Source organism: Plutella xylostella, chromosome 19, assembly GCF_932276165.1.
Source record: "Plutella xylostella chromosome 19, ilPluXylo3.1, whole genome shotgun sequence".
NCBI classification, from domain to species: Eukaryota; Metazoa; Arthropoda; class Insecta; order Lepidoptera; family Plutellidae; genus Plutella; species Plutella xylostella.
This window is the reverse complement of record NC_063999.1, coordinates 1,610,500-1,667,930: the sequence shown is the minus strand read 5'-3', so window position 1 is coordinate 1,667,930 and position 57,431 is coordinate 1,610,500. Positions and strand designations below refer to the sequence as shown.

Here is a 57,431-nt window from a genome sequence, read left to right as displayed (position 1 = left end):
AAAAACATTGTTTCTCATTGCAGTTGACTATTTTATAGAAATTATAAGAACTAAGAGGTTTAAGAGAAATAATTTCCTAGTGAATAAACTTTCAGGGGTTATGCTAAGTTTGTCTGAAAAGCTAGCAGTATCTACCTCCTATCTCGATTTTGTGTTCTATGTATGTTTTTTGTAAAATTGAATTTGTATCGCCTAGGTATGTTATAATGAAGCCATGAACAGTTGCTAGTCAATGACTACGCACACTCGTAGGTTTGGTATAAAATTGGTTAATGGGCCGTGGCTAAATAGTTTGATTTGTGTAGCCATTAAATATATTCTTCACGTGTTTTTTTAAGGAAGTGTTGAAGGTACGTCATGTTTGATTTAGTTAACCATAAAATGCTTACGTCAGGAAATTCTGTTGCTATGGGAAATATGGTCGGATTCAAACTGAACCCTTAATTGGACGAAATGATTGACTTATTCGCATTGAGGACGAAAACCAATGAAATTTGAAGTAATCATTCCCTATCATCGGGATCACCTTCAGAGGCTTAGCAGACCACAAACAGGTAAATGCAGCGACGGAACCCCGCTATTCTCCTGTAGCGATAATAATAAATAATAAATAAATTATAAATAAATTCTTTATTCACAAAAACAAGTGGTACATTACAGGGTTTGGGACTCTCCAGTTAAGTATAAACCTGTATTTGAAGAGGCCCGCTCTTTTTGTCCAATATTACATTCTTGTTTACTTATGAAGTTAAAATTATGCATGTAACAATATTTTAGGTATGATAACTCATTATATTTAATTTAGTTACAGTGAAAAGTAGCTATATATGTATATAATTATTATAAACTCACGTGCAAAGAGACAGTTCCACTTAGAAAATTTAGAATTTGATCACAATATTGACGTTTTTAGTTGGTAATATTCTGGCGACTCACTGAGTCAGCTTTTTCCGTTTAGGAGCAATTTGCTGCTTTTTCTCACTGGAACCCTCTCACTGCCGTGAGTGTATTATCAAAGAAGTTAAAATTTTAAATAAACATAAGGTTGGTATTGTAGGTACAAAGTATGAATTTACGTTAATAATTTCATGATTTAGCAAAGTATGAATTTAGTTATGTAGTTAAAATTATATAAACAAAAGGCTTATTGTTACTTTTAACAGTAGGTATTTAGGTTTCATAACAATAAATTTAATGATGTAACTGTTACTTAGGTTCGTGATTTTAGAGATTCAATATTATTCTGAATAATATACCTAAGTTATGTTTTATTATACATTATTAGATAAAGTTAATTTTATAATAAGTACTAGTATGTAGGTTCATAATTATGTTAGGTACAATGGTTCAAGATAATAAATTTTCTATTTCTTCATAAGTTAAGGATTTCAACCAGATCGTTAAAGTTCTTTTACATTCACGGTATGTTAGGGAATAAATGTTTAGAATTCTATTTACTTTATTATACAGGTTTACAGATTGAGCTGAGAATTGTTTGGATGCAAAATTTGTTCTTACTGTTTTAGGTTTAATTACACTATATGCGTTTCGTTTTTGAAGAATATTTAAATCAATTGTTGTATTTTTGTGGGTTATAAGGAGGCACTGTAAAATATATAATTTTCTCACAGTTAACACATCGGCGTCATGATACAAATGTGCCGTTCTGTATCTTCTGTTCTTTTTGAGCATGACTTTTAAAATAGTTCTCTGTGCCCGTTCGATACTTATAAAGTTAGTTTTAAAAGTGCCTCCCCAGATGACTATACAATAAAGCAGGATAGACTGAACAAGGGTTGTGTAAATATATGTAATTAGTTGCTTGTCGGATATTTTGCGAAGGTATTTAAAAAGCCAAATCAATTTTCTTGCTCTATTAGCGACGGCATCTAGTTGTGGATACCAGGATAAATTTCTATCAATAATTACGCCCAAATATTTCGTTGAAGCAACTCGCTCAATTTTAGGACAGCTACATTGTTGATTTGGGTTATACAAACAATTATGGGATGTTAATGTTAGGTGAGCATCGGGCTGCATAGAATCATAAATGGAAAAGGTAATGTAGTTAGTTTTACTAGTATTTAAGGCGAGACTATTTGTGTTTAGCCATGTATTAACTACACGCAGTCCGCGTTCAGCTTTATCGAATACTCTTGGCCAATCAATATCCTGAAATAATAACGCAGTATCGTCTGCATAAGAGATAACTTGTCCGTTGGCTAGTTTAAGATCTGTTAAGTCGTTAATGTAAATAAGAAACAGGGTAGGTCCGAGGACACTACCCTGCGGAACACCGTAGCCTGTTGAAAGTATGTCACTACTAAAAGTATTTTGGTCTAGTTTAACCCGCTGTGAGCGATTATTAAGATAGTCGGCAATTAAATTGAAGAATGATCCTCTTATGCCCACCTTTTCCAATTTGCGAAGGAGAATGGGGACAGAGACGGTATCAAAGGCTTTTTTTAGATCTAAAAAGATGCAAAGAGTTTTCCGTTTGTTATCAATAGAATTAGTTATATTTTTAGTGAGCTCTAAAATAGCATCCTCAGTGCTTTTTCCCTGCCGAAAGCCATATTGAGAATTAGAAAGAATATTAAAAGCGTTAAGATAATTTATTATTCGGTTGTTGATTAATTTTTCCATAATTTTGGATATAACTGGGAGCACCGAGATTGGCCTATAATTGCTTATATCGTCTCTATCCCCACTCTTATAGATTGGGTGGATTATTGACCTTTTAAGGAGCTGTGGGAAGATTCCTTGTTGAAAAACTAGAGTAGAAAGACGTGTAAGTATGGGAATTACTTCATTAATAGACATTTTGAGGAATTTGGTTGGTATGTTATCCCACCCAGCTGCTGATTCCGACTTCAGTCCAACGATGATAGCCGCGATTTCAGCAGGTTCTGGTTCAATTATTCCAATAGAGTTCGGTAAAGAGGGTAACATAGTGAAATAGTCATCTATAATATTTGGATCCATGCTAGTGTCTTCAGCTAATTTTTTACCTATACTATTAAAATACCTGTTAACATGTTCCGCTGAATCTGTAGGATTATGTTTTAGATTTATAAGTTCTTTATTGATAGTTTTTTGTTTTTTAAGATTAGTTATATTTTTTATACAGTTCCATAACGTTTTATTATTTGTTTTACTTTTATCTAATAGATCACTTTCATATTTATTCTTAAGTTTTTTTATCAGTTTATTACAGAAGTTTCTATATCTGCGGTATGTAATTCTTAGAATATCATTTGATGAGTCTATACTTAATTGTTTTTGTAATTTGTTTCTGTTTTTTATGCACTTTAAAATTCCAGGTGTAATCCATGGTTTTATTATTCTCTTAGAGTTAGGAATTTTTATAACTGTTGTGTTTTCATTTAATGAATCATTTATTTTGGTAATTAGTTCATAGGTTAAGGAATCTGGGTCGTCTATTGTAATTAAGTTTTCATTAATATTTTTATCTTTTAAGGTGTTTAGAGCCTCTGAATATTTTATAATTGTTTTTGTTTTATGTGCTTTATATATTTTTTTATTATCGTAGATATGAATACTTACCATTTTATGGTCAGTTATTGTTGTATTTAATACTGCTATGGTAGCAGAAAATTTAGTGGGATTTAGGTTAGTTATGATATGGTCCAGACAGCTATTTATTCTTGTGTCAAATCTATGTCCTGGCAGTAAATTGTGCTCAGCCAGCATGTCCAGATAGATAGATCCGTAGTTATCACAATTCCCTTCAATTATGTTTATATTTATATCTCCCAATATTATTATGTTTTTATTTTTAAGGTGAGGTGAATTAAGATGCGTTTCAAGAGATTTTATAAAATTATCTGGGTTTTTTTCAGATGGAGAACGATATATACAAATTATGCTGTAGGTAAATATTGAAATTTCTAAACAAGAAGCACCAGAAAGATTTATTTCTTTGACCGAATGTTCAATTGAGTTTTTTATAAAAATTACCACACCATCATTTTGGTTAACCTTTAGTGTTGTATTATGTGTAACGTAATTGGGCTTGTTCGGTAGTGGTTTTTTTGGATCTATACGGCATTCAGTTAAGACTAAAACGTCTATGTTTTTTTCCAATAGGTCGAGATTTATTTCTAAATCGTCAATATTAGAATTTTTATGGATACTTCTAATGTTCTGTGTAATGATTGATAAGTTTGGAGAACCTGGAGGTAAGTAGTTAGATAAGTCTTCTATGTTACATGTAAGTGCATTAATGTTTGTGGAGTCTAATTCTTGTATAAGATGATCTTCTCTAACCATTTGAGGTGTAAATAAACGTGTGGGGGTTGATTACAATATAACTGTATATTTGTTTTTTAATGTGACTAATTTTAAAGGTATTTTCTAATAAAAACTTGGTAGTTAGAAATGTTAGTGTAAGAGTACATATTTCATACATTATAGAGTTTTGATTATAAGTTGATTTATCTAACATATTACGTGAATGTGTGAAGCTGTTTTGAATTATAGATATTAAGGCGATTAAGTCGCATTTATTGTAAAAATCGTGAACCATTATATTGTAGTTTAGGTATGAAAACACATTATAGCATAGTAAAAACATGAAAACTATACTTATCTTAAATAAGGATAGTCACTTATTAAGCAATTGATGTACTTGTGATTCACTTGTAATAGTTATGATGGGGGAGTTATCGTCCAGCCGTATATAAACTTTGCCGTAGTTTGTCCAGCAATATTTATAGTTCTTCGTGTTTTGTAGGTCTCGGGCCAAGAAGTAAAGTCGCGCTGACTTAGGTGTGAGGTTCTCTGAGATGTAGATTGGTACATCAGGATTATATTGTAAACCCAGGTGCTTTGCACTTAGTTTGTTTGTTTTATTTTTTATATTATAATTTTTAGCACACTTCAGGATGTCCGTTCTTATGAAGGTGTTCGTGAATTCCACTATTATAGTACTTTTGGTGTTCTCTTTCTTTTTAATTTTTATAATGTCCTTAACTTCTGGTTTGACAAGCTTCAGGTTAATGTTTTCGGATAGCTTCACTATCATTTCAAGCAAGTCTTTTTTTGTCTCTTCACCTTTCAATGGTACATTTTTTATTTCTATGCTGGTTTTTCTTTGAGATTTTTGCATGTCTTCCAGTTTATTTTCAAGAATAACTATCTCCTCTTTATCCTTCTTAGATTCCATTTGCATCTGTTCTATTTTTCGTTTGAGTTCCAAGTTTTCTTCACATAAAAAAGTAACTGTATTCTCAATATTGGAGCTAGTTTGCTTTAGATCATTAAGAGAAGTTAATATTGTGTTTACTTGCTCACTTTGAGTCTGGGCAAATTGCTTGAATAACTCCTTTATCTCATTTTTAAAATCGCTTGTCATTTCCTGCTGGGGGAGGGCAAATAAATCAGCCGGCTTTCTCCTCTTACGTGATAATGCTTGGCCTGGTTGATCCAGAGCCGTGATATCCGGGACGGAGTTTGATTTCTCTGGAGTGCGCATCATGGATAACCAACAGGGTAAATTGCAGGATTATGTTTTTATTGAGTAGTTAACCCGCTAATGTACCACTAATTAAGCAGGAAAGCTCAGCAAAAATTAGGTAGCAGTTTAAATTTGGCGCAATAAGCCGATAAGTTAGCTCACAGAAAATATAATGTTCAATCTTACTAAGCAGTAGCAGTAGGTATCGACGAAACGTAGAACTCAATTAACTTGTATCAGTGAGGCGGCGGCGCGCACGCCGCGGCGGAGTCTCGATGTCGTCTCGTAGCGTTCGTAGCAGCGACTCGTAGCGACTCGTAGCGGTCCGAGGTAGGTGGTGGGGGGATGTCGTCACTCGGGGCCGGTTCTCGTAGGAGCGCCGCACGGCGCGCAGCGTGTGAGTGGGATGGCAATTATGTCAACCGTCTCTTTTACCCGAGGTGGAGTGCGGGGCAGGGAACGGCAAGTTTGTAGCTGCGGTCGCGGTCACTTTTGGTTATTGAAATGATCTAAGTTAAAATTATTAGAGGAAACAATAATGGCTCTTTATACTTCGCAATAGGTATCACTTTGCAACAACCGTATTTTTTGTTTTCGAATTTAAACAGTAAACACGTCTGCTCGGAATGAGTTTTGGGCGAAATAGTTAGAGTAGAGTGTTAGTTACTACTAAGTAATTATTGTTGAAAAAGTAAGGTCCTAATTTTTGTGAGATCTGGTGCCCATTGGAAGATAGCTTTACTACAGTAATCCTTTATCTTGTTAGTGTATCGATGAAAAACACAAGATCTGCACGATATTTTCTAATATTTGTATAGTTGCTTAAAATTTGATATAATCAAGTTAATTAGATCATATCGGAGGCCAAGACTTATATTGGATCGCGAAGCCAACGGAGTGTAGGTAAGTTAATTAAAACAACCCACATTATTCTAAGAATACGTCATTATAATCTCAAATATACATATTTATAGTTTCAAACAAATTTCTCTCTACTACATTATAGACTAATAGTGGTATCCAGTCTCCTCATCGAAAGCTTGCTGGGGGATGTTGTCGAAACTGCTGGTGGTCTTTGGGACCAAGTATTGGCGTCCAGCGGCACCAAGAGACGGGGCGTTGGGTCCAAACTGTCCTGGAGCATTGTATTGGGCAGGTTGGCCATACTGTTGGCTCAAACCGCTGCTAGCTTGGCCGTATTGTTGGCTCTGTCCATTGCTGGCTTGGCCGTACTGTTGGTTTCCACTGCTGGCTTGGCCGTACTGTAGGTTTCCACTGCTGGCTTGTCCATACTGCTGGTTCAAACCACTGCTAGCTTGGCCGTACTGGTTCCCGTTGGGAGACTGCCCGAATTGGCCAGTGGGCTGAGCACCGAATGGGGTCTGTTCTTCAGGGGTGGATGCCGGGAACTGCTGGGCACCTCGGTATTGCTGGTTCTGGGATGATGCTCCGAAATTTGATCCTGGCATGGAAATTCGTATGAATAATTTTAGAGATTTCATTAAATTAAATAGCCTCATAGACTTAAACCGTGTCTGGAGTTTTTTTTTTGCCAACATCACAACGCTTATATTTTTGGTCAGGGACTGTTGAAAATATATAGCATAAAAGGTGGTTGCATTTTTCAGGCCATAATAGTTTTCTTTGCCTTCAATGTAACAATCTTCAAATACCTTGATTTAAGTACTAGGTGCTACGATGATAATGATATACAGTGTATACAGTGTGTACAATAGTCAAGACAATTATAATATTATACAGGTTACTGCCACTTTGTTCCAGAACACATAATTATATCAGGAGTAATTTTAAACCTTTACGACAGCATCAAGACTATCAAAGTCTCGAACAAAGCATACAAAGTAGATACAAAACTCAAAACTTACGGCTTCCCAATCCGAATCCATTTCCGTTTCCACCGGACGGGCCGTGGTCAGGAGGCAGGTACTGCTTCAAAGCCTTCGCACTCAAAGGAGACCCAGAGTTGAACGCCGGCGCTGACGCTCCACCGAACGAGGAAGCTCCACCAAAGGAACCTCCAGAAGAACCTCCAAAAGATGCCCTCGAAGCAAACAATGATGGACCAGCAGAGGACGGGTTTCCAAATGACGATGGTCCACCGAAGGATGAAAGACCATTAATGGAGTTAGGTCCATGGTCCGGGGGCAGGTAGCCTCGCTCCAGGTGCTCCAGACGAGCCGCTGAGCAGGCGCCGATGATCATTGCCGTGATGAACTGGAAATCAAAGATGGCGGTCAATAGCTGGATAAGAGAGGATAGACTTGTGTGGTTAAGGCACAGTGTACTGTTACAAAGATATACGATAAAATATTTATTTGAAAAGGCAGTGACAAATTGACTGTAATTTTGAAAAGGGAAGATAAATTAGTAGGTTGGCTGGTAGAAAATGCTCTTAGCATTAAGCCCACCTTTTGTACATTTATTAATATAAATATTTGTGCAATAAAGAATTAAATAAATAAATCTAGGTTGATAAAAGTACGTAACGTTCTTTCCAAGTTCAGAGATGACAAATAACGGCCTCAAAAAAAGATGTGCGACAGACTACAAAAATGGTAGCATGGTAGGGTCACCACAAATAAAACTAAGTTACGGCAACAATAGGATCTTAACTATGATCGGTGGACGAAAGCACCAAGTTTAGCTAGTACATGGTTGCAAAATCATGTTAAATGTCTAGATTCACAGATGTTTCCGCGAATTATCAAGATGTACTTGACATGCAGGACGGTCACGTCTTCACGTAAAATATTACATTTTTGGGGACTTTGTGACTCGCTACAAATGAATAGCATAATAAGGTATAGAATTGAAAAAAGTCCTCGCAATTAACAAAGCTCTTGTTAACCCGAAACTCCTCCAATGAGCCACAAAGCTCGAAAAGTCAGAATTTTTCACCGAAATCGTTGTTAACAAGGATAGCAAATATAATAATTTATAAAATTTACCAGTTTCATTTTTCCTAATTCGTCTATTCGACCACAAACTATGAAATCCAAAGCCCGAACACCGACTGTGATGCCCCAAAACGAATTGACCCATTATATACCAGCCTCATCCGCATCGCCCTCTCCTGGCTAACACACGCACCCAGCTCATGACGTAATGTTTTATGTTGGTGGTAATAAAATTAGGCATAAGTATCCATGCACAAGTAATTAGTTTATTTAACTTTTTTGTCTGAGGGTACGGCCATGCCTGTCATAGAGCTTAATGGACTTTTGTCTTCAATCAATGGGCAGCCTCAAGGATACCTTTTTAGCACCCACTCAGCAGCAAAGATATTGGCAAGTAATAGATGTTTGATTGATTTTTTAATAGTTTTTTTGCTGGTTGTCGGCCGAGTGAATTAATTAATGGATTTCGGCTGCCACTTTAAATTGAGCTTCCTATTTTTGTAACTAGGATTTCATTTTTATATTATAGAAAATACCTTATGAGAAAAGCAATTCAAAATGACGAGCTCTAGTTAGGAAAGTATCTTATTCTCGGTTTAAACAATGGATCGCTTTTGTGATACAAATGAAAGGGTCATCATTATCACAACCCATCACATACCCACTACTGGGGCACGGGGCTCCTTCCAATGAAAGAAGGGCTGGCATTGGCAATGGAAGGGTAGGTACATACCTAATTCGATATACCTACCGAGAACTTTTGAGATCTTCCTTCCAAATTGGACTGAAAATATTTAACTATTTAAGTTAACGAAGCTTCTCGAAAAGCCTTGGAGAGTGCATAAGTAACTAAATAAATCAAGAAAGGATTATGAACTCGGGAAGCAAATTCCGGTCACCTGCATAAAATGTTTTATATTAGGTCACACACAAAATTTACCGACGTAGCGGTCTTTAGAACCTGCTGCAGCCACTGCACGGGATCGTTATCGTCGTAGATAAAATTGGCAATTGGTTCCACCAATCATAGCGCCGCTGCCGCCGGCAGCGGCGCTATGATTGGTGGAACCAGGTGAAACGCTCATCCTCACATTCCAGAGGCCGTGAGTTAAATCTTGGCATGTACACTTTAATAAATAAAATAAAAATAAAATATAAATAATTTGTTAAGATAAAAAATAAGTATAGCTATACCACGCTACGTGCTCCTTAAGTGAAGGAAAATATTGAGAAGAAACCTGCCCATCTAATGATTTAGCAAATCGGGATGTATGCACATTGCACAAATGTTCCAATCGAGTGAGCAGGTGTAGATAGGTACTTACACCATTACGTATAATTATGTATATAATAGGTATGTGTGGGTTTGTGTGTGTGTGTGTAGGTACATACATAACACACCTATGGGTGTGTTAGTACACATGTGTGATATCATCAGAAGAGCCGGAACAATAAACGAAACTGAATCGTTATCGTGCACAATTCATAAAAGAGTATCTGTTAATTGATTGTTTTTTTACAATTTGCCTACCATTTTTAATGATTAGTTTCATTACCTAAGTTGATTTTGAATGGCGATCATAGAAGCTGGGGGTCATTCTTTATGATGATAAACTAAGTTTCAGAGCGCTGCTGCGCGAGTCGACTCTTATTTCGTTGTATTAAACGTGCTGATTGCACGACAGCGTTAGTTCGTTCGTATTTCGTCAGTATAGAGTAACCCTCCTGATTTTAGTGATGTATTCTGTTGGTATATAAACAGCTGTGTTTATTTAAGAATTTTATTATAATAGTGGATGACTGGCAATAAATACAGTTTAAGGCAGTTTTAACAACATGCGGATTTCATCACGTCTGTGGATTGTGCGCCATTTTCCCGCGTGTCGCGTACATATTCCACACGTTATACAATAACTAATTGTATGAACGCGTGCGGGGTAATCCCGCGTGCGTGATCAAATCCGCATGCTGTTAACATCAACCTAAGGCGGTTCTCATACTGCCCCGCATTGCCTACCCCGCCTGCGTTTTGCGTGAGTTGTATAACGCACGCATCTGCGTTTTCTGCGTTGTACTGTGTGCATTCTTAAACAAACCTAGTTACTTACAAGCAAAGCTCGGATGCGTGGCAGTGTATGAGCAGCCTAAAACACATCGATAAAATTAGTATTTATTTAATTTATTATTTAGTACTCAGTCAGTAAACACTGACGGTAGGACTGGTACACCGATTTAATGTTGCTCAGCGTGCTATGGAGAGAGCTATGCTTGGGGTTTCTCTGATGGATCGTATCAGAAATGAGGTTATCCGTCAGAGGACAAAATACGCAAGCTGAAGTGGCAGTGGGCTGGGCCCCAAGTCTGCTAAAGAATGGCGGCACAGTTGTGTGTCGGCAGCATGTGATTCGCACTGTAGGTATTCATTATCTGCGTTTTAGGAAACATTAATTGCATCTTTTTTAAAGAACTAACGTTAATAAACAGTAATAAGTGTTCAGTGTTTCATATTGCACTACTGGGACTCACTAACCGAGAGAAAACAGATACCTAAAGTCGGAAAACCATTCAGACGACACAGCATTGAGCCGCCATTCATTAGCAGACTTGAGGCCCTGGTCATATCTGCCGAAAAACCGATAACCGTTGGGGTAGACGAGTTCTCGAGTGGAGCACGAGTCCACGAGCAGGCAAACGCAGCGTGGGACGCCCTCCTGCCCGCTGGACTGACGACCTTAGGCGGGAAGCCGGTAGTGGTTGGATGAGGAAGCCCGAAGACCGAGTGTTGTAGCGCTGCTTGGGAGAGATCTAAGTCCAGCAGTGGATGATTATTGGCTGATGATGACGATGATTTAATTTATTGTTGTGTCTGATAGATCTTTTTTAAATGGGATCTCCATTGTCCCTAATGTGGAACAAACATCTCTTTGGGATGTGAGTATCAATCACAAAGTTATATTTAGAATAATTCATTTTAATTTTCACCTTGCTAAACTTAAAATGCCTTCAGAATTACCGCCAATGTAAGCTTTAAAACAAACTTCCGGTTTATTTATGTCTCCATGAACTCACTCCTAAATGATGCAGCACAGTAACTTAATAAATCTTATTTAGACTAGGTGAAGAAACGCAAGTTGAACTATAATTACAGGTCCTTGACAGTCGTTGTCTCGCAGACCAAATCGAATTAATGTAAAAAGTGTCTGCAAACATTTGGAGCGAAATCATTTTCATGACTATAGTTTTGTTATTCATTATGGGTATTACATAAACACTCACGGCTTGTTAGCGTTAGCGTAACCAGTAGGCAAACTGTTTGAAAGAAACATTTATTTGACACAACAACAACAAAATACAATAAAAAACAAACAAAGCAATCAAAACAAACAAAGGTCTGCTGTCTACAGCGTCAAAAAGGCACCTGGGCCCCAAGTCTACTAAACGCATTAGAGTAAAATTGGATGTCGATTGTATGTCGACAGCATGTCGACAGCGAAAAATGACACATTTGGCAGTCTTGTATTTTTTAAGACCATAGTGTCAGCTTGATGGAACTTGGATGGAAGCCACCATGAAGCCACTCATATTACATTGAACAAAACGCTAGTCCACTGACAAGTGCCACACCGATATCGTCTCTCGGGTGACAATTTGCGTAGTCCACTATTTATTAACGTTTCCGTCAATGGCTTCATTATGGTTTATCTGTCAAAAATCACCTTTGTGAGGCCATTGAACAGATACACCTAAGATACACGTTTTATTCAGATGTTGTCAACATGAATTGGAATATTCATTTCAATTTGCGGTGGGAAATGCTATTATTAGCAGACAGAGTGGATAGAGGTTGTCGGGAGTTGAAGGAACGGCGTCGAAATCGCGCCTTCATGAGGCGGAATGTCGATCCTTTCCTGAGTTTGCCGGACTCGGAGTTTGTGAAGACATTTCGCCTCAGTAAGGATGTGGTGAAGGAGATTGCCACGGATTTAACTACACTGATAGCCAAAGATAAATAGCTAGATGGTATATCTGTTATGATTAAAGTTTGGAACCGTCTATAATTTGGCAAAATATAGCTGTACTGGATGGTAGAAGATCTAATACTTATACATATATGTTTCATATACTCATTGCATTGCATTCTTTTAGCCATGTTTTATAACCGACTTCGAAAAAAGGAGGAGGTTCTCAATTCGCCTGTATCTTTTTTTTTTAATCCTCAACTAACAGACAAAACCAAAACAAAACCTCAGAAAAAGGAACCCTGTTGGTCAGAGAACAAAACGATAAATTGTTAAAATGTACTCTGTGTTGTTGACATAAGAAATGCAACATATCGACACGACGAGTTTTTTTTTTGCCTGTGGTCTTAATTATACAGCCAGTTTAATACATATATGAAAAATATATTTAAATGCCATAACACGTCAATTATTGAATTTTTAAAAACATCGAATAAGATAAAACACTAATACTTTAAAATAAATAGTGTGGAAAATCTTCAAATTAAGCCCAAGTCGAACGATCCGTGTATGGTGGCTTTACAAATTTGACAAAACCGGCAACACTGATAATATTCCAAGATGACGTCACGATCACCCAGAAGTCATTCTGTGTCAATAGCATTTATATTTTATCGAGACTGTGTAATGTTCCATCAATGCCGAAACATTAACTATTACGCAAATAATGAATTTAAACTACGACTGGATGTTCCGTGGGATTTGTTGCGCTTTGGAAGGGTTTTCCCGTGGGACTTTTTGAAAAGTAGTCTATGAAATCATTCAGGGTGTCGGCTAACTTCGTGCCAAGCTCTGTTGTACCGATTTCGATTCACAGAATAATCAAGATAATTATTCTGAGTGTAGGTGAGCGTTAATATTGATATCGGCGAGTTGAGGGTAGAGGATAAGATCCACGTAAGCGAGGAGCGCGTGGGCACTTTTTGACTTTTGTGTGAGCAGCCGTGGTGAGCAGACGGTCAGATGGAGGGAGTGATCGGTGCCGTGGGAGCTTGAGGACCAGGCGCGTGGAGCCGAGGCGGAACACCGTGTGCGAAGCTAAGTCACCTTTCTACTCGTATTTACTTTTTGTCTCTCGTATATGATTGAGAAGTTATACCTACACTTTATTTCTTGAAGGACGCTAACCCACGGCTGCAATTTCCATCACACTGGTATAGGGATTAGATAGGTACACTAAAGGTCTTCTACCTCGCTCATTCAGTATTTAGCTAGCTAGAGAAAAACCTACACATTACACATTCCCTTATTTTAGCTTTGGTTCAACTTATTTTAGTTTAGAATAGGGACTTCTGGATAGATACAAATAGGCAGAAGCGGGCTGATGATGATGATGATGATGATGATGATGATGATTTTCAAATAACTAAAACCTGACAATGGATCTCACTTCAAAAATAATAAATTCTTATCAAATAAAAAATATACACCTACCTTCAAATTTGTTCTATGGTTCTTTGTTCAAATTATTGATTTTTCATTAGGTAAATAAATACTTCTATAGAATCTATGCTATAGTAATTATTCAAAGAATAAAGTAGATACATACTTAAATAAACTTTTCAAAGATGATTTATTGTAGTATCTATATGGCAGAGAAGATTATTTGACTTTGAGTTTAAAAACAAGTAACAGCGCAGGGAAAGAATTGATTGACGGAGAAATTTACTCTAATAAGTGTCAAGATATCACAAATAAGGGTCCTAGATACTTAAACTAAATCATTTCTGGTCCTATATTGCTCAATAAATACAAATGGCTTGAAGGTAGATCAGATTCCTGTCCAATTTGCATATTTTCAGAAAGTTATGTAAATTCTTACCCATAGAAGTGTTTGTTTCCTTGTTAAATCAATAAATTCTAATGTAAATAAAGATAGCAAGGATATAGTGGAAATAAAGTTAGCTAGGATATATTTATTACAACTATTTATAATATATTTGAATAAGATTACCTAATATTCACTATTTCATAACAATTATCCTATATTCCAATAAGATCAAAGAATATTCACTATTTCATATTATATATTTAATCTTTTAAAATAATACCTAAATCACTTCCCACTTGGCTACAAAATTAGAGTCATATTATTATATTTTCAAATACTTATCTATTATGAAATTCATGATTTAATAAAGTTACTATACTGTAAATTATTGAACTATTCTAGTTTCAGTTAATTTATGATTATAAATAAAATTGTCCCCTTTAGCTTTGACAACATGTATTCATGTTTATTTATTTACATGAAATAAATATAAAACATGTAAATATATAAGGTTAGGAGCAAGGGAAGTGATTAATAAGTTGGTCGGAGGAATGTCCAAGTCAATGGTTGTGTTCCACGAGGGCTCCGATTGAATATTTGCTATTATTTATGTATTTTAGAGTCTTATATATTGATTCAATCGGGTGTAGTGATCAAGGCCTACAAAGCGTATGGAGGGGCTTCCCTTATTAACCAACACCAAAAAACATTATTATCTATATTATTATCTTTATGTACTTACCTGTAAATATGTATTTATCGTACAAATAAAAGTTATACATCAAAGTTGTAGTATATAGGTCAATAATTATAGGCAGGTAGGAAGTATGTAATCAGTTCTAGGTCATAGTTTTATTTAATTCACTATCTTTCGTTTATTGGGTTACAACACAACGTAGGGTTTCCCTGGATGTTTCATGGCCAATTCAAAGCAGTATTTGTTTCACTCTTATTTCACTCAAGTAAGTTTAGTTAGGTGTTTTCAAATATCTTCCAAGTAAATAGTGTAGGAGGTAGGGCGAAACGTTACAATTTGGTACCGAAAGACCAGGATATTTCATCTCTTCATTTTAGGTGTCAGGCAGCTAGTTTTCTGTTCTTTTATCTGAAATTTTACAAGTAAATTTGATTAACATAGTAGTTACTTATTTACAAATAAATCACAATATTGAACACTCTTTTGCATAGTAAGTATATAGGTAACTTACGTTTGTCTCGAAAAAACATTAAGTTTTGTTGTTTGCCTTTGCGATTAGTAAGTAAATATTTACTTGTTATGGGGGTTTTTACATAAAGGCATTTCTTTTAATGTTATGGCTAGAAGAAAGTTTCAAAAGTTTGTTTTGAAAAAACTTTATGCAGCATTGCACCACAAACAATAAAAGACAAAAGGTTATTTTTTTAAACAGAGTAACTTTTATTGCGTCACAGACAAGTATAATATTTGGCAGTGTGCTGTGTGCATTATTTTACATTACATGAAAATCACTGCAAGTTATAATTTTTTACTTTACTCGTACTAATACTCTCAATATGTTTACGTTATGATAAGTCTCTTGTTCGTAATGATTTGTTACATACTAGGGGTAGGAAAGTGATTATATCCTTGATATAATCACAATTTGTTGCCGTGGAGTGATCGAACTTATAAACGAAAGAATTATTTATCATGAAATAGGAATAGGAAGCGCAAGAGGCTAGGTTTTGTATTGGAACGGAGCGTAATTAGGGAAGCATTTGATAGATAGGTAGGTAGTTGATAAAGTTAGAAAGAGGATTTGGATATTGAAATTAATCCATTTATTAAAATTTACTTAATAAGTAGGGGTTGTAGTAATGTTATGTAGCTCATTTAAAATTACAAAAGAGCAGGGGTTGTATATGTATTTAAGATATGCTCCTCGTGGAGTAAGGGGAAATAATCATTATCATCATCAGGGGTTGTTTGTGTATAAGACTATGTTTCTCGTGGAGTTAGAGGATATAATCATCAGAAGTTATATAATATAATGGATTCTTATTCAGGACATTATCTATAATTTTTAATAGGTAGGTACCTACTTACCTTTAAAGAGAATAACATCAAACATAGTTGTATAAAGACTGATTTATCTGTAGGTAGGTCATATTAGTGTTGCTCTGAATCACTATGAACGATCTCTCTGATTATGTAGCTGATTAGGGAATTATTAGTGAATAGGGGTTGTAGGTAAAATAATGATATGGTCTTATTTTAGGTAAAAGCAGTAAATTTATTAAAATAAAAAATTATAAAAAAAAACAAATGTAACGAAAAGACGGCGCATTTTAGTCCTTATGAACAACCTGAAATTATTAGAATAGATATAGACATTCTGGCTCAGGTAGATGAGGGGTGGGGATTTTGGTCTGGGGGTGCGGTCGGCTGCATTGGTGGGTCGAGGAGTTTGCGTGGCGGGGCTTGTATGATTGGTGCTGGATTGGACTGGCCTGGTTGGGGGGGGATCGGTAGTTATAGCAACTAGTCTATAATTATTAATCATCCTTTTGGCTGGGTTGGTTCAGTTTGGTATTGGTTGTATGAGTTTTGTTGTGCGGGTTCTTTGGTTTGTTGATGTGGTTGATTGTGCTTCTGGATTGGATCTTTGCTTGTCATCGACTAGGTGCTTAAAAACTGGGCTCTAAAATTACTATACTTGAATGTTTGAAAGAGTAGATAATATATGATACAACATTGATCATAGGAGTTAGGATAGAACTGTAACACTATCTATGCTATCATCCTAAATTAGAGTAACCGGAAAAGCCCAAATGTCTAATTATCAAATTCCAGAGAGCCAATTAGTAGCAGATGTTATCGGACATTTCCCTAAACAAATACAAGTATGAGTTAGTCAATAAAGAAAAGAAAATTTAACAATAATCTCATTTGAAAAAAATTGCGATGAAAAGGTAGCGGTTAGACATAACAATAAATTTAGAAAACAATTAATGTAGAGCAAATTATTGTTGTTGATAAAGTGTTAAACTAGGTAAAGTAGGCTAGGACCTCGTTTAGTATCAATATATTGTTTGTAAGTTAAGAACTATGTGGGTAGTTTAGTTGTTCCTATTTTGAGCGCGGTTGCAATTCACTTCTTCATCTGAGTCAGGATGTTTACTTCATAGTATATAATCTCAGAGTTTGGTTGTCAAATAAAGAACATCATCATCATCAGCATTCACAAAGTATGTCATATCCTGAAAAGAAGAATAGAATTTAATTAGAAAAGCTAAGTATTGTGATGATTAACATAATTATAAAAATTCTGGAAATGACTATTTAGTTCAATATAACTTAAGTAGACTAATAGGATAATACATTTAGGGAATGGTTTTATGAATGGTAATCAATATTGGATCTACAGGGGTATGATTTTCATAGCAATCTAACAAAATCTAAGTACAGGGTAGTATAAATAAAATTGGATTACAACATATACATATAGAAAAGAAATAGGTACTTACTTATCGCAGAAAATTAACTTTGATCTATAAGTAGTGAGGCATTGTGAATGTTTTGTCACAGTGGATGGTTTGATCAGTGGTTTATCATGGGGTTTAGTCCAAACAAGGAGTGTTGTTGGTTTTGCATTGTTATGTTTAGTCCTGAAATAAATAAATAATTATATAGGCATAATTCAAATAAAATTACGTAAATGTAGGAGTTGGAGACCAAATGATTAGGATAGGTATTTATTTAAAAGGTGAGGGGTTGACAATAAGTTAAAATATGTTGGTTAGTCTTGTCAGTATCAATTAAAAACTGTATGGGAGATATTTAACTGAGTTAGATTTTTATAACAATAGGTCTATTATAAACACAAGATCCATGAAACAGAGCTATTGTACGTATGAATAACTAACAATTCAGAGATTGTTTATTTTGAATCACCATAATTTGAGGATAAGGACTTAGTTTAATAGCATGCATACAGGGTATTCGATAGAATAATGACACCTACCTATTAGATTCACTCATTATCTAAGAGCTTTGTAAGTTTAATCGGGTAATCTTTAGATTTCTTCATGCGATCGATATTGTTGAACACAACGAAGCATGCTTTTGTTTTGTTTAGTGCCGAAAAAAAAAAGGGTTAAGGTTATGTCAGGTTGACATTGACAGTGGCAGTTTAGTTTTTTTTTATAAATTTGACAGTTAGACAGGTAAGGAACATTTACACAAACAGCCTAGAATAGGAAAGAATAAAGGATATGGACACCGTGTTTTTCAAATAGGGGTTGTGAGGGAGAGTTGTAATATCTCAGAAATATTTTTAGTTACCAAGTAACATTATTTTCGACTTAAGTAGTTACAGAGGGTAGGAAATTAGTTGAAGTAGAAGTAGTAGTCAGCCATATTTGATAAAATAAATAGTGTATTAGGGAGTAGAAAAAAAAAACTAGATGGCGGTATTTTGATGTTTTGGTATCGATGGAATATTGGGGTGGATTTGTCTGTAACATGAGAGTAGGAACTTTCAATTTTGGTAAAAATTAAAATCGATCTGATATAATTTTCTGTTATAGAGAAAACAAAAGGGTAGGGTATTTACATAGCCATTTCCCGGAGATTATGTCGTGATTATAATGTTTCGAAAAACTGAAAGAGCAAAGAATGTGGAAGGAAGAAAAGTGTTACTTTAAAGGTAATTTTAAGTCTGAATGGTGATAATGTTAAAGGTACCCGGCCGGGTCTTACAAAGGTAATTAAAGGATGATGAAGAATGGAGTTTTTATTATTTAATATTGAGTGCGATTTATAATCATGACAAATACAACTGAGAAATGAAGGGTTTATTGATACTTCGTTCAGACACACACACACACACACACTTATAAGGGAAACTTTGGTATATTGTCTCTGTAAAACTTGATTGAGTAGTTACCTATTATATAGGTACTTATTTAGCTAAAAAAGAAATTTATTCCAAAAGTTACCTTTATTTCACAAATATTTTCCAAATGATCAACTAATGTAGATACAATAATTATTGCTACTTATGTAATAAGTATTTTAATAAAAATTTAAAAATAACAATACTGAGTAAAATCTTAAAAGAAAAAAAAAAAAAAGATTTTTATAAATAAATAGTTAACTTTTTTTTTAAAACTACTAACTTAATAATATGTGGGGATATCTCACACACGACCATCCGACCCTAATATGGGTATAATATCGGACCGTCAGTTAGTAGTGTGCAAATTGGTTCAAGTAATTTACACACCATACACTCTTAGTCTTGCTTTTGTAGTAAATTGGCGAAGAAAGGCGGTTCTACTCGGGCACAAACGTGGTACAAACGCTTTAGTCGATTTATTATTGAAGTTAGCTATGCACGCATTAACACATGAGACGTCTATACAGGCTATAGATGTTTTTACAAAGTACCTTTTACAGACTCCACACGACACACTACACTTTACACAAAAAAAAAACAATTACTTTGAAACAATTTGCTTAGAAAAATATCTACATAACAAAAGTTGATCATGACGGAAAACAAATACACTTTACACCAAAAACACATTCTGATCGAAGTGTAAATAAACTAGATGTATTTTCTTTTCAATTTAGGTAGGTAAATGATAGAAAAGAAAATTAATAATTAGATACATGATATTTTATTGATTTAATCAGTGGGGAGGAAGAAGGCCTTGATGTTTATTAGAGTGGCGTGAATCAGAGAAAGAGGATGAGAGTTGTGGTGAATTGAATATCTAAGAACCTATGTATTGAAAAAATAATACCTACAAACATATAGTTATGTGAAAGTGGCTTTAGTAAAATATCATGGCTGTTCTCCTGCACTGAAGGAAAGATTCCGATTTCACCTTAATGACACGACACTATACAAAAGAGAATATTTATGAAGATTTTGGTGTTAGGTTAGGACAGCATAGTCAAATTATACTGTTGTATGTACAGTATCTTCATAATATTCTATACTCAACATGTAATTACTTACTTAAAGAAAAAAATATATTTTCAACACAAATTTTGTCATTTTGCTGATATGGAGAGGGACTGAAAAGTTGTGAATCAGTTGTAAACATGAATGCAATGATGGTTCACAATAATAATTCTCTTTCTAGTTTTGGTAAAATGATACTTGATAATTCTACACTCTACATCAAGCTCGGAGATTGGTGGACATTGTTCCTGGGGATTGTTAGAATGAGACTTGAACTTTATTAATTTCTATTGATGATGCATCGTCGAAAACATAGGGCGTGGGAGAGTTCGTGCTCTAAGAGGGCGTGTTAAAGATGCTACAAAATTCTTAAAAATAAATTTAAGGTTCTGTGGTTTCTCATTTAGCATTGGATCCTTCTGATCGACAGGGTATCCCCTTGTTCCCGGTTTATTGGAGCATGAATAATCTACTAAGTATTCGATCAATAGTTATGTAAATAATAAATAATAATAGGGATGGTCGATGATTTTTGATAATTTCTGGGGATCTTGTTGGCTAATCATCTGAGTCATTTTACACTCATACACACAGACATATTGAGGTGATGATCGGAATTTCCTTTTACAAATTTTTCATCATTTAAATTCAATGAATTTGATATTTGCGAAAATAAAGGGTGGTGTATATTATTGTGTATATTTTTTCTATATCTCAATTATAATATACTTGCGATACTACAAAAATATAAGGGGTTGAATGTAATGTTCCATCAATGCCGAAACATTAACTATTACGCAAATAATGAATTTAAACTACGACTGGATGTTCCGTGGGATTTGTTGCGCTTTGGAAGGGTTTTCCCGTGGGACTTTTTGAAAAGTAGTCTATGAAATCATTCAGGGTGTCGGCTAACTTCGTGCCAAGCTCTGTTGTACCGATTTCGATTCACAGAATAATCAAGATAATTATTCTGAGTGTAGGTGAGCGTTAATATTGATATCGGCGAGTTGAGGGTAGAGGATAAGATCCACGTAAGCGAGGAGCGCGTGGGCACTTTTTGACTTTTGTGTGAGCAGCCGTGGTGAGCAGACGGTCAGATGGAGGGAGTGATCGGTGCCGTGGGAGCTTGAGGACCAGGCGCGTGGAGCCGAGGCGGAACACCGTGTGCGAAGCTAAGTCACCTTTCTACTCGTATTTACTTTTTGTCTCTCGTATATGATTGAGAAGTTATACCTACACTTTATTTCTTGAAGGACGCTAACCCACGGCTGCAATTTCCATCACACTGGTATAGGGATTAGATAGGTACACTAAAGGTCTTCTACCTCGCTCATTCAGTATTTAGCTAGCTAGAGAAAAACCTACACATTACACATTCCCTTATTTTAGCTTTGGTTCAACTTATTTTAGTTTAGAATAGGGACTTCTGGATAGATACAAATAGGCAGAAGCGGGCTGATGATGATGATGATGATGATGATGATGATGATTTTCAAATAACTAAAACCTGACAATGGATCTCACTTCAAAAATAATAAATTCTTATCAAATAAAAAATATACACCTACCTTCAAATTTGTTCTATGGTTCTTTGTTCAAATTATTGATTTTTCATTAGGTAAATAAATACTTCTATAGAATCTATGCTATAGTAATTATTCAAAGAATAAAGTAGATACATACTTAAATAAACTTTTCAAAGATGATTTATTGTAGTATCTATATGGCAGAGAAGATTATTTGACTTTGAGTTTAAAAACAAGTAACAGCGCAGGGAAAGAATTGATTGACGGAGAAATTTACTCTAATAAGTGTCAAGATATCACAAATAAGGGTCCTAGATACTTAAACTAAATCATTTCTGGTCCTATATTGCTCAATAAATACAAATGGCTTGAAGGTAGATCAGATTCCTGTCCAATTTGCATATTTTCAGAAAGTTATGTAAATTCTTACCCATAGAAGTGTTTGTTTCCTTGTTAAATCAATAAATTCTAATGTAAATAAAGATAGCAAGGATATAGTGGAAATAAAGTTAGCTAGGATATATTTATTACAACTATTTATAATATATTTGAATAAGATTACCTAATATTCACTATTTCATAACAATTATCCTATATTCCAATAAGATCAAAGAATATTCACTATTTCATATTATATATTTAATCTTTTAAAATAATACCTAAATCACTTCCCACTTGGCTACAAAATTAGAGTCATATTATTATATTTTCAAATACTTATCTATTATGAAATTCATGATTTAATAAAGTTACTATACTGTAAATTATTGAACTATTCTAGTTTCAGTTAATTTATGATTATAAATAAAATTGTCCCCTTTAGCTTTGACAACATGTATTCATGTTTATTTATTTACATGAAATAAATATAAAACATGTAAATATATAAGGTTAGGAGCAAGGGAAGTGATTAATAAGTTGGTCGGAGGAATGTCCAAGTCAATGGTTGTGTTCCACGAGGGCTCCGATTGAATATTTGCTATTATTTATGTATTTTAGAGTCTTATATATTGATTCAATCGGGTGTAGTGATCAAGGCCTACAAAGCGTATGGAGGGGCTTCCCTTATTAACCAACACCAAAAAACATTATTATCTATATTATTATCTTTATGTACTTACCTGTAAATATGTATTTATCGTACAAATAAAAGTTATACATCAAAGTTGTAGTATATAGGTCAATAATTATAGGCAGGTAGGAAGTATGTAATCAGTTCTAGGTCATAGTTTTATTTAATTCACTATCTTTCGTTTATTGGGTTACAACACAACGTAGGGTTTCCCTGGATGTTTCATGGCCAATTCAAAGCAGTATTTGTTTCACTCTTATTTCACTCAAGTAAGTTTAGTTAGGTGTTTTCAAATATCTTCCAAGTAAATAGTGTAGGAGGTAGGGCGAAACGTTACAACTGGCCGTGAGACGTAGGGACTACCGTTTTTGGGCCAATGACAATGGAGTTGCAATGGAGTCTCTATTGGATATCTTCATTGATATTTTTTGTAACCAATAGCAGACTTGGGGCCCAGCTCAGTAGGTATGTGCTGTGGTCAATAAGGCCAGGCCGTTTTCCGCTGGCTGCTTTGCGTGGCATATCGGTTTAGTTTTAGTATGCCGAGTGTTACGAGTGTGTGTAACGAGCACAGTTTGCTAGTTACGCACGCCTACCATCGGGCGAACAGTTTCCCTACTGGGATTGCAGCCGTACGAGGGCACTCACTTGCGTGGTTGCGAGGCAGGCAGACGTACAATGATGATGCATTATTATTTACGGCTCGCATTATCAGTGTTGTGAGTATGCTACTTATATTGATAATAATAATTTTATTGTAAACATTCAAAAATTTTAATAATTCCCCTTTCATGCGGATTAAAACAATTGATATCAAAACAATATTAAGCCTATCAAGTCCGTTTTAATTTTGACTATACCTGATAGAGTCATACTATAGCAGGCTAAGAGATTATTTTACGTGATTTTAAAAAAATACGAAATGAAAAGGTAGGTACAATGCACTATTGAAATGAATGCTGTTCTTCTGTGTGCAAATCACGAAAAACGCATACAAACTCCACTGACCCACTATCAAAAAATAAAAAACCGACTTCAAAAAACCACTAAAATGTAAGTAATAATTTAAGGTTTACCCAAATTATATGTGACAGTACAAATATACCTAAGCAGGAACTGTTCTTTTTTGATGTTGGTGCAGTGACAAAGTAATCTGAAGAAATATGGCACCAACTTCAAAAAAGAACAGTTCCTGCTTAGGTATATTTGTACTGTCACATATAATTTGTGTAAACCTTTACTATATTTTAGTTAGTTACATTATTACTTACATTTTAGTGGTTTTTTGAAGTCGGTTTTTTATTTTTTTAAATTATTATTTTATTTTATAGGTAGTTTTTAGTTTATTTGCAATAATTTTTAATCAAAAGTAAGATGCAAATGATACCAAAAAGTCCTACTAATCAATACGAATCATTCAAGCCTAAACACGAGGTAGTTGCTATATACCGTTGAGGAGTTCCCTTGACTGCCTTCCGTTTCCATCATCAGATCAGCTCAAGGTCACCATCATATTTTATTGTTATAAGAACTATATTTACGTTCTTAATTTCATTAGAATCGGTTAATATGTGTCCAAAATGGAAATTCATACCCCGTTTTTACCCCTTTACCCACCCTTAGGGGTGAGATAAAATTCTGAAAAAAAATGGGACCACCTGGAAGCTCAACCCAATACAACAAAAAAAGAATTTTCAAAATCGGTTCATAAACGGCGGAGTTATCGGTGAACATACATAAAAAAAAATATTAAAAAAAAAAAAATATCCCGACGAATTGATAACCTCCTCCTTTTTTTGAAGTCGGTTAATTACTATCAAGTAAAGTCGACAATATTCGTGTTATACGCAAACTGTTTTGAATAACACGTGTATGATTCACAGTATTATATTCAGTATTTATCTACTTAGTAGGTAGAATTTTGAAGAAAGTAACACCTGTGTAATGTCTGAGTTTTAAAATTAATGATCCTGAATAGTGATAAGTGAAAAGAAACGTCTCGACTCTCGACAAATTCTGAACACCCCACTAGGACTTGACTGAGCTCTTATTTTTAATTAGTTCAGTTTTATATTAAGATATGTGATTTTATTCATTGATATAATGGTTGTCATTGGGTTGAACTTAAAACAGTTTGACAGTAAGCAAAATGCGGTCAGATTATTGTTAATCTAAGGTTGTAGCTGTAATTTTTGTTCTCTTGTGCATAGGGCAGTATTAAGGGCAATACATAATTAATTTAATTTCAACAAAGAATGACAACATAATAATGCAGACTTGCACAATGCTCAAAACAAACTTAACTTGTGAGTTGCCACTAAGTGAAGATTTTTACTCTTCTTCGGTTCGGGGCATAAATTATAAAAATAAACACTTAGGTATTTCGGACGTGTACGTTTATTCGTCACTTCTTTGCGTAATTAGGTATCTTAATATTTACAAAACTTAAAATTAGAATATTTTTTTTTATAATGTTTTATATTCATATTATGTAACAATCACAATACAAAAGTAAGAAGATGCTCATTGAGATCACAGAAATTTTTTTTTTTTTAATTATTTATACAGGTGAAATAAGAATTTTCAGTATATAAAATTACATTATTGAAAAACTGTCTTACTTATAAATAAAATATGGAAAGACAGGTGATGTAGTTATAAAAAAATATTAAAATTGTCTTCGTACTAAGTATGTCTTATTATAATAATGAACATTTGTTGGTGATAAATAATGATTAAAATACATACTTAGGCATATACTTTGCTGTAAAAACAAACAATAGCATGTATTTTATTCGTACAAACATAAATAACATTATTAACAGGGAGTCATGTCCAAAGTCATATTTTGATTCTTGTAAGTTCTGTTTATAAAAAATATTTTCCGTTTAGCTTGTAAAACACCTCTCATATTACCTACATCAATTCAGTTTCAATTTGAGTCAAAAATATCAACGAATGGCCTTTTCACAAACTACAATTAATATTTTATCTTCCAGTCAATATACAAGAACCAAAAAATTATCATATTATCATCAGTCATTTAATATTGGTATCCGGTCTGTTGGTTGAAGCTACCAGAGCCAGGCTTAGGTCCAGCATTAGGAGTCAGGTACTGCCTAGAAGTAGCACCACCGAAGCTACCCTTAGATTGGAAACCACTTCCTTGGTTTCCACGGAAACCACCTTGTGCGCCTTGGAAACCGCCCTGCGCTCCTTGGAAACCGCCCTTTGCGCCTTGGAAACCGGCCTGAGCGCCTTGGAAACCGCCCTGGGAGCCCTGGAAACCTCTGGCCGGAGCGCCGTACTGGGTGGATGGGCCTGATGGGGCGGAGTATCCTCCCTGGCTGGAGTAGCCGGACCCAGCACCCTCGCCGCGGTAAGTACCTGGAATAGAAGAAACACATCGATTGATAAAGATATCCTATATAGATGTTTAGTTTCGCCTTTTACACATCATGCGGCTTATGCAAAAAAATCGTTAGTACCTATTTGCACTTATATGAATAGGTTGAAGCTCCAGAGTGTGGAACACACTGTCCAATTAGAGATTTGTGCCTACTGAGATAGCGATACAAATCCATGATCACGTTTGAATGTACATAATACTTAATATATATTATGTTCATGTCGATTCCCAATTTTGGTATATTTAATGTATTCAGGAGTTTTTGCTACAAAAAAAATACCTAACCACTCCATAACCCTCTGTATTCATTTTGATATTTTTTGACGCTATCTTTGGATTGGATTGGATATTATTGAAATTATTGTATGCCGTCATGTCATTGGGTTAAATATATTTTTAAAGATAGGTACCTATCATGCAACAAGCCACATTTTGCGTAGTAATTTTCCTATCTATAAACGATTTGCTGAGTTATGGAAGCCACTGCATAGCATAGCAGGAGGTGATAGATAAAAAAGAGCATACCATTAATATTTATTACCTCACGTTCAGTATAGACTTACATTTAAGGTTAAACAGGCTATAATGGTAATCTAAGTTTAGTTATTTATTGAAAAAAGGTCTTCTTCCATTTAAATAGCACTTTATAGACATTGAAGGTTTAAGCGTGATAAAAATGCTAAACTAAACTGAAACTTAAATACTTTGCAGATCAGAATAACACTAACGTCAGTCTGTCATTTGGCTATCGCACTCCATGAATGTGGACTTATAAATACACTAGCTGATCCCGCGAGCTTCGCTTCGCCTTAAAAAGTTTTCCGGTGGGAATTTCGAGATAAAAAGTAGCCTTTGTTCTTTTTCAGGGTCTACACCATTTATGTATTTCATTCAAATCCGTTCTGTAGTTTTGGCGTGAAAGAGTAACAGACAGACAGACACAGTTACTTTTAATTAATAGTTATGAAGTTAGGATACCTACTTGTGTGGTAAACGGGAAAATCAACCTTGGATCACAGTTCACTTAGAAAGAATGATAGAAAAACGGGATGAGCTCTTTAGACGATGGAAATCAAAACCTAACTCTCATTCATATCGTCTAGAATACACAGCCTATAGAAATAAAGTAACTAAGCTCATAAATATCTCCAAAAATAAACATAGACGACAAATGATAAACAATTGTAATCAGGATTTCCGAAAAATATGGATGTTTATTAATAGCTGGCTAGGTAACAATGTAACAAACATAGATAAAACTATACTGCAACACTTATGTAAAAACAATGATATTATAACTGTATGTAACAACTTTACAAAAACCTTTACGGAAGAAATTGAAAATTTAAAGCAAAAACATAAATGTAATGAATATTTTCTAAATAGAAATTCTTATACAACTGAAAGTAATCTGAGCTTTAGATATAAAAAAGTCACAAGCCTAGAAATAGAAAAAATCATAAATAATTTGTCATGTAATAAATCACCCGGATATGATAAGGTCCGAGTTCAAGACATAAAGTTTGTTAAAGAAGAACTTAGTCCAATATTGGCAAAATTTGTGAATCTGTGTATTTCTCAGAGTATTTATCCAGAAAAGCTTAAAATATCAATTATACGGCCTATTCATAAACAAGGAAGTCACGCGGAGCTCACTAATTACCGCCCGATAGCTATTTTATCTGTAATAAATAAAATTGTCGAAAAAATTGTTATGCAACAGGTCTCAAACTATTTGGATAAATATAAAATACTTACTAAGAACCAACACGGGTTCCGAAAACACAGAAGTACAAGTACCGCCCTGATTGAGTTCACTGACACTATCAACGAAAAGTTAGACCATAAAAACCATGTAGTAGCCATATTTATAGATTTTAAAAAGGCGTTTGATACGCTCGAGCACCCCGTACTGCTGCAGGCCATGCAGGAGTGCGGGGTGCGCGGGCCGGTGCTGGCCTGGTTCCAGGCCTACCTGTCCGGCAGGTCTATGATGACGGCTGTCGCCGGCTGCACCGGGAGCCAGGCCCGCATCAAATATGGTGTGCCGACTGGATCCGTGTACGGACCAGTAGGGTACATAATGCACGTAAATAGTGTTTGTAACGTGATACGGAATTGTGATATGTATATGTACGCGGACGACATGTGTATTCTTTATGCAGATAAGAATCAAGAATTAATAGAAACAAAAATACAAGAAGATTTTGAAAACATAATTAAATGGTCTCATGATAACGGTATTATTATAAATATCACAAAAACTAAGGGAATGCACATGTCGTCCCCACACAATACAAAATATGCTAAGACATATAATATAATTGGTCACTCATATGAATGCCTACACAATGAAAAGAATAATTGTAAATGTGAGAAGCTTGAGTTTGTCAACAACTTTAAGTACCTCGGCCTAACAATAGATAGAAACATGAGCTGGAGAACTCATATCAAAATGGTATGCAACAAATTAAGATACCTACTTACTAAATTTTACCACCTTAAACATGTAGGGTAACGTAACGTACCTTGGGACGCTTGTACCTCGGGACATTGATTGTATTTTAAAAACGGGCTAAATAAACACATTAAAATTCTACCCTAGGTATAGTATTTTACTCGCTTGGCAAAACTAGTGAGTCTCGTGATCATACCGGCATCGAGTGTGTTTTGAAGACAATATGAAGTTTTTTGGAGACAAAAGTAGCTTTTGTATAGTTTTTTGTGTTGCTTTATCTCATTGAGGCATGCTCAAATTAAAGACATGGATGTCACGTATAACTTTTCAGTAATTTAATTTTATGACATGGCAATTATCTGAAAGATTCCTATTAATTAAAAATAAAGATATTTAAATTTTGGTTAAATATTGCTTTTTTGTACCTTGGGACACGATTAAATTTGTACCTTGGGACACTGTTTCCTATGGCTTTGTACTATGGAAAATGCAAACATCTAAATAACGCCTTATATCTCTGTTCTTATTAGTGCCAGAGTGAAACTAGACAGAAGGGAGATGCAGTAAATCAATAAGAACAGAGATATAAAGCGTTATTTAGAAGTTTGCATTTTCCATAGTACAAAGCTATAGGAAACAGTGTCCCAAGGTACAAACGTGTAACGTACCTTGGGTCAAAACGAGCCTTTTTACTTTTATCTTAATTTAATAAAATCTGGCCACACTAAAGCTTTAGCACAAAGACTAGTGATAATAGATTATATACCCTACCGAATAAAGAAAATTTCACATTAATATCTTAGTTGTACGCTGCGATAGCTTCATTCAAAGTTGGGGTAGTCGAAAATGTCCCTAGGTACGTTACGTTACCCTACTAGATTCAAAGACAATGTACTCTGTGTATTATGCCCTTGTGGAATCTCTGATTGACTATGGTCTTACATCTTACGGACGAACCTTTAAGTCATATCTAGATGAGATAAAAAATCTGCAGGTTCGATTCCTGAAGTTATTGGTTAATAATAAGACAAAAGAACGATACAGGGGTGACTTCAACGCACTGTTCTCACATTGTAAAATTTTACCAGTGCATGAAAAGGCCCAATGTCTGATTGCTGCGCAATATTACAATGATTATAAAGACAAAATCATAACTCCTGATAAAAATTGTCGGCGAATAAAAAAGTTATTTTATGAAAGTTACAAACATACTAATTATTATGGACAAAGAACCAGTAAGTACCTAGCACCCAAAATCTATAACAAGCTACCATTAGAATTATTTAACTGTAATAATAGCCAACTGTTTAAAACCAAAGTTAAAAAACACCTATTGAATCAAATGTCAATGACCTAGTTATGCCTATTTAATTACCTGTCTATACCTATTTCAACTGTGTTGTACCGTGCTACATAAATATAAGTGTCATTAGTTATTATGCTTAATTAGAAATGAGAGTAACCTGCCAACAAACTGTTTTCACAGTTTGGCAGACATTTAATAATTGTAATACTCAGCATGTATTTTTGATAATAAAGATAATAATAATAAAAAAAAAAAAAAAAAAAAAAAAAAAAAAAAAAAAAAAAACTTGTCTTATTTTCTATTCTTTCTTGGTATTGGTTTTTGCTTACACACAAATACAATGGTATACATAATATTATATACTAAGTGCACCTGTTTCCAAAGGTCAATTATCGTCGTGCAAACATTGGAAAAACGATCAACAATGCGATTGTAGAGTACAGCCTTACGCAACAAACAGATATACACGTAAAATGTGATTGTCGGATGGGCTACGGTGCGAGGGCCATGAAATACGCAATTTATTCAAAATTTTACAAAGGGATTGATTTAAAGATTTTGTGAAATGTAGGAATGATTGGGCGTTTTATTATAAAAGCTAGAGTGCTATAACAGGAAGCCATATTTTTTTTCGGGAATATTTTTCGTGTTACATACCTATGTTAAAAAAAAGATCTTTAGGTCAACTGCCTAAGAATTTGAAAATTTTTGGCACCCTGTTCAGCTTGAATGACATAAGTATTTGTGAATATAGGAAGAGCTTTGTTTAGAAAACGCGCACTAAACAAACCGATTTTTTAAATACATACTCAGAAGAATTGCCTTGGGATACATTTATATGAAACAAGGTTTTCATGATAGGTAATTATTGATATAATTGCAAAAACAAGAAACGCTATTCTTAATAAACCGCTAGCGTTTAAGAATCTCATAGCCGCACCCTAAAGCTCTTCGAGCCTCAAGGCCGTGACCGTAAACTTAATAAGAAAAAAAACATTATGATGAACTTTAATAGTGCGGCATTCTATTGTTCCTTTTTACAAGTTAACATTTTCGTATTTGGACTATTTTACACGTGTAAATACTTGAATTTTATGTCTGCAAAATTTTATTCTTACAAAAACTGATTTGTTCATTGAGCTTGTCACTTGGTCATTAAGCTAGCCTTACAGTTTAAACTTAAAGTTATTTGGTACTTTTGTCTCTGAAACTTTATCATTGCTAGTCATTTGATAACAAAAACTACACTCCTCTGCAAACTCAAAATATGTAGAACATTAGTGCAAGGCGTGAGTGTTAATTATTTGTATGTTATGTATGTTATTAAGTTGCCTGCCTGTGACATAGTGATGTTAAGCAAATGGCAATTTGAGAAGTTACTCAACCATTGTTCTAGAGTTAGCAACAGAGACTAAAGCATTATCTTGCTAAATAATAAATTAGTATAGGTGAGAATAGTTCAATGGACGGCTGTTCTGCTTTTATTGTGACAAATTTTTAGTTATTATTACTATCTAGGTATTTAGGTATAATTATACATAAACGTGGATAATTAGCTGTAAGGTAGATGTAGGTATACAACCCGAAAACAAATTTATTAGTACAGGCATAGTTTATAACTTTTTATGACTGATCAATGTCAATAATGTAGGTAATATTACGGTATTCTTGGCGTGAAATGGGCAAGCCGATCTTAATTAAGTATTACACTTAAGGCTAGGAAAAAGAAGAGATACCAGACGATACTAAACACAAAACATACATTAATACATAGATAGGTACCTAAATATTTTTTTTAATCTCAGATATTACATTGACAGATTCTGGAATGGTTCATCAACAGTTGATTGTCTCGCGATTAATAACGTATCGTTTTACTGGCGGTACAATCGATTGTCGATGAACCGTTGAGAATCTGTCAATTTGAGTATCTGAGATTAAAAAAAAGACTTTAATATTATTAACATGACTAATTCCATGTTCAGAATTCACATGCGTGTTTCCAAATGTTTTGGTGGGAACGCCATATTGTCACGCCGTATTCTTAGCAAATTTATTCAGCTATTATAAACCTCTTATGAGCGGATGTGGGGAAATATTCACATACAAGCGTTATCCTGATTATAGTATACGCGTCTAATTATTGGTCGGGAGCCACAATGGTGTTTGTGAATACGCGTTAGATCGTATCGGAGTTTTAGCGTGCAATTATGTATCCCAACGGTTATTATCTATTACTTAGTGAGATATTTTGAAGATAGCACATAATGAATCGGCTTAGTTAATGGTGAAATAATTATTGCAAAAATTAATAAAAGTAATGGTGACATTATAAGTACCAATATATTTTTACTATGTCCTTACAATAATTAAATGTGATTACGTGACGTAATAATTATGCGTTTCAGATTGTGTCAAATAACCGTTATAGTGCGACAAACTTATCTGTTCCGGTGAGAGCGAACTAAATTGATCAATATCTCATAATTTACCAATGAATTATACATTCATATAGATTGGATGGGATATTAAAACCGCAAGGGTGAATTACCACTACAGGGTAACTTAAAATATTATAGAATCAAGAAATATTTGACATTTACGTGAGCTCTCACCGGAACAGATAAGTTTGTGGCACTATAAGATGGTTTAAACTTCAGATACTTATGTGCCATTATGAATAGTCCAAATATTCATCGAACTCTTCAAAACATAGGTTGTAGGTCCCTAAGAACTACATAAAATATACATAGATACCTACTAAGTATTACTAGGACTATTTCCTTCTTTCTCAACATAAAGCGAACGATATCACGAAGTGTTCGAGCGTCGATATCCAAAGGTTAAGCTTGCGCTAAACAAAAGCCCAGCACTTTCTATGTTTTGATAAGTTTATTTAGCTCCGTTAGGGCAAAGTTTATTTGGATACATTCTACTGTTACTGCATACTTACTGAATTTTCCTATGAAGTAGGTACCTAAGTCCTATTAAAACAGTAGATATATATTTTTTTTATATTTATGTCCAAACAAATGTCAACTAAAACCTTATTTTTTAATTAATTAGCAATAATTTTATAAATCAATATTTATATACCTGTTACCTAAAAGGATAACCCAAAATTTTGGCTAAAGAACTAATAACAAAAAAATATGTTTGATGTATCAATTTTAAATCCAATACAATTATGGTGGTGGTACCACATAACTCTCTTATCACATATACAAAATGTACCTATAATATAAAATCTTATTTCCGACGGTAAAAAAAAGATCCCGACAAATTGAGAACCTCCTCCTTTTTTTGAAGTCTGTTAATAATAATTATTAACCGACTTCAAAAAAAAGAAGAGGTAATATACTAATTCTCAGTAGGTAATTATTACTGAGAGAGATTCCATAGAGCTACCCGGTAGCGTCCTTACAAAATGAGGCATTATCACGATTACGGAATAAAGCCGAGTGCACACTGTTGCACAACCATTACTGCCGACAACTGTAATGCTGGAAACGTTATTAATACAGATTACAGGCCACCGGGGGTGTGGGCGGGGCCTTAGCTTAGCTAATCTGAAAGGACCAGCTCTTGGGTAACACGGAGCGAACATCTTTGAACATCTGCTTCGGATTTAGCCAGTAGATATTGCTATTTGAAATTGCAAATGCACTCACGAACAAGGAATAAAATATCTGAATCAAATGTTTAAAAAAATGGGTTATTTGGTGTTCACATTTTGTAAGTGAAACTTTTTGACCGCTCGCAAGTAAAAGTTTGTACCTAATTATGGATTGATACTAAACTTGATGGATGTTAGGTAAAAAGTTATTATACCTATCATGGGCACCAATTAATTACCCCCCTTTTCTGCGGTTCCATTGAGGTCAGTGTACCTATAACCTATAGATATTTATTAACTGAAATAATTATATCCTACATAATTATAATTTGGTCGAAAAATTAACATAATGAACCTGATGAGGATAAATCAACTATTATGTAGCTTCAATATTATGATTTCGTTCTAAAGCTAATAATTTTACATTAAGTACTTACCTACATTCTATTTTATAATTTTACATCACACTTGTAACATAATTAGTACCTAAGCCTTATTATCCAATATTTCATATTACATAAACTCATCAAAGTTGATTAAAATTGCAAGTCTTAATTTATATTTAATCTCATAAAGTAGGCGGTACTATCAATCTAGACTTTCTTAATGAAGTATTTGATTTGATAGGTCACTAGTTATTCCTGTATGAACTTTTTAAATCTTAGTATTCTATTAAATTTAAGTAGTTAATTACATACATATTTAGTGTTTTTGGGTCGAGGACAATTTCCAAAAATGCGGAAAAATCAACGCGGTAATCTAGTTTGTATTCCAATTCGGCATTAATAAAATAACATTTTATTAGTATAAGGCGCATTTGAACCAATGTATATCATAAATAAATAGATTTCGTGTTCGTAACTAGATTGCTAAGTGAGCTGTCTAAGGACTATGCATACTATGCATAGTATGAATACATCTTAACTAATATTATAAATGCGAAAGTAACAGTGTCTGTCTGTCTGTCTGTGACTCTTTCACGCCAGAACTACTGAACGGATTTGAATGAAATTTGGTATACATATGGTCTAGACCCTGAGAAAGAACATAGGCTACTTTTTATCCCGGAACTCTCACGGGAAAACTTTTTAATGCGAAGCGAAGCTCGCGGGAACAGCTAGTATATTACCAGACAGAGTAACCGCAGGGTGTCTTTAACTTTATCAGTGGACGACCAAATTCCTAGTATCAGTCAATCAGCAATAACAGTTGCTAAAGTGAAATTAAAACTAAGCATAGTACGTTTACATAACTTTATAAGTACCTTTTAGAGCATTACTTTTAGAGTTTACATTTAAAAAAAAACATAACAGTCATAAAAAGTACTTATACTTACATTTAAATTCTCTAATTTCTTTAGGATTTCTGTTACTGTATATAATTGATCTTCTTTCGGTTAATTCACTGACGAATTTCCACCCTATACTCGCGATCCATATAGGCAGGTCACGACTCCAGCCAGATACATCTCCTGTCATTTTGTAACAATCATCATCACTGACTTCAGATAATCATCGCTCCGAGCCAGTGTAGGGTGGCCATGGTTTTGATTATAACGTAGTAAACTAAAGTATGTTTTTTTAAGTATAAGCTCAAGACCTTATGTTAATATAAATACGAGTAACTGACCACCCTTGAGAGCCACGTTTACTACACTGGCGGGCAATGAAAAGGTTCCACTGAGAAAAGCACCAAATTAGTTCTAAACGGAAAAGGCTTGCATAATGTCGTCTTCTGCAACATTGAAGTAAATTAAACAGAGCATCAGTATATTACCAACCAAAATCGGTAATACTTTGTTGTACAGTGTATTAGTTATATTAACAATTTGTTAAAAAACTAAAGTATGGACACCGAACAATTTGACGATTCGACGTCACAAGGTCATCCAAACAGAAACCAATGAAAAGTAAAGGGAATATTGAAAATAAATAGAATGAATATCTTATAAAATATAGGATAATAATGATTATAAAAGAGTAAAAATTAAGTGTATTATTTTGTTTTGTCTATTCTATTCTATTATCCGTGAGGGTACATCTGGTTCCCACGCAGGACTTTTGAGCAGTTTTCCCTTAACTTAAAGCCTTACCCTCAAATTCACAGAGCTTTTTGTTACTTTAATAAAGGTTTACAAAAGACCTTGTGATGACTGGAAATTTGTACGTATTAAAAGTCGTTTGTGAACCTTCTATAAACTTAAAACATGGTCTACAAATTTGGAAATTAAGTTCTAAACTAAATTCCTAAGCTGTAGAGGACCATTTCCTATCACGCTGGTTCATTGCGGGTTCATGGGTTCACATATTTTTATTTATTTATACTTTATTGCAAAATTTACAAAAGTAGATGTACAATCAGGTGGACTTAATGCTAAGAGCATTCTCTACCAGTAAACCTACATATCTAGATGTGCTATGTTTACTTTTTTGGCGCCATAGTATTTAAAAAATAACTTTTGTTTCAAGAGATACAAAAGCAATTTGATAACTTGCTCAATCCAATTCGCGTGGTATATGATATAAATGTTTGTTTTAGATGATACAAGTGTAGGTCAGGTATATTTACAGTGGGTTAATCACTGCTGTTACGTAACATTATGGTATTAAATAGATCAAACATGAAACCATGAAGAAACGATTCGACCTTTCTATAACCTCTTGTGAAGTTAATTACATTAATGAAATACACATTTTAGCTAGCACATCTAGATATGTGAACCCACCAACCCGCAGTAGACCAGCGTGGTGAGAAATGGTCCAAGCTTAGGAAGGCAGTTTAGACCTTGGGGATATGCACAAAGTTTCCACTCGAGAGAGCCAGGTACAGGTACTTACACCCCCACAAAGAATAGAATAAAATAGAATACACATTTTAGCCTTAAAGATATACCAAACTAAAGCTACCGGCACCAGGTGGAAGTGAATCTGCTTCCAAAGCTTGGGGCCGCGGGTTCAAATCCCGCCCAGGGCAAACATCTGTGTGATGTGCATTTAATTGTGTTTGCCTTGTGTCTGGTTGTCGTTTATCTATTTATGTATTTGTGTAGATATATCAGCTGTCCGACACCGATATCACAGGCTCTGTGATGGCGGTGTGTGAGATGTCCCCACATATTTATTATTTGGTATTCATTTTAACCTTTACGTATCCTTTTAATTTCCAATATCTATCACATTGCTAGTCACATCTGATTAAGACTGAATTTCTTGCTTAGGCAGATTCACTCAAGTGATAAACTGGACCTTAGGCAATTCTTGATTAAAATTGATAGCACAACAGGTTTGATAGTTCTAATCAATTGAAGTTGTTATGACATACAGGTATTACACATTAACATGTCACGTCTCTCCTATGTAATGTGATTGGTGCTTAGTGCTTACATTATTAATTATCTGATAAGTAGGCCAAAAGTTAAGTTTCAATTTATTGAACCATAAGTGACTTCTTATGTTCGAAAGAGATGCCTTAAGTTTATTACTGCAATATTGGATGGATTTATCTATAAATATTAAATTTTAAGCTAATAGTGTGGTAATCAATAAACTTCACAATAAAAGTTGTTATAGCTATTTCACATTTAGTCAATAGTTTCTTTAGGAAGGCTTAACGATAGGTAATGCCATATTTTATTTTACTTATTATGGGTCCTAGTAAAGAAATGGGTTTATTTCCCAGCTAGGGCAGATACCTAGTTAAAAACATAAATGATATTCAATGATGTTGGATGTGCTATAAATGCCCAAAGACCCAATCATCATCGTATTGGGAGTATACCTTTGTATTGGGACTAAAATAACAATGGTGAAAAGCGAAAAGGGGGTGTAGGAAAGCACCTCTACCTACTTCGCAATAAAGAGCATTTTATCCCATACAAGACGTTAAGTTATACCGGGTGTTAGGGTACGAGTATAGTAAGCTGAAAAGGAATTTGCTGAACCACTTTTGTTTTCTACAACTTTTGTAATTTGACGTAAAAAGTAGTTTTTACTAAGTACCTAAGTTATAGTAATTTTTCCCTAGTTTCCAAAAGTCATAGAGCAAATGTTGTTTCGTCCAAGGGCTTTTTGAAACTTTAAATACGTTTAAATTGACGTTGTGATATATACAGGGTGTTGAAAAATAGGTATACTAAGCCGAAACCTACATGTGCAGCATGGTATATCTAAGTCCGAAACTGAAATCAGAATTTGGAAATTCGCGAAAAAATTAATTTATTTTCCATAGTAAAAAGTCACGTGACCAACAAAGTTTCTATGGAAAATGAATTTTTTTTTTCGCGAATTTTCAATCTCTGATTTCAGTTTCAGGCTTAGATATACCATGCTGCACATGTAGGTTTCGGCTTAGTATACCCTTTTTGCAACACCCTGTATATGAATTTAACTTTTGTTACACTGTATATTTGGATGGGAATATGTATTAGGTATCATGTTAAGTAAGTGAAAGAAACTCACCATCATCGGTGATGCCGGCCGCCTCGTCGCGGGCGTTCTGCTCCAGAGACTTCAAGATGGCCTCCGGGATCGGGGGCGGGGTCGGCAGGTGAGCCCCAACCGGCCTGTACCCGTTCTCATCAGCCGTGTACGTGATACTGTAGTCCTGACCATCGTCCCCCTTGTACCCGAAGCTACCCTGGGATTGGACCCCGTTGGTGGCGACCCCGCGAGCGTCAGCCCTGATCCCGTTGGACGTCTCGAAGTCGTAGGAGAAACCCTCGGCTGTCACCTCGTTGTTGTACTTGAGGATTTGAGCGTTGGCTTCGAAGGAAGACTGCTGGCGGGTGCTGGCTGGCGCGTTGTAAGCGTTGCCGGAGAATGAACCTCCTTGGCCAAAACCTCCTTTCTGGCCGAAGCCGCTGGATTGGCCGAAGCCGCTGGCTTGGCCGAAGCCAGCCCCTCCGAAGGTAGAAGCCCCAGAACCGGAGTTCCCTCGCGGAGGCAGGTAGGTGTTGTCCAGGCGAGCAGCCGAAGCTACGCCTAACACGGCCGCGACTATGAACTGCGAAAAAAATTGCGGTTTAGTTTTGTTTGTTCGGCTCGGCCTAGTTTCCCATGCAATAAAATGTGATGATGATTGTTCTAAAATTGGATTTTTAATGTGTTTTAGAAATTCATGTTTGCAAAGTGTTCTATTTTTGTTTCATAAACGTCTTTTGAACACAAAATGTCCAAGACTTTCCCGAAACGCGCCCTGTAAAGATCGTTCCATGATCACAAACATTTTTATTTGTAACTACCCCAACTCTAAACGCACTTACCAGTTTCATTTTCAAATTTAGAATGCCTAACTGTGTTCGTAATTCGAATGTAGTGCGGTGCACTGCGTCCCAAGATGCACTGTGTTGGGTCGGTGGAGGCATCTCATTTTATACCGGGTACCCATCTGTTTCTATTCTGCTTACTTTTTGCAGCAACTAAAAATTGTATCAGGGCCGGTGATAGGGCGCGTGCACACTGGAGCTTTGCTCTTTTTTTACATGGCTGAAATTTATGTTGGTTCAATAGTAACTTTTTAATTGAATGTCTTTAGTTTATCTCTTCAAAAGAATTGGAAATTTATAATAATATGTCGTCAACTTAAAATCTGTATTTATTTATACTTAATTGCAGCTTTGTTATTGCAAAAATTACAATTGGTACATTATTCTTTTGTTTTTTTTACATAAAATAGTTTTGTAATAAATCTTACAAACAAAATTATTTCTGAAAGGAGTAGCTTATTAAAATTATGAATATTGTGGTTAAGCTCACTGATGACTAATAGATAAAATAAATAGTTTAATGATACCTATCTAAATACAATATGTATACAATTGTGCACAAACCCTAACTTTCAATCGATGGAAGGTTACGATCCTGATATCATTTCGTAAAAATGCCGATCACTTGATACAGTTAAAAGGTCGAAAGTACATGCGAATTTGTTTGAGCTTTCTGATTCATCACTATTTGATGGATCTATATCTGATATGATCGGTTGTCTGGTAGAGATTGCTATAAGCAATAAGGCCGCCTTTTTGTACTGTTCTTATTTTTAAGTTTTATTTTGTATTGTTTTTGTTTTTTATGGTACAAATAAAGAGGATTGCATTATACTGTATTGTAAGTAACAAATAGTATATGTGCAAAGATGGTAGTCAACAGAATATCAATAAAAAAAATGATTCTTTTACATACTTAAACAAAATTGAGCTCATCTTTGCTGTATAATTAAGGCTAAAAATATATATTCTAAGAGAGTATTATTTAAAAAAATAGAAAGTAGCTACCTACGTTACATTTAGTTTCAGTATTATTAGTTTTCATTAGTCAGTGATGACCCATAATATTAAAAACCTTTAAGACAGTTACTGAACGATATTTAATCAAAATTAGTTTAGCCATCTTTAGCCTTTATTATGATTATAAATTATTATGTAATTTCGCAATTTTTATTATAATTTTTCAGTCGGGTACTCTACTTATAAAGAATGTAAGACGTATAATAGGTATCTAACTATACTAAAATACCTCCTTCTCATTTACTCATTGTCAAGGTTAAATACTATATAAATTACCTCAATTACGATTAAATATATTATTACGATAATAATAATATTATATGATTGTTACTAAGTGCCTGGATAAAAGTTATAATTTCTGAGGATAAAACCATTTATCTCACGGATAACCTTTAAAATCTGAACATTGTGAGTCCGGCTCTTATACTATACTGTACAAAGTAATTTTATATTACTTTAGTCTCATTACAACAGATTAGTAACCCTAGTTAATAATAAATACAGGATGTTGCGAAAATGGTACTGTAATCCAAAACAGGGTCACAAAACTTGTAATAATTGAGACTCAGAAAAAAAATTTTTTTTTCACTACAAAATCGACTGGTTTCAGATTTTTTGCACAATTCTTTTTAGATTTAAAAATTTACTGTAACCGTATAATTATACTCACGGGCAATTAAAAAGTTCCATTGAGAAAATCAACAAAATAACTTAAGCAGAAAAAACTAACTTAATGAAGCTGTCTGCAATATTTGAGTACCCTTTCGACAGGTTAATTTATGAATAGGGAATATGCCTGTGATTCAAATAAAGGTTAAATATTATTTTAATAAACTTTTTTATTTCAGAATTATGCCTACATAAATATTTTTGATTATAATTTATTTTTGAGCGAGTAAATAATTGATGAAAAGTACAAAAAAACTTCGGTAACTTTAAATCTTTGAAACGTGAAGGATTTTCTTAGAGCGGATGTGACGATATGTCAATCTCAGAATAATAATATATATGCCCATAGAACTGAGCGTCGGCGCGCCTGGCGAGACTCATTATTCTGAGCCGTGAAACGTTAGTAATGACGTCACACTTCTTTTTAGTATAATAAAGCGATGTAAACCTATCGAATAAGAATATAAAAAATATGTAGGTACATGCATATTCCCTATAAGCTGATGAAATGAAAATTTAAAAAAATAAATTCTAATCCAACCGGGATATTTCATAACTGGTTACATTTTCAAGTGTTGGAATCGAACACCGACCTTCACAGTGGCGAGACACATGAGGCGTAATCTCCCGACACTCGATCCAGTGGAGTGGATAAAAAAACGACGTGTGAAATGTTCTCTACGGTTCAGCGATTTCTAACCCGATCTGTTTCTTTGTAACTTAAATTTTAATAATTTGAATAATGTTAGTTTAAGATAACATTAAAATTAACATGAAATATAGTAAGGAATAAAGAGAATAAAGAAATTTATTGTGTACTTACTGTACTTTACTTATCATTTTTTTATCTTAGTAAGCTAAGGTAGGCATTATATATATATATAGTATATTAAATTTATATACTCGCATTAGGCTTACTGTATTTAGGTGTATTGTAACTTTATTTTATTTAAAAAGTAGAATAAGACACGCCGAGTAACCAAACTAGGATAGCCCTGTAATATGGTATAGGGTATAGCTTTGTGACAAAATGTTGCATGCCTTAACAGGTGAATTGTGAGGAACCTATATTATTGTAATGTAAACTCTTTAAACACCCATACTGTATCACTTTTCGTGAAAAGTGATATCTTTCAGATAAAAGTTAAGTACAATGAAAAAGCACCAAATTACTCCTAAACGGAAAAAGCTAGCTTTATGAAGCCATCTGCAATATTGAAGTACATTTAACAGCACATCAGAATATTAACCAAAAATGAAATTCAAATTCAAATTCAAAATTCTTTATTTGTATTTGAAAATTTTGTGAGTGATTTTTTACAAGCTAAAGTGACGCCGCTGTTGATTGGGATACTGAAAATGCATATTAATATGACATTTCTTATTTATGATCGTTGTTCGTCCACCGTTGTGGGCCTATCATGCATTTATAAAAAAATACTATAGTTATACCTACACACTCAAGAGCAATGAAAAAGTTTTATCTACAAAATATCGACACCAAATTTTAACCCAATTTTTTTACAATTAATTTAGAATTTTATCAAAATATTTAATTTTTAAGTTGTTTATATACTGATGCGCTTCAATGTTGCTTTTCCGTTTAGGAGTAATTTGGATATATTGTCACTGAAACTTTTTCATTGCTCATAATATAACGGATGATTCGGTTAAATTTATGTGACAATGACATCTAGATTGTCTTCACAGCAGTAAAGATCCTCATAGAATTGAAACAACTATCTCATTTTCATCAGATAACTCATAAAGACGACCACACATTCCATTTGCCTTCGGCTAATCTACCGAAGCACCTTAATTACTTCGCAGTAAGGACGAGAATACAAACTTAAGCCATAAAGTCATAAACTGAGGAATTTTCATCGTGACCGTATGTTTTCTAAGCTGTGGATCCTATTTGTAAGTGAATAAAGTTTAGTTTTGTAGGCTTTTTTAGGCGGCCTACATTTTGGTACCAAGCCTCGGGCCGCTAAACTATTCGATCATTAACAAAAATTGATGCACTGAGTGAATCCGACATGATACCTTGTATGTACTTATTTGGCCCATCGCAATTTGACATAAGGGCATCGTCACACTAATTTATAAAGTTGCATTTTTCGGACTAAAAAACTTCCACAATGTCACGGGTTTATTTTTAACCGATTTCAAAAGAAGGAAGGAGGGTTGTCAATTTTTACTTCTTCACGTGAAAACGGCTGAACTGATTTTAATTATATTTAGTATGGATTTAGCTGACACCCTTGATTAACACATATGCTACTTTTTATCGCGGTATTCCCACGTAAAAACTTTTAAGGCGAAGCGAAGTTTGCAGGAACAGCTAGTTGTCTATAATTATGAAATAAATAACCTAAACCATAAGACACGCTTCTGATATCTTCAAGGAAATAAATCCTATTTAAGTACATTACAATGATATTCATTGGAATTATTTTTACACATTTACCGTTAAATTTCAGAAAGTAATTTAATAAAATCTAATAGTATTAACTTCATTATAAATGCGTCTTTACCATAATAAGAGCGGAATCCAAGGATATTCACTGCACTAAAATATACTGTTCAATTTATACTAATTACTGTGCACTTATTATCATATACGATGATACCCTAGCGTCTCAATATATTTCTGTAATAACTGGACTATTTGCCGGCTTCTATAAATATATTCTTATGTTGCAGGAAAATCTCAAAAGTGGGCTGATTCAAAAATTTCTACTTAGGTATTTATTTTTTGTTGTATTTTCGGAAATTCGCAACCGGTTATTGGTTACGATACAATTAATAAATACCTTAAAATAAATGTTTTTAACCATTTTGAAAACTTCTTTATCTATACCTATGTACATAATCATGTCATATCTATGTAAAACATATTGAGGAAATTAAGATATTTGACACGATACACAAATTTGTACATGTTATCGTTAAAATATATCTGATTATAGTTGGATATCACTTAGCTATACCTTTTTATGATGTGTGTAAGAGATTGTTAGTTTATTTCCTGTGTACTTCTGAAACTTTATTTAAGGTTATTTTGTTCATAGATAATTAATTTCGTATTCAATTTATAAGATCAGTTTATAGAGTAACCCTCAAATTCATATAGCGTATTGTATACATTAAGCGGAGCGGTGGTAGCTCAGTCGGGTAAGCGCCCGCTTCTCACGCCAGAGATGCGGGTTCGAATCCCGGCGCTGACATGTACCAATGAGTTCTTTTCTGAATTTAAGTACAATGTATACCGTCGCTCTTACGGTGAAGGAAAACATCGTGAGGAAACCTGCATATCTAGATTTAGCACATCTAGATATGTGAACCCACCAACCCGCAGTGGACCAGCGTGGTGGGAAAATGGTCCAAACTTAGGAAGGCAGTTTAGACCTTGGGGATATGCACAAAGGTTCCATTCGAGAGAGCCAGGTGCAGGTACTTACACCCCCACAGAGAATAGAATAGAATAGAAATGTATACATTAAGGTTAAATTTGACTTTGAAACACACGAGTTTCGACTTTTTATGTATGTCAAAATGTTGAATTTTTTACATCACAACATCAATTTTAAACCTATTGTAAAGTGTCAAAAATACACTTCCGAGTTGAGTGACTGTCGCAGCACCAATGTCGCCGGGCCAGTCGTTCGGAACTTCATAATACAAACTTTTAGCCAAAACTTAGTTTATTCTTGCAAAGGAGAATGGCCATTTCTCTAAGGCGCCGTGACCCGCCAGAGCAGTCATTGATGAAACATACTGATGTGAAGCCCATGACTACAGTAGTAACCTCGAAAACCAATATTTGTTAAGTGGTGTAAATTTTATTATTATGAGGCATGGGAGAACGAAGATATAGGTGCTGAAAGATCAAGTCTTTATACTGACTAAATGTTTCCCTCATACAATGTTTTTTTTAAACGTGGTTTAGTTTTTTTTTTAATATTTTTCCTTTATTTAGAACACCTTTACCATTGAATAAAAATAGGTTTGGTGAGTGGCTGTAAAGCGGGTCAGATTTGGCCATTCTCATTTAAAAATAAAAAATGAACACTGTTTTAAAGTTTAAAATAAAAAACCAACCAGTAACCTCGAAAACCAATATTAGTGTAAGTTGGTTTACTTTTAAAGCTATCTCGTCAAACATAACCTTTTAAGTAACGTTTATACTAATTACCCATTGCGATACCATAAACGTAAAGTGTATAATTTCAGCTGGCAATCTTCAAGTATACCATCTCAATAAACATTAAAAAGGTGTTAAAACTATAAGTAACGCTATCAATGCCAGTTAAAGAGCGTTTAGCTATAACTTAAATTGATCGATGTTGAAATTTGCAAACGAACTAGTACTTTAAAGTATTTTAAGGCTCCAGCAGAAACTGGAGTGGTAAATTTCAAAATTGGTCTTTTTGTATGCATGTTTGCATCATCATCATCAGCCTATAGCAGTCCACTGCTGGACATAGGTCTCTCCCAAAGCACGCCACTGGATGCGATCTTTAGCTTTTCGCATCCAATCATTACCAGACAGACACCTTTAAGTCGTCACCCCATCTAGCCGGAGGGCGTCCTACATTACGTTTGTCACACAAATTTAGATTTAGTTTTGTGCTAAATCTTTGGTTTCCTAACAATGTTTTCCTTCACCGTAGCATTATTAGGTACAAGTACTTTTAAAAAGCTACATCGTACTTTCGTAATTTCTCACGTGAATGATTATTAATTCTGGTACCATTAAGACAAATTACGATAATTTATATCAGGATTCAGGTGTTAGGGTCTAGTTTAAATATTTAAACTATTAATCATAGAGATTGCTCTTAAAACATGATAGCTCCATGGCAAGGCTGTTAGCTAATTATTATTAACCTTCCTTAATTTGATGCAATTTTAATCCTATGTGGTACGTGTGTGGTAATTAGAAATAAAATGGAGAGTACTCAATAACGAGAATTAGTTTAATTTCATATCATTAATTTAAAATATAAAGTGGCATTTTGGTGAAAATGTTTTTTTTCTTTATAAGACGTATTCTGTTATTTTTTAACTTATTGATCCTTATTAAAATCTTTCATCTTACTTAAACCTAAAGCATCAAGCATTTAAACATCCTTACTAAAAATATTTGTTGAGCCCAAAAGTGGATTTTATCAATTTATTTCGCTCCGAGACAAAATCATCATTAATCAATTTTCGCTGCACCATAAAAGGTATTTGCAATACCATGAAGAACAAACATGACGCAGAAGTCTATCTGAGGCAATCTGAAACACTGAACCAATTAACCACAGTTGTAAATTGATTCACTGCATCAATCAAAACGTTCAACAAGAGTATACCTTATTGTAATTCTTATTGAAACACCCTGTAGCTATAGGCCACCCGTGAGAATACAGGCAGATTAAAATTAACATAGCAATTTAGGTATACCTAAAGTCATGCTAAACCACATGCAACGTACATCGATGATCTACATAGAATGACGAAATCCCGACTGCTCATCTAAAATTTTAGAACTATGCATAAAACCTTAGGCTATGTTGCTCAGGTTGGGTCGGCTGAGCTACAAAGATTAAGGAAGGTACAAAGATAAGACAACTTCATCTATACCTAACGGTATTGTTATAATCGTGGGCGAAACTGACAAAAACAATGCGGTTTCATCAGTATTATTGAGAATAGTTATTAAACTTTAAAAAAACACCAAATTACGTGAGTAGGAATTGAATGATTGTACTGTACTGTACATTAATAAAAATAATGTTCGCCTATTTGTTCTGTGACTACACGGACTCAAAAACTGATACATACTATGTCTGTGTCCTTTTTGACCATTTTGAGAAGAAGATAAAAATATGAGACCCCTTTTAACATAGAACAACGCGGACTCGGTTTTGTTATAACTTAAAACTAACAAATGATTTTAGTCCTTCAAACAGAAATAGAAGGATTGACGTCACTGACTACATATAATTTCTATTTTCATATTTATATGAAAAATAAAACACAGCAACTTGTGAACAAAGGCTTTACGCATCTGTGAGTCCTACTCTATGCTATCGACGATAGTAGAATTCGTTTTCCAAAGACTTGCGTAAACGCTTTAAGCTCGCCTTGGTTTTGTCATAAACATATTGTTCTTTAAAGATGCATTCTTTGGTAATGTCCGTTATCTTGATGGTTAGGGCAGTCCATAATTTCTGTTTGCACAATCAATGACACAGTCGTCCAAATTTTACGTCTAATAGTAGAGTTTCTTCTGTTTAAATTTATTTGCCACCAGAGATTTTAATTATAGACGAATTAAATATGGACAATGTAGGTACATGAGTTATTTTCATTGTACATTGTAAATGAAGTAGCTCTATGTGTTAGGGTAATTTATTGTAAAACGACTATAACTGATGTACCTACCTACCTAATGTAAAATATCTCAGAAGGGAGTCGGTAATTTAAACAACGATTAAACAATATGCAATATAAACATTGATTAAAGGCTCATTAAAGATATGCGTTGTTTACACTATATAGATAAACAAAACTGTCAAAATCAAAATCGGACTAGCGCACGATGTATCGTTAACTATTGCTTTTAGTATTGGATTGAAATTTATAATACCTACAACTTTTTCATTGCCCGCGATTGTAGATATACTTACTTATTTTTACTCATAGCAGTCGATCCTTCTTAATTGTGTTCTAAAGTAATAATTTTACTTATCGCATTTCTCTTACTACAAAGTCTTAGATTTCATACTCTCTGTACGGCTTGGTAAGCCATATTTCTATTCACTTGTTTCAATCTGATACGGTATTTCGAATCGCCTATTCCATTATTTAATTACGCTCCATGTTTACGTCAAAGAAAATATAACGAATAAGTATTTAGTTTCTTGCCTCGTGATTGTTGTAAAGCAACGCACTATATTCTAGGCAGGTCAAGGAAATCGAAAAAATAAATATTTTTGGGCTACACTCAAAATCCAAGCGAGTATTACAGACAAAACGGCAACTTTTTTGTACCTACTCCACTTGAGCTTTTGGCCAGGAAACCTCCCTCTATTCTCTAACTTTTTGGTGGTTAAAATCAGAGATACGAATTGGAAACAAATTAATGACAAATTAGGAATTAACCATCAAGACTCGAATTATATAAAAATATATTCTCATCATTACATCCAAAGGTTGTCTCTTTTAGTGATTAAACCACATTTTGTACCTAATCAAAGATAGCAAACAGAGGGGCTGGATGTATGTAATTGATCTGCAAGAAGAATCTTTTAGTTAACTTTCATATACCTACATCATAAATTATCGTCTATACAAACAACCAACATAAACTAAACTTAATTTGGATTAAGGGACTCATTATTTAACTATAAATCCTGTAGTCAACCCATATATACAAACTAACAAAATTAATCAATAACCAACTTATGGATAAATGCCATCTAACGGGAACTTAGCGAACTCATTCTTACTAAGTGAACTTGAAGCCGCGCTTACAATATTGTATAGATAATCGAAATGCTTGCATGCAAACGGTTAACTGCAACTTAAAGCTGTAAGTTGTTGTCCAAGTTTTAAAGCTTCATTGTAGATGGCGTTGCTTACGAAATTTGGTGAAGTTTACAAAAACTTGAGCATTGTAATAAATATATACCTATTATTGAGGTTTGTTAATTATTGCAAACTATCATAAAACATAATTACTTACTTGATTAATAATTTACCTACATCATTTACCTACACGGTTTCCCAAAAGTAGAGTAAAGTTCTAATTTTAGAAAAATAAGAGTAAGAGCTTTAACCCTAGAGTAGTCGCGCCTTTTTTTGTGACGCGAGTGCTCGCGTGGCGGCATTTTGCCGCCCATATTAAAATGTATTTTTTGGACACTTAATAATTACGAAAACTTATAAATGTATATAATTTGAATAAAATTAATCATATGGTTTTAGAAAAAGTAATGTTTATAGTTTTTATATTATAATTGTTTATAAATTATATGAGCTATCGTTCATGCTTTGGGAAAAAATCTGATCTTTTAGGTATAAATTTGTCTTAAGCCACACAAAATCAACAAATGTCAAAATTATTTTTAAAAAATTTACGTAATCGTCATCAACAGCATTTATTTCAGCAATACAGTCCTGAAAAATTAACATAAAGTGTTCGTTGCACAGTAACTTTCTTCATGTATTGCACCCTTTTTTGCCCTACTATTTTTCTTATATGGACATAGTTATAGGCATGTACCCTCTCTTCTTTAGGGTGTTTTTTGTTGGTCCGGTGGTACAAAATGGGAGATTTGCACCACCAGACCAATAAAAAACACTTATGTACTGTCCATATGTAAGATTTATTGTTATACGTGGTGTAGTTATGGGCAGAGCTATTTTTTCAGGCAAATTCTTCGTAAAATAAACTTGTTAGTAAATTAACAAAGTTATATCGTAAATCGAATGTAAACTGAAATAGATACATTATACATTATACATACATACCTACATTATATTTACATTATTATTACCAAAAAACACTGAAAAACTAACAATATTTCATAAGAATTGTAAAAAAATAACTTTAATTTTACTGACGCGAGTGCTCGCGCTATGAGCATTTTGCCGCCCCATGCCTGCTCTTTTCCTGCTGTAACCTGTGCACTGATTTTTTCCAAATTTACGTAACATGTAGGAGAAGACCGTTGTTTGACCGATGTTTCCCTCATACAAAGTTTTTTTTAAACGTTGTTTAGATTTTTTTTAAATATTTTTTTCTTATTTAGAACACCTTTATCATTGAATAAAAATAGGTTTGGTTAGTGGCTGTAAAGCAGGTCAGATTTGGCCATTCTCATTTAAAAATAAAAAAGGAACACTGTTTTAAAGTTTAAAATAAAAAACCAACCAGTAACCTCGAAAACCAATATTAGTGTAAGTTGGTTTACTTTTAAAGCTATCTCGTCAAACATAACCTTTTAAGTATCGTTTATACTAATTACCCATTGCGATACCATAAACGTAAAGTGTATAATTTCAGCTGGCAATCTTCAAGTATACCATCTCAATAAACATTGAAAAGGTGTTAAAACTATAAGTAACGCTATCAATGCCAGTTAAAGAGCGTTTAGCTATAACTTAAATTGATCGATGTTGAAATTTGCAAACGAACTAGTACTTTAAAGTATTTTAAGGCTCCAGCAGAAACTGGAGTGGTAAAAATAATCGTAAGAAGTCTTTTTGTATGCATGTTTGCATCATCATCTGCCGTCAGCAGTCCACTGCTGGACATAGGCCTCTCCCAAAGCACGCCACTGGATGCGATCTTTAGCTTTTCGCATCCAATCATTACCAGACAGACACCTTTAAGTCGTCACCCCGTCTAGCTGGAGGGCGTCCTACACTACGTTTGTCACACACATTTAGATTTAGTTTTGTGCTAAATCTTTGGTTTCCTAACAAGGTTTTCCTTCACCGTAGCATTATTAGGTACAAGTACTTTTAAAAAGCTACATCGTACTTTCGTAAGTTCTCACGTAAATGATTATTAATTCTGGTACCATTAAGACAAATTACGATAATTTATATCAGGATTCAGGTGTTAGGGTCTAGTTTAAATATTTAAACTATTAATCATAGAGATTGCTCTTAAAACATAATAGCTCCATGGCAAGGCTGTTAGCTTATTATTATTCACCTTCCTTAATTTGATGCAATTTTAATCCTATGTGGTACGTGTGTGGTACTTAGAAATAAAATAGAGAGTACTCAATAACGAGAATTAGTTTAATTTCATATCATTAATTTAAAATATAAAGTGGCATTTTGGTGAAAATGTTTTTTTTTTATAAGGCGTATTCTGTTATTTTTTTACTTATAGATCCTTATTAAAATCTTTCATCTTACTTAAACCTTTAAGCATCAAGCATTTAAACATCCTTACTAAAAATATTTGTTTAGCTCAAAAGTAGATATTATCAATTTATTTCGCTACGAGACAAAATCATCATTAATCAATTTTCGCTGCACCATAAAAGGTATTTGCAATACCATGAAGAACAAACATGACGCAGAAGTCTATCTGAGGCAATCTGAAACACTGAACCAATTAACCACAGTTGTAAATTGATTCACTGCATCAATCAAAACGTTCAACAAGAGTATACCTTATTGTAATTCTTATTGAAACGCCCTGTAGCTATAGGCCACCCGTGAGAATACAGGCACATTAAAATTAACATAGCAATTTAGGTATACCTAAAGTCATGCTAAACCACATGCAACGTACATCGATGATCTACATAGAATGACGAAATCCCGACTGCTCATCTAAAATTTTAGAACTATGCATAAAACCTTAGGCTATGTTGCTCAGGTTGGGTCGGCTGAGCTACAAAGATTAAGGAAGGTACATAGATCAGACAACTATATATCATCTATATCCTGTAACTATCGGCATTTTTTTACTCGTGGGCGAAAATGACAAGAACAATGCGATTTCACCAGTATTATTAACAATATATACATCACAGTTATTAAAATTTGCTTAAAAAAAAGTTAAATTAGATGACTAGGATTATTTTATGATACTTGGCACAGATTTTGAGCATAAGTAGGTACCTACCTACTATGTCTGTGTCCTTCATTGTTTTTCTCCATTTGAGAAAAAATATAAAAATATGAAACACAATTTTATTATAATTTAAAACGAACAAATTTTAATGTTAGTCCTTCAAACAGTAATAAGGACTGACGTCACGGACTAAATAGATCTTAAATATGTTTAATCATAATTATTTTAAAAATAAAACAAAGCAACTTTTGAACAAAGGCTTTACGCATCTGTGAGTCCTACTCTATGCTATCGACGATAGTAGAATACGTTTTCCAAAGACTTGCGTAAACGCTTTAAGCTCGCCTCGGTATTGTCAGAAACATATTGTTCTTTAAAGATGGATTCTTTGGTAATGTCCGTTATCTTGATGGTCAGGGCAGACTGTTCTGTTTGCACAATCAATGACATAGTCATAGAAATTTTACGTCTAATAGTAGAGTTTATTCTATTTTCAAAGTTTTCCCACCACAGATTTTAATTATACTTAGAGGGATTTTTTGTACAATGTACATAGAATTATTTACATTGTAAATGAAGTAGGTAGGTGTGTTAGGAAATAAGCAATTTATTGTAAAACGTCTGTAACTGATGTTCAGGTAATATTATAAGGTAGGCACCTATTAGATAGAAATAAACAAAACTTACAAAATCCAAGTTAGACTACCGCACTAAGTCTTTGTATCGTTAACCATTGCTTTTATTATACTATATTAGATTGAAATTTACAAACACACAATTTTTTCTTAACTTTTTCCATTTGTGTATTAATTTTACTTACCTACTTATCACATTTCTCTTACTACAGAATCTTAACTTATGATTTATGATAATATACCCTCAGTACGGATTAGTACGCAAGCCATACTATTTCTATTCACTTGTTTCAATCTGATACGGTACTTCGAATCGCCTATTCCATTATTTAATTCCGCTCCATGTTTACGTCAAAGAAAATATAACGAATAAGTATTTATAGATTGGCAAGTTGCTTGGCGACCCTCCTTGCGGGGTGAAAGACGCGGAGGGGACGAGGTACCCAAGACGACAGCGGGTAGCGGGAGGGTAGCGGGGAAGGGCAACGCGTGCACTGCATGTCATTGTTACGGCAGTCTCGGCCGCGCAGCCGAGGCGGCCACATGTCTTATATAGTCTGTCATAATTTGAGTGCGACCCACATGAGATCATTGATCCTGAGACCATTAGTCTTAGGATGAGTGTTGAGGCCTTTTTAATATTATTATTAGGTATCTATAATTCGTCAACAAAATAACGAACAAATCGTATAATGTCTCAATATAGGGGCTTCTTGTAGAACAGCGTACCGGATCAGTCATGCTACGCGGCTAAAGGTTGGTACTGCGCAGTCAGATACGAAAAAGTAAACAACAAAGACGAAGAGTCCATATGACAGTGCGTCAGTTGTCAGTTCTTGTAACTAGGAAAGCAACCAACATTTATGTGATTTAATGAAAGTAATTAATGAGCAAAACACAGAGAAAAATTACAAAATTGATGAAATTTTGAAAGAAAATGGTCATATCGTGCTTCTTCGCCTACCCCCATACCACCCGGAATTAAATCCTATTGAACTTGTGTGGCGGTACGTGAAAGGCGAGCTCGCAAGAACGTCGATTGACTCTAACTTAGATAAAGAGATAAAAGACTTAGAGTTGCTTTTCTCTAATTATTCACCTAAAAAGTGGAGAAATTGTGACGACCATGTCATAAAAAATTAAGACGAATATTATAAATCTGATAGAGTATTTGACGATGTATTGGACAGGTATGTTATTGTTTATTTATAATTTATTGTAAATTAAACATAAATTGGTTTTTGTCTTAGATTTATAATTGAAGTTAATGAAAACGATGATGAAGATGAGGATGACGACGACGATGAACAAGTTCAAACAGAGAGTGAACATGAAAGTGACATGGAAATTGATTTATAAAATAAAACACTTTTACATAAATAAATTCAAATTGGTAGATATTCTGAAGGTAAACATCCAAATTTTAATGCTGTCAAACTATAAATTTTAAGCTAAATATGACATTTACGGGAACACTCATAGAATAAAATTTTACTTACGTCAGAAATAGTTACAAGCTATCGCGAGATTAATCCGGGCACACTTTTCTACGTGTGTAGCATGTCGTGCTACCTCGCCCCCGCCACTTCTTTCACCCCGCAAGGAGGGTCGCCAAGTAACTTGCCGCATTATAGTTTCTTGCCTCGTGATTGTTGTAAAGCAACGCACTATATTCTAGGCAGGTCAAAGAAATCGAAAAAATAAATATTTTTGGGCTGCACTCATAAGCCAAAGTATTTGTATTACAGACAAAATGTTTTTTTTTGTACCTACTCCACTTGAGCTTTTGGCCAGGAAACCTCCCTCTATTCTCTAACTTTTTGGTGCTTAAAATCAGAGATACGAATTGGAAACAAATTAATGACATATTAGGAATTAACCATCAAGACTCGAATTACTTATATAAAAATATATTCTCATCATTACATCCAAAGGTTGTCTCCTTAAGTGATAAAACCACATTTTGTACCTAATCAAAGATAGCAAACAGAGGGGCTGGATGAATGTAATTGATCTGCAAGAAGAATCTTTTAGTTAACTTTCATATACATCATAAATTATCGTCTATACAAACAACCAACATAAACTAAACTTTATTTGGATTAAGGGACTCATTATTTAACTATAAATCCTGTAGTCAACCCTAATATACAAACTAACAAAATTAATCAATAACCAACTTATGGATAAATGCCATCTAACGGGAACTTAGCGAACTCATTCTAACTAAGTGAACTTGAAGCCGCGCTTACAATATTGTATAGATAATCGAAATGCTTGCATGCAAACGGTTAACTGCAACTTAAAGCTGTAAGTTGATGTCCAAGTCTTAAAGCTTCATTGTAGATGGCGTTGCTTACGAAATTTGGTGAAGTTTACAGAAACTTGAGCATTGTAATAAATATATACCTATTATTGAGGTTTGTTAATTATTGCAAACTATCATAAAACATAATTACTTACTTGATTAATAATTTACCTACATCATTTACCTACACGGTTTTCCAAAAGTAGAGTAAAGTTCTAATTTTAGAAAAATAAGAGTAAGAGCTTTAATACTCATTTTACAAGTTATATGATTATGAGACAAAAAAATCTGATAAAACATAACTTACGATGAAAAACTTACGATGGCCTTGTGCTTAACTAAATTAAGGCAAACTTAGGTAAATAAAAACACATCAATTAAATTCATTATAAATAACTTTTATATTTGCCTCTAAACATTAACATTTTATAAACAGTTTATTGATGGATTCTAGGCCTTCGTCAATAATGGTAGCCAGTAATGGGGTCAAAGTATTGAGGTCTTCTTGCTCCACTGAAATCTTCTCTATTTATGTTAGCAGGCGCTGAGGTTGTATCTTTGAATGGACGCATATCGACGCTTGATTCGCTATCCACCCTTATTTCTTGTGGTCTAGATTGTCCTTCAGTTCTATAGTTTGCATTCAGTGCAGGCACCTTTGGATTTTTTCCATCATTTATTCCAGTAGCTGGGAAGTCTCCATTGTAATCTAGATTCTGAGTTCTGCTTGTGGTAGGATAGTTATTAGGATACTGGGAAGAGAACGGGACATCACTCGGCCCTTGGGAAAAGTCAGACGGAGTGCTAAATTGTTGCGAGCCGCTGGACGGGTTCTGCGAAGACATTGGCATAAATGTTGGTCTTTGAGGGCGGCCCGAATATGGGGTGTTAAATTGTTGTAAGTTCCCAATTGGCGTATTACTGGCGAATGGGACGTTAGTTGGTCTTTGAGCTATACCAGGCGGTGTATTAAACTCTTGTGAGCTCTCTCCTTGATAATTGGGAATAGCTGTTGAGAAAACATTGTTACGGTCAGTAGGGAAGCTTGGAGTAGAGTAGCTAGGCTGGTATGTCGGTGTTTCTTTCAGATAGTCTGGAGTAGTCGAATACTGTTGACCATTATTTTGTGATGGGCGTCGGTATAATTCTTCCCTGGAGCCGTCGTTTGGTGTGGTATCACTGTTAGGGTTGAAGCCGTAATTATCATTGTTAGAATTGATACCGGGATAATTTTCTGTTGTTGATTTGCTGATTGCAACTTGTTTATTATGTGGTATCTGCCCAGATTGGACTATATTGGTTACATTTTTAGTAATGCCATTTAATCTTGACGGGATATTGGTTGTGGGGAATCCTTTGTCAGTGTAATATGATGGAGATGTAGAATCAGTAATAATTGAAGTGGTAGTACTTGGTTGGTTGGTTGGGTACTCTCCTGATTCTGCCACAGACCCAAGTTCCGAAGGTATCTCTGGTGACATCGGTGTAGTTGACATATTTGTGTCATCTACTGGATAGTTCGTACGCCCCGGCGTAGTCGGGACCCTTCTGTTATATTGGTTTCTTTGAGTTACGGGATAGTTTTGTACAGGTGCCAAAGTTGGTATTCTTGCACCAAAAGGTATTTGTGTGGTATCAGAGGGTAACTGAGTTTTTGTTTTCCTTTGTTCATTGGAGTAAGGTGGAAATTGCTTATTGGTTGTCAGTCCAGGTCTTACATTTTGTTGTGAATTAATAAGACTTGGTCTAGTAATAATTGGACTTTGCGGCCCCAAATCGGGTCTGGCCGTAGGACGTCTTACTCCGTATTTATCGGACACAAATTCCTTTGGTATCTTGTTTCTGCCTTCTGTTTGTTCTTCTTTTTCGAACTCTGTCATTCCCAGATTAAATTTTTGCTGAGGGTGACTATACTCATAGCCTGTTTCTTCATCATCAATAGAACTATCAGTTGCAGTAATAATACTTTTGGTAAAGTCTGAATAAGGAGATGGTCTAGAAATGGTAGATTTTTTCAGTGGCTCAGTGTTCAAAGTAGCAACATTATTTCTTATGAAAGATTTCTGTGGCCCTTCGAAAAATTTATTTTTTCCATCCATTGATTGATTATCAGAAGGCGTAGTCATAGTAGATCCTGAATCAGGTTGTAAACTGACGTCGGTTTCCTCTAATAAATCATAATCATTTGAATCAGTAGGTAAGTATTGATTCTCAGTGCCGACATACGGATCAAACACATGGGCTGGTTGTTTGTTGATGTTATCGCTTTCTTTTATAGGGATATTTGGCAATTTTATTTTAGTTACTATATTACCATCATTATCATATTGCCTAAATGATTCATTATTTGCTATGTTTCCAGTGTTTTGGCCTTCATTGGGTTTGTAACTAATATTCTTTTCAGTAATTTTTAGATCAGGTGCTGTATTATCATTTTTGTATCCATATTGTTGTTTTCTGTTAGGATAGTTGGTTTTAATCGGAGTTTGTTCAATATTCCTATTATCATTTGTTGGATTCAAATCATTTTCCGTTTTGGACAATTTGTTACGTGAAATTAATCCGTCGATATCATAATTGTTTGCAGTTGGACCTTTATTTTGAACGGAGCTGGGTCGTTTCTCGTTATATTTTTCATCAAACTGGTTTTGTGTGTTAGTTTTGTCTAAATAAGCAGTCTGCGACGGACGTCCTTCATTTTTGAATGGGGCACGATTAGAATACTCACTAATTCTTCGCTCATCATTTCTTTCCTTTGAATATTTAGATGGTAATTTGGGTTGGAGCTGATCACGAGATGAAATTGTGTCGCTAAATTTATTATTTTCACTTTCATACGGTTCATTTGTATCCATATTTTTGTTGAAAGAACCATTTGCAACTGTGTCACCTCTGATACTATTGGGGCGGTTCACTGAGAGATCATTATCTTTTTCAGGTTGTGATTTGAAATTATCCATTAGTCCCGAATATTTTTTGTATCCATATTTTTCTTCATCGTAAGAACCTGCAAAATATTTATATTATTTATTAAAGTATTTATTATATGTTTACTTTTACAGTAAAGTTGTTGTCTTACAAAAACGTTTTCATACAGTTTGTATGTTACAAAATATCAAAATTAAAACAAGGCTAAACTTTTTGCTTTATATTTTGGTGTGATAAATTTAAAAACTTACCATCATGAATAATACCAGCTTCCTTATCCCTGTTTGCTTGCTCGATGACTCTCAATATCGCTTCAGGAATAGGAGGAGGTGTAGGTAAATGATCACCTTGCGGCCTAAAACCGTTTTCATCAGCAGTGTACACCACTTTGTATAATTTTCCATCATCACCAATATATGAATATGAACCTTTTGCCTTTATTCCATCGCTGGCCGTTCCAGATTCATCAGCATGTATACCGTTTGATGTATCAAAACTGTA

The 57,431-nt window shown here is 34.3% G+C and overlaps 3 protein-coding genes and 1 long non-coding RNA gene across 4 annotated transcripts; all 4 read right to left on the bottom strand.

The window, feature by feature from the left end:
• Window positions 1-4,627: 4,627 nt before the first annotated feature.
• On the bottom strand, window positions 4,628-5,497 carry LOC125489996 (GRIP domain-containing protein RUD3-like). Its single transcript, XM_048627900.1, has one exon. It carries the CDS (start codon window positions 5,495-5,497, stop codon window positions 4,628-4,630), a length of 870 nt encoding a protein of 289 aa, XP_048483857.1.
• Window positions 5,498-6,406: 909 nt separating this feature from the next.
• LOC105380196 (uncharacterized protein DDB_G0284671-like) lies at window positions 6,407-8,555 on the bottom strand. The gene is made up of 3 exons (XM_038105892.2): window positions 8,449-8,555; window positions 7,366-7,714; window positions 6,407-6,941 (listed from the first exon to the last, which is right to left on the bottom strand). Exons 1-3 carry the CDS (start codon window positions 8,455-8,457, stop codon window positions 6,487-6,489), a joined length of 813 nt encoding a protein of 270 aa, XP_037961820.2. The 5' UTR covers window positions 8,458-8,555; the 3' UTR covers window positions 6,407-6,486.
• Window positions 8,556-15,009: 6,454 nt separating this feature from the next.
• On the bottom strand, window positions 15,010-15,534 carry LOC125489988. The gene is made up of 2 exons (XR_007267387.1): window positions 15,396-15,534; window positions 15,010-15,292 (listed from the first exon to the last, which is right to left on the bottom strand). It is a non-coding gene; the product is annotated as an uncharacterized LOC125489988 (long non-coding RNA).
• A 9,910-nt stretch (window positions 15,535-25,444) lies between these two features.
• Window positions 25,445-38,856, bottom strand: LOC105383352 (pupal cuticle protein 36). Its single transcript, XM_038106419.2, has 3 exons — window positions 38,771-38,856; window positions 37,968-38,511; window positions 25,445-26,108 (listed from the first exon to the last, which is right to left on the bottom strand). Exons 1-3 carry the CDS (start codon window positions 38,777-38,779, stop codon window positions 25,765-25,767), a joined length of 897 nt encoding a protein of 298 aa, XP_037962347.2. The 5' UTR covers window positions 38,780-38,856; the 3' UTR covers window positions 25,445-25,764.
• Window positions 38,857-57,431: the final 18,575 nt, after the last annotated feature.

Bases quoted from the DNA above. Each gene is read 5' to 3' on its own strand.
- LOC105380196 (XM_038105892.2), bottom strand. The intron at 6,942-7,365 runs GTAAGTTTTGAG...TTTCCATGCCAG, and splicing joins TGGATTCGGATTGGGAAGCC to GATCAAATTTCGGAGCATCA.
- LOC125489996 (XM_048627900.1), bottom strand. From the start codon at position 5,497: ATGCGCACTCCAGAGAAATCAAACTCCGTCCCGGATATCACGGCTCTG.
- LOC105383352 (XM_038106419.2), bottom strand. The intron at 26,109-37,967 runs GTGAGTTTCTTT...CTTCTATTCCAG, and splicing joins GGCCGGCATCACCGATGATG to GTACTTACCGCGGCGAGGGT.